A 60,948-nucleotide genomic window follows, 5' to 3' on the forward strand; every position below is an offset into this window, starting at 1 on the left:
CTGAGCTTTACCATGCAATTGCCACTTAATAAAAAATAATTGACAAAAATAAAATGACTCTTCATCTAAGTAGTTATACAACAAGGAAATATTTGCTAGAATAGATTATTGCACGTGAGGCAATTATTCTAGTATTTTTGTTAGTACAATAAATGTAATTATTCTGGGAAATTCACAATTCATGTATTTAAAGCAAAGACATTAGAACACCAGGAAATGAATGCAAATTTAATGTTTGTACCACTCATGATTGTGGGGTTATTATAATTATGGGGCTATTACAGATTAAGGAAAAGAAAAAGGTTGATAATAAAGGCCATAGAACAAAGTACAAGATGACATCTTCTGATGATTTTGCTATAAATTAAGGGAAAACACATTTTCATCAATCTTTGTGCTACAATTGTAGAGAGGGTGCTTAGTGTGCCATTAAACATTTGACTGTTTAGTTTGAATAGATACAATGTATCAACTCATTCTAGCACTCATTGTATCCTCTTGTGGGGCAACTTCTATCAAAACAAAAAGAGAGGGTAAGTTGAAATTCTGAAATTTTAACAATTCTATTTTTTTTTTTACAAAGCTTTAATATTGTGTATTTGTAAACAGATTTGAAAGGCCTCTGTCTTAGTAGACTATTTTAACATATGTGCATTTTATTGTTATCTGTTCTCTCTTCTGTCTTTAACAAGACAATTAATTTGTATTCATTTTATTTCACTGAATGTTAGAGAAGTGTCAAACGATACCATCTTCTGTAAACCATTTTTCTTTACATAATACTCACAATTCTTGTGAATCTAAATATGTACTGTACCACAAATTGCCTGTTTGAATTCCAAGGAATAAAAATTGTATAGAAATTACAACATTCATCTTACATTATTATATCTTTTATGTCTTTGATGTCATTATGGGATACCAAGTCCGTCCTATTTATTCAAAAGCGACATAGAAATAATTAATTCAGTTTAGCAGAATATCCAACAATTTAATAAAGCTAAATAAAAAAACAGGTACAACCCCCCCCCCCCCCCCAAAAAAAACCCACAAAGAAATGACCAAAGTGTACCAAGTAGAAAAATGGTACCCAGATCAAGCCACATGCAAGTTAAATAATGTAAAGCTCATGAATCGATCCTCTATTAATTCCCAAACATCTTCTTACTATGTATTGAAAAAAAAGTTTAATAATAAAGCATGTTGGATACATTTAAATAAAGATGTTGAGTTAACATCTGTTTCTTCTTCAATCAGTGGATAGTGGTCCTTAGGATTTAACCAGGGTATGTGGTCAGCTTAGTAGCAACCTGAATGCCCTTATGCCCTTTTACAACTAGTGGAGGTTTAAGACTACTTGAGTAGAGAAGAGGGGAATGGCAGCAGTATTGGTGTTGACCAAGTTCAGTGACATCAATTGTCCTCTGAATTGAATAGTATAGTGTTCAAACACAGGCAAATTTAGTTGTAGAAAAATCCCTACAAGGTGTTTGATATCAGCATTTTACTGTTTTATGTACTTAATACATGAAACATATAAACACTTAAAAACATATAACAATTTAAAAAAACCAAAAAACTCTATTTTCTATACAAATTTATTCCAGCAGTTTTAGATACATTTGATAACACTTAGTCATTCTTTATGAGATGTTTTTGTGTTAAAAAAGTATATTTTATCGTAAATGTTAGGACATTGCTGATACAATTCTGCCTGGAACATTTCCAAATGCCTCAATGAAAATATTTGGGTTGACTATTTTAAAAATATATGCTTTGAAGTAAATTTGGGTTAAATATATATTTAGAAATTGCTTCAGGTATTCAACGCCAGAAGGGTAATAAAACTGTTATTACTTTTTCCTTTGAATAAATAAAGCATAACGTGGTTATACAGTGGTTGATTCCCAGCCAGCACCAGACCATCAAACATCAGCACTGAATGAATGGTCCTTGAAACTTAAAACAGATGTGTCACTTTAGTATTTCATAATGATATAACGTATAAGTAGGGTCTACTTTGTCTTATGGTGAATCCGGAGGTTGATATAAGTTAAAAAGAGGTAGGGTTCCGCTGTCAACTTTTGTGAAATTCCAACAGTAGTCACATATGACTGCTGTGGAATTCAGGCTTCGTCTATGTAGGTTCCCACAATCTCATGGGATCATCAATAGATCTCAGTGTTGTACTCTTTCATATGTGCGAGAGTACAAAGGTGATGTGGCTTATTGCAACTGAAGAGCCAGGACCTAAAGAGGACCTGCGGCATAAAAATGGTAATGGCTGGGAAGGGTAGCCAGAGGTAAGTAGGTCTCACCTCCTCCAAAATATACAAAGACCCCAAACTTGACAGACCCACTTAAAATATTACATACTTTGTTTCACACAATATATATATATATATTAGACAAATTATTAGACAAATTAGACAAATTGTAATAAAGTGTAGCATACCCTAAACCAAATATATCTCAGGGTCGTTTTAAACATACTGTATTTTTAAATGCAATTAATGGAACAACATTTCTATGTCTTGGAACCGCTTGCATAGAATTGTGTGGCTTAAAGAACATATGTAGTTAATACCATATTGATGCTGTACATGGCCAAAACTCAAGATAATGTAGAAAAGAAGAAAATAGTTATGGAGCACTTGTTATGTTATAGAAATAAATAAACTGAAAAATATGATTAAAACCTAATAAACTCAAACTGGGGTTTTAAGCAGTCACTCAACATATCTTGTTGTTAAAGTTAAAACAAGCCAACTGTCCAGTTGTAGGTTGCCAACTTGCTATATCCACCATGTTTACTTGAGCACACATCATTTCATCCTTTTCATTGGGAGCATGTGAAAATTCTGCAATATATGCTGCAAGATTACTGATTGATTTATCACCTGACATACCAACTCCAGCATTTAACTTCTACATATGACAGGGTAGCACTTTCCATAAGCCCATCTGTATCTTCAAGTGATATGCGTCTTTCCAAACATGGTAAATATGACATCCTTCGGGGAGAAGGACTGAACAAACTTTAAAAAACTAGAGTGGAATGACAAATGTAAACATAATGAAACTGTAGATAGTTTATGGAATGGTGATTTATTTAGTAAAATTCAGTGCAATTACTCCTTGGTATTTTACATGTGTTTTTTTTAAATTCAAGTTTGTAGTTAAGTGTCTAAGGAAGATATATAGGGGAGCAATATAGTACGAAAAAAAACTGATGAATGCATAATTACATGGATTTGATCATTCTTGTCATAGGTGTCAGTCTCATCATCCACTAGCACAAACGATAAAAGAAAAAAAATAGAAATACTAGTGTGATAAGCCAGCGTAATAAAATAAATTCAAAAATGTTCAGATTATTGTTCTCTCTTTTAACAGACCTTTATTATTGGGCTCTGGGTTTTTGCTGTACTATCCTTATCTCCTAATCTCTTTGCTATGTATAAAATATAGTATAATACTGATGGTATAATTTAGAAAAAGGAGCTCACCCCATTTTTAGTAAGTCCAGGCAACTTGACTCTAGGTTGAAGTTCCAATAAACAAATCAGCTACTTATCTACCTTTAAATAGAAGACATATCATAATGCATATATTGTGCACAAATATAAAAAAGCAACACACTCACATTAATTGTTTGGAATGCAGTAAAGTGTTTTGACATTATACTCCACAGGTGGAAAAGCAACTTCAACAAGTTTACAACCAACTGCAAAGTAGTATTAAACCCATATATTTAATTTGAACAAGCAAGTAAAAATCTATATTATAAATAGCCTTACATGTGGTATCTGTAGCCTAAAACTCATTTTGTCTCAATACAATAAATATCATAATATGCCATGTGTAACATTCCAAAACTTTCATGACAAATGTTATTATTATTATTATTATTATTACTACTAAATATATTATAGCCCCTGCTTCTTCAAAATCATGTTCAATTTTAAATGGGGTTTAACAGCAAATGAGACAAACTATTAAAATGTGAACCGGAACAAGGCATTAATGAGGGCCCTGCTCGAATAAGCTTCCAATCTACAGGCATGCCATGATCATCAATTTTTGGGGGGGAAGAGATTTTTTTATTTGAAAAATATACATGTACTACATTGAATAGATTGTATACAAACAGTCCCCATGTCTTACTTTCAAATTATTTTTTGATTAAAAAGTTTCAAGATTGGAAGCATAAATATACAGTTCAAGTGATTCATAGATAGTGCAACCCAATTTGTGCAACTGATCTGTTTTATATATTTTATTATGCTATAGATTTGCCTGTGACCTCCATAGAATTAAGAGGATGCGTTACACAAACAGGTAGGAAACACAAGAAACTGTTTGTCTTGCTATTAACAAAGATCCAGTGTACATAGAAAAAAAAAGCTATAATGAATGTAGCACAATTTGTTCAGAGTCTTTTACTAAAAAGGCATACAATCATGATGAACCCCTTTTTAAATGGCAAAGTAAGAAACTACACCATGGATGGTCAAGCTTTGGTATTGCAGATGGTGTTGACTACATCTCCCTTGCTTCTTTCACATCATTATGTATGTAAGAGCACTGTGAGAGATGCAGTCCACAACATCAGGAGTGTCAAAGGTTGACTACTACTGTATAACACTATAGCATTCCTGGCCATATAACTTAATTACATGTATCGATGTAACTTCAGACAAAATTTGTGGCTGGCAATTATGGAGGTTACCACTTTCTAATAATGGTTTTGCTCTCTTTGAGGGGGTGGGGGAATCATATCATGAATTGCTTGTGATGCATAACAATAAAATATCTTTGGACATAGTTTCCAAGCAGACAGTTATGTTTATAATATAGTTAAGCGTGCCTCACAGCAGACACTCTTCTTTTATTTTAGTGGTAATTAATAAATGATTGGTTTCTAAACTCATTTGAGTCCTGTAGAGTTTTCCCATTCGTAGAGTTTGAGTCTTGCCCTCATAACTGATTTGCTTCTTAGTAGATACAGATTGGGATGCCCTTTTGGGGTGCACAACTTTTACAAGCTTGCTGCTTCAACTGAGTGGCTGTTATTGAGTGTATTTTAGTTTGTGAAACAGTCATGAAGTGAAGTATCCTTTTCTAAAATACAGAGAGGTGGTGGAAGGTTGGGGTTCAGATGAGTTTCTGGTTTAAACATATCCATAATACAGGGTCTAGCTTTAATAGGGGGTGTTTAACCGATATACTGTAAATTTCACAAAGCAATTGAAAAAAACCCTCAGAGGATATAAGAATTCTGAGAATGGGCAAACGAGAAACTCAGTCCATGAGGACAGTCTAGAACTAAATTGTTGGCAAGTTCTCTCTGAATGAGACATACAGCAACCATGGATGACCATTTAGTCCTTCTTTGGGCCTCATCGGTGAGGTTTAGCTTATGCCCCTCTAAACACAGTGAACATGAGGTTCACCTCTGGATTACCATTTATGCTTAGGGAGAGCCAAAAACAGAATATGAGAACTCTGAGAACGGGCAAAAGCTTAAAGAAAATTTGTAGCTTGCCCTAAGCTTAGTTCCTGTTCAGGTCTCAAAATGTTTTTGCTCACATGTGCCATTACAGAGTTTACCTACACCATTTGCATATGAGACTGATCCCACCAATTAGGGCAGTCTAGATCCAATATATCGGCAAGTTTGAGAGATGCAGCAACCCCATACGATCGTTTTGGCCTTCTCTGGGCCACATCAGTGAGGTGTAGCTAATACCCCTCAAGGCACAATGAGCATGACATCCACATCTGGCTTACCCTTTTAATAAGCAAAAACATTTTATAGACCTGAGCGGGGAGTTACTGAAGGGCAAGCTATTATGTTTCTCCAATGCTTTTGTCTCAGAGTTTGCATATTCTCTGTTTTTGTTGCAATGCATTTACTTAGGCTCTCCCTAAGTTAAACGTCTAATCCAGATTTGGACCCCGTGTCAGGGACAATATATAGGAGAATGGTAAAAAAAAAACAAGCCAAAGAAAAGCTAAAAGATACTATAAGAAATTCTTACTCTCAGAAAACCACTAAATGGAAACCACGACAGGGAACAGCACAACAGCTAAAAGGGTTTACGTATCTTTAATGGTTAGTCATTGGTCACTTTGACCAATGTGATTCCAGAATGTGCATGTTCATCGCTGGCATAATGATGCATGCATGTCCATGTCACCAACTCAGCTTGAGGAGGCAGAGCCATAAAAAGGCTCCGTTATGCAATGACCAGTGTCAAAAAGGACTCCAGAAGGAGGAATGGCCATTATTTAGATGGACGGTATACAGACCACATTGGGATATGTCTCATGTACCCACGCTAAGAGGAAATTGTGACACCAACACAAATAAAGCTATATACACACACACACAAACACACTAAATATTTCTTCACAAAGCATTAAATGTGCATAGATATCACATGTGCTTATATGTTTTGTACAATTACCTTTTTTTTATTCTAGAGTCATCTTCTTTAACATATGTAGTGGATACAACAGGTTCTATGTCTGATGATCTACAAGCTCTGAAGTTAGTGAATGGTTGGCTCCTTGATCGTGTAACAGCACGATTTCCCTGTGGTGTTCGGCAATATACAATGGTGGAATATAATGATCCAGGTAATAATTTTCAACGGCAAAATAAATTTGTAGCTTACACATTATAGACATAACATTTTTAACATATTAACAAATAGTCCTTTAATAGTCTATACCAATAATTGTGTCCTACTATAAATGCCTAGAAAACCCCAAAGATATCTGTATTTTTAAAAAGAATCTATCAAATTGAGCATCAGTATTTTTAAACTAAAAAACTAAATCACACCAATGTTTAAATGGATTCAGTGGTTCAACATCAAAAGATGCAGTTCATACATAATACCTCAGAGACCAATAGTAATAAGAAAGCATAAAAAAATAAATAAAAAAAATGTATGTCCGTCTCTCTGTCCATATTAAACACTTAGCATTTCTCACAGGGTTTTATGAGGCTAATGTAGATATGTTATTTTTTTTCCATTTACATTTTTAATTGAGAAATCAAGTATAGACAGCCGCCAAACAGCAAGCATACAACTGATCATTACATCAAAAGTGTCACAACTTATATTAGTTGGAGTCCAAAGTGCAGAGATGTATGCTCACCCTTGCAGATAAACACAGCCCGAGGTAATCAGGTAAGAAGCTACCTGGGCTGTGATCTGTGCACGGGGGGCTTAGGCAGGAACAGTATCCAGGTATGAGGAAACAGACTAGGGCAAATCCAGAAGAGTAGTCGGGCACGGTATCAAAAAATTCAGGGCAGGCAGGAAACAGGCAATGTGTAAAACCAAGAAAAAAAGTATATACACATAAGGTGAAGAAAACGTATAACTGGAAGTGATCCCAGGTGTACTTCACAGCCACCTAAGAAAATATACACATATGCAAAGAAGTGGAAATCTGGGTGATTTCCACTTCTTTGCATAGGAAACAGGCAATAACACAGATTCCACAAGGAGGGGTCACAACTCACAAGCTAAGTCAGTCTTAGGCAACATGAAACAACGAACTGTCACTGCCCTCAGGGAGAGGCAGTGTTTTATACCTGGGATAATGATCCATCTGCCTCAGGTGGACTTAGATTGACAGGTAGGAGCCACTGGTAAAGTCCAACCCCCTAGTGCTGCAGGCAATGTCGGATAAACAAGGCTAGATCTACAAGTACTGAAGTGGCTCAGTTGCAGGAATGCAGGCTTAGGATACAGAAGGACCTAAGTTCAAATACCCTGTCTCGCACCTGTGGGGTGACCACGCCTGGATGGCACGGTGAGAACTGTGACAACAAGAACATAAAAGAAAATATGTATGTATTAAAATAATAACGAATTGTAGGTTATATGGTATTAGAGGCAAGACTAAGTTAACGGAAACTAAAACTACCATTCATTAAATGCCATCTGGGAGGAAGGTAAATGGTATTACATAAAGCAGTATGCAGGTAAGTGTGTCAGCTCTGTGTATGTACCAAGGCTTTGACTCAGCTCACTTTAGAGGCTGACTAGCTACTTAGACTAATGGACCACCAGGATCTGCACAAACATAAAGAATCAGGAGGTCAGGACTTGAACAATATTTAAATCTATATAAGGAGACATGCAATTGCAAAATAAAAGAAAAGAAGGAGCAATAAAATTAATTAAGGTTTACAGGGTTTCGACAATTGGGATTTGCATGATATAGCTTGCGGATATTGAAGAGGAGTGCTTTAATGTTACTCCTAGTATATTTACATCGTCATCCAAAGATGTATGGTGGAGACTGCTTCCACTGGGAATGTCATCCAGCTCATCCATGAGTTCCTCCTTCCCAGAAGAGAAGTTGGCTGTAGGCTGCACCGCCATTTTGGGTGCCCTTTGAGGTAGGCCTCCCTGCATAAAATCCATGATATTTAGGGGTACGTTTTCCCATTTGTGTACCCGTTCAATCTGATATCAGTGGTACAGTGGGAAGCGTGTTGATTGTAACCACCTTCAGCACAGTTTAGGTCAGAAGTAGACAACCTTCCGCACTTCAGATGTTGTGAACATCATCTCCCCTGTGCTTTGCCAGCATTATGGTTGATATATATTGTTGGGATTGCAGTCCACAACATCTGGTATGCCAAAGGTTGTCTACCTCTGACCTAAACTGTGCTGAAAGTGGATATATAAAAATAGATATAGAAAAGAGATATCCAAAAAACAGAAATTCAGAGGGCCAACAGAGTAACCACACACTACTACCATTGCTAAATTTGCAAAGAGCAGTAGTTAAGTTAAAATTTTATCTGAGGGATACTACTCAAGTCATTAATACTTTATCTATGATTAAATGGGAGAATGATTTTATATTGGTTAAAGCAGCACAAATGCAAGACTGAGAAGAAATCCAATATTAACTAGCAATTTACAGAGGATTTAAAAATGCTCAAATAGACATTATGGTTTGTTTATTGTTTGGCCTTTATATTGAGTCACAAATGTTTGTGTAATAATTACCAATTTTATCTTGAAGTGTAGGATACAGCCATGGGGAATTGTTTTGCTCCAAGTAATGTGAACCTGTTTATGGGCAAATGGGTAGATTAATATATTTGGAAAAATAGCTTGTTTGACACAAATCTGGTTTTCTGGTGGAGGTTAATTTATGATTGTATTTTTATTTAGAAAGGAGAGCTAGAGAAGTTTGAGCTTTTTAGGAAATACTTGAATTTTAACACGTACAATTTAAAATTTACATTTAATCAGTCATAAGAAAGAACTGCATTTTTAGATCTAAAATTGTATGTAAAGGAAGGGAATCTACACACAAAGATTTTTAGAAAAGCTGTGGATTATAATAAAAGTATAGTAAACTTATAGTAAACTTTTCAAATGATTTAATATTTTTGGATAACGTTTAGAAGGGTAAAAAAAAAACATTTTAAAAAATATATATTTATTTACAAAACATATCCAAATATAAAAGTATGTTTCCAAATATTAAATCATTTAAAAAGTTTAGCTAGAAATATTGTAATTTAATCTGATTAGATAAAATATCCTTCAGTCAGTTTAGAAGAATTAGGTGTGGTTGTCCTTAAATGGAAGTATGCAAAGTTCAAATTGAGACTATGCAGAATCCATTTTATTCAAGGAATATAAGAAAGAATTGCTGGAGACAGCAACAAACCAAGCCTTAGAATTACCAAGATCTAGCACATTAGAAAAGAAGAAAGCTAAGGTTGAAGAGGGAGGAGACACACTAGCTTTTATTTTCAGGCTCCTACTGTGAAATACAAAATTCAAAATACTACCACTATAACTGGAAGAGGCTGATTTCCCAAATGTAATAATTGCAGGGGATGCCTTATTTACCCCGCTGGAAGCATTAGATACAGTAAATTTAAAAAGTAATATCACTAAAAAGGTTTATGAAGTAAGATCACTAAAATGACTGGAAATTGCGGATTTCACACATGCAATAATTATGGGGGATGTCTTAACTAGTCCACTACCACATTTAAAAAGTTATATTTATTGGAATGTTCTTGTGGCAAACAATATATATGTCACACAAAATTACCTTTTTAAAAGAGGTCAGGGGAGGATATTAGGAACATAAAAAAAAATATAAACTTTCATAATGTATCTAAACATTTTACCTTATTTCCAGATTTTAATCCAATGGCTCTCAAGTTTGTGATTACGGGGAAGGTGAATATGTATGGAGAGGGGAACATTTTGTCTAAGATTTGGATAAAGCTCAGGCAAAATTGATTTTTGAATTAGATACTTTAGAGCTAAAAATCTGCTCCTGTTTAAAAAAAAATAAATGTAAATATATATTAAAAGAATAATAGTGAGTAACTCTGTAGGTACCTAACTTGAATCAAGGTGGAGAATAGTATAAATGGCAACATAGATTGAAATTTGCACAATAATAGTAGAGTGTGTAATTATATAAATAAATCACTAAATAATTAAATCGTTTTTACAGGATCATTCTTATAAATAAACACAGTTACGTTAAATTCAGAAAATGGAGAGAACCATATAGTATATCACATATGTATAGTATGAACTACTTAAATAATTTCACGAGCACTGAAAATTGTTGGTGAAGTTTGAAAGAAATTAGAGGCAGGTGATTAGTATGGTACAACATATTGTATCTCAACCTCCTCCCTCTTTTTTTTTTTTTTCTAAATTGTATGCCTAAGAGTTTAGCTTGGTAATTAAAGGATTCGTGTTCGGGGTCCGGTTTTGTAAAACTGGGTTTCAAAGATAAGGTGTTGAAGTCTTGTGATACCTCATGCCCCACTATGTGCCCAGTTTTTTTAAGGCACAAAAACTGAGGGGTGGACGGGTTAACATCCATCCCCGTAGTATTTACTCACTCTCGAAGAGAGGGGAAAATGGAGTAATTAATTTTTTTTGGGGGGGGTGTTTTTTTTCTTTAGGATATTGCTCATTCCCTTCTTATACGAGAGAGAGGTCGATCCAGGTCAACTTGGTTTAGTCGACCATGTGGCAAGGTTTTTTTATTTAATGTTTATGTGTAAATACACTGTTGGGAAAAAACATTTCCTGATTCTTGCTCTCCCGGCCACAAGAGGGCAGAGTGGCTGTGTGTCTGCTGAGCAGACCAGACAAAACACTCCCCCATCCCTCCTGCTCGCAGTTCCAGAGGAGCGTCTGGCCTGCTTCAGCAGGGCTGGAACTGGAGGACGGACAGCAAATTGTAAGGTAGGGGAAGAGGGGGCTTGAAGGAGGGGGGGCAGTGTATTAATTTAAGGGAGGGGGCACTGTATTAATTTGACGAAGGGAGGGGGCACTGTATTAATTTGATGGAGGGAGGTGGCACTGTTGGGGGAGGGAGGGGGCCAGTGTATTAATTTGAGGGAGGTAAGTGTATTAATTTGGGGGAGGGAGGGGGTACTATAAATTTGGGGGAGGGAGAGGCCAGTGTATTAATATGAGGGAGGGAGGGGGCCAGTGTGTTAAATTGAGGGGAGGGCAGTACAGAGTTTTTGTGGGTCAGTGTGTTAAATTGGGGGGGAGGGCAGTGTATTAGTTTAAGATAGGGAAGAGGCAGTGTATTAACCTGGGAGAGAAAGGGTCAATTTTTATTAAATTGGGGAGTGGTGACAGTGTATTAATTTGGGGAAGTCAGGGGGCCATTGTATTAAATTGGGGAAGGGGAGAGCAGTGTATTTATTTGAGGGAGGGAGGGGAGCAGTGTGTTAAATTGGGTGGGGGGGAGGACAGTGTATAAAAATAGAGTGGTGGGAGTGGGGGCAGTCTATCCAATTAGAGTAGAGGGAGGAGAGGCAGTGTATTAGATTAAGGGGCAATGTATTAGATTGGGTGAATGGGGAAGTGTATGGTGGAGTGGATGAGTGGAGGAGGAGGGGCAGTGTGTTGGATTTGGGGCCAATGTATTGGATTTGTGGGCAGTGTATTCGAATGCGGGAGGGGGAATTGTATTGGATTTGTGGGCAGTGTATTAGAGTGGGAAGAGGGGTCTGCATGGAGGCGCTGAAAGCTCCCCATGGAGAAACTGTTTGGCCGTGCACCGTTTTGCCACACATGCACAATAGCCTCCCAATGCTTTCCTATGGGAAAGCATTGGATTGGTTGAGATCATCAAGTTTGATAATCTCAGCCAAAGTGAAGAACACACTCATAGAACTTCAAAATAAACAAGATAACTTAATTTGTTTTTTACAGCTGTGCAACAGCATACATTCACCATTTCAGTCCCATTACCAAACATTTCTTAACCCCTTAAGGACAGAGCTTCGGAAGCTTGTCTTTCACTTTATGACAACGGCAATTTTTGCATCTTTTGCTGTTTACGTTAAACTGCAATTTGCATTTGACTAATTTATTGCACCGACGCATATTATATACCGTTTTTTAAAGGACAGAAAGGGCTTTAATTTGATGTAACATATATATATATATATATATATATATATATATATATATATATATATACATGCTTATTTATTATAAAAAAAATACAGAAAAATGCAAAAAAAATGAAAAATGTGTTTTTTTACAGTTTTTGCAATAATAATGTGTGCACAATTAGTGCAGGTTAAGGAAAGTAATTAAAAATAAATTCATTTACTTGTTCTGATTTACAGAATATATAATGTGTCTGGGATTTTAAGTTTTTTTTTGGTAGTTACAGGTCACAAAGCACAAGGAGTAAAATAAACTTTTAATGTGGAGTGATTTTAGAATTTGGTATGTTTGTCTTGTAAGCTTAATAGCCATAAAAGAAAACAAAATTGCCACACAAAAGTATATATTTATATAAAGTAGACACCACAGGCTATTTACCTAAGGTTGTTTTGACACTTTCTACGTAGCCATTTTACTGCCAACCCAAGCTAAATATTGGAGTAAAATTGTGTTTTTTGGGGGTTTTCGCACACAAACTTATAACAAAGAACTTCTCATGTGTATTTTGTAAAGTTGGTGTGTGCTATTCCTGTACAATGTTTTATTATGTGTTCAGTTACTTCTGCTGAGTACAACGGTACCCCCATTGTATGTCTTTGGCACTATTTCGTGAAGCTACAGTGCCATATAGGAGACCTGTCCTTTTCAGTATTCACAATAGAATTTTGAGTAACGGATTTAATTCGCCTATGCTTCCATTTAGGGTATTATAACAGTTTGACTGTTCAAAAAAAACCCACAAAGGCCTACCATTTGTAAAAGTAGACACTCCAGGTTATCTCATAAGGTGCATATTGTGCCTTAACATGCCCCCATTTTTTTACCATTACATGCCAAAGTATGTGGTAAAAAATAATTTTGTGCATTTTTTACATACGGATTGCATTTTTGCTGGGCATTTTGTATATTTCATATGTGCCACTAAGTTCAAACCCCCCAAATTATGCTCAGCTAAGTCTTCTGAGTAAAAGGACACCCCCATTGTATGTCTATGGCACTATTTCGTGAAGCTACAGTGCCATACAGGAGACCTGTCCTTTTCAGTATTCACAGTAGAATTTTGAGAGACAGATTTAATGAGCCTCTGCTTCCATTTGGGGTATTATAACAGTTTGACTGTTCAAAAAAAAAACCCACAAAGGCCTACCATTTGTAAAAGTAGACACTCCAGGGTATATCATAAGGTGCATATTGTGCCTTAGCATGCCCCCATTTTTTCACCAATATATGCCAAAGTATGTGGTAAAAAATAATTTGGGGCATTTTTTTACATACGGATTGCATTTTTGCTGGGCATTTTGTATATTTCATATGTGCCACTAAGTTCAAAACCCCCATATTATGCTCAGCTAAGTCTTCTGAGTAAAAAGACATCCCCAATGAATGTCTTTGGCACTATTTTGTGAAGCTACAGTTTTAAATTCAAACTACCCCGTAAAGGCCTACCATTTCTTAAAGTAGACACCCCAGGGTTTTTCAAAAGGCATATTTTGAACCTTAGCGTGGGATAATTTTTCCGCTAGCTTGTACCAGGTGTAGTGGTAATAAGCGTTTTTTCTGCCTTTTTGACACACAAAGTAAGTTTGCACAGTATATTTTGCAAACCTTATGTGTACTACCACTGTATAATACTTCATATGTTGCTCAGCTATGTCTGCTGAGTACAAAAATACCCCCGTATGTACCTTTGCCAGGTATATGTGGACATCGGAGGGGCACATTTGGGACACAGCCATTCCATTTTTTTTTCAAACTTTAAATTTTTACGCTGTGCCCATGTCCCATTTTAAAGTATTTTACCAGGCTATATAATCCAACTACCACATAAAGCCATACCATTTCTTAAAGAAGACATCCCAGGGTATTTCAAAAGGCATATTTTGAACCTTAGCGTGGGATCATTTTTCCGCTAGCTTGTACCTGGTGTAGTGGTAATGAGCGTTATTAAATGTATTTTTTAACTTTTAAAACTTTAAAACTTTTGTTTTGCTTATTAATTTTTTTAAGTTTCCTAAACTTTCGTAAAACTTTTTTTAACAGACTTAACATTTTTCTAAGCTTTTTTTTTTTACCGTTAACCCCTAAGTAGCAGTAAGCAGCACTAACAGTAAATTCCCCATTTTCCCATAACTCCCACCCACCCCAGCTAGCAAAATATTTAATTATACAATATTTAAATTAGTTAATTAAAATAAATAAAAGTTAATCGTCAGGGGTTAAAAAAAATTAGATCACAGTATAATCTGTATTTTGATCACTGTAGGCAGTGATCGACTTGCAGGGAAGGGGTTTATTTTTATTTGGACTGGGTAAAGGGTTTATTTTTTTTATTTTTTACTTAAACGTTATTAAAACTTTTTTTAACTTAATTTTTTAACTTTTTAAAGCTTATTTTAAAACTTTTTTAACGTTAACCCCTAGTTAGCCTAACACTAAATCCCCCAATTCCCCACTAACTTCCACCCTCCCAGCTAGCTAAATTTATAATTTTAAAATATTTAAATTAATTAATTAAATACATTTAACCCCTGAGGGTTAAAAAAAAAGATTTAACCCTCAGGGGTTAAAAAAAAAATCAGATCATAGTAAAATGTAATCCCTGCCAATTGATCACTGTAGTCAGTGATCAATTGGCAGGGAAGGGGTTAATTTTTTATTAAAATGGGTAAAGGGAGGCGGAGGTGAGTATACAGAGCACATGTGCTCGCTCTGACATGCTGTCAGAGCGGACACATGTGCTGGGGCAGCCCGATTCGGTGCTCCCGGTCTGCCTCTAATACAGAGGCAGACCGGAGCACCATTAACCCCACGATCGCCGCGATTGCGGCGATTTGGGGTTAATTTTAACGCGTGACGGACGAGGTCCGTCACTCGTGATTAAGGCAATCCCCTGAGTGACGGACCTTGTCCGTCACTCGTCCTTAAGGGGTTAATATGTCAAGGTAGTTGGACTGAAATGTTGTTTATATGCAAATGCATTTCTTTAATGTTTAAAAGTATGTAACCTTATAACTATAGAGATACTGATCAGGTATAGTTAAAAATACAATACTTTATTAGAAAAGATATAATAAAAAAATATAATGAAATTAAACTAGTGCTTGCAGTCTTGCCAGTTACAAAATACAGGAGTACATAGTTACAATATGTATCTAGTACATGGTTAATCTGTTGTTCATTGAAGAATGATACAAAGAATCCTATAACTCAGACCTGATACGAATTCTCTGTGTCTTGAGTAGTTTTCAAGCTGATTGATGTTACAGGATTTCTGTGCAGATTGATGTGCTGCTGTGTAAAGGTCCTGGATAAGGATGATAAGGTGTCAGCTTCCAAACACGTTTCTCCATTCCTGCGGCTTTATTGATAAACGAACAACAGATTAACCATGTACTAGATACATATTGTAACTATGTACTCCTTCTGTATTTCGTAACTGGCAAGACTGCAAGCACTAGTTTCATTTTATTACATTTTTTTATTATATCTTTTCTAATAAAGTATTGTGTTTTTAACTATACCTGATCAGTATCTCTATAGTTATAAGATTACATATTTTTAAACATTATTAAGTGCTTTTACAAATATGCATATTGGTAAAAGAATGTGCATTATAGCTGTGAATATATAAGGCTGGATGTAAGGATCATTGTATACAATACACTGCATCTGAGAATACTTAAAATGTATCTTTTGTTTTTTACAAATGTTTATTTTTTGTATTTTACTCATCAATTTTATTTTTAAATTTTTTTTAATTTTTTTTGATTTTTAAAAAAAAATTTTACTCATAAATTTCTTATCAGATGGAAGTATTATCTATAAGACAGAGTCATCACATGACAGGGAGAGAGGATTTCTAATCTTTTATATTCTTAACTATAGGTTAATAGGCTCCTTATTCCTCTCTACCCATTTAACTTTACTGCATTTATGCAGTAAACTGTCTCCTTATTTCTTTTTTTTTTCTCTACTTTTGCTCCACTTAACTTTTTATTTTTATAAAAATATTCATTGTTTTAAATATCATAGAAGTGGTTTTCAAGCTGTTGAATAGGTGGTATATGGTACCAGCTAGGATGGCTAAAATGTACAACTCACGCTCTCCGAAGTGTTGGAGATGTTAAAGAAGTGTTGGAGATGTTAAAGAAGTGTTGGAGATGTTAAAGAAGTGTTGGAGATGTTAAAGATGTGTTGGAGATGTTCCAAAACATTTAAGACCAAAATATATAAATATACTACCCAGGAGAAAACTCAGACCCCCCCCCCCCCCCGCGCGCGCGCGCCACCCCCACCCAACCCTTCCCCCCTGCCCCGCCTTCTAAATACACACACATTCACTGACAGATACGCATACACTAGCTAACAGACACACACAGTCAGATACACACAGTCGGACACACACACTAACAAACACACACAGTCGGACACACACACACTAACAAACACACACAGTCGGACACACACACACTAACAGACACACACAGTGAGACACACACTAACAAACACACACAGTCGGACACACACACTAACAAACGCACACAGTCGGACACACACACACTAACAGACACACACAGTGAGACACACACACTAACAGACACACACTGTCGGACACACAGTCAGACACACACACACACTAACACACACAGTCACAGACACACACACACACACTAACAGACACACACACACACTAACAGACACACACACTAACAGACACACACACTAACAGACACACACACACACACACACTAACAGACACACACACACACACACTAACAGACACACACACACACACTAACAGACACACACACACACTATCAGGCACACACAGTCAGAGACACACACACACACTCACATTAACACATTTTTTTTTATTTACTCCCCCAACCCCCCCGCCTCCTTACCTTTGGGAATGCTGGGGGTGGGGGGGTTCTCCCATTCCCTGGTGGTCCAGTGGCTGCAGGGCGGCACTGGCGGGCAGGCTGGGCGGCCGGCGAGGGAGCTCTTCCCCTGAGCTCTCTGCTCAGCTCCCTCGCGCGCCGCCCGCAGAGTGAGGCTGGGAGGCGGAACCGGAATATGACGTCATATTCCGGCTCCCAGTCTCACTCTGCAGGCGGCGCGCGAGGTTGCTGAGCAGAGAGCTCAGGGGAAGAGCTCCCTCGCCGGCCACCCAGCAACCAGCAACCAGCAACCAGCCCAGCATGTCTGTTAGCCGCAAGGCTAACAAGACATATGCCTTGGGCATTTGGGGGCGGCGTTTTTTGCCGCCCCCTGGAAAATGCCGCCCAAGGCAAATGCCTTGTTTGCCTCGCGGCTAATACGCCCCTGATACTACCAACAACAGCCCTTACATTTCGGTTATAAGATGAATACTGTCGTAAAAAGAAAATATCAAAATATATTTCAGCTGCACCCCCTATAGCTGCAAAAGTCTTACTTATTCCTGACTTTAATTTTAAGATATGGCAGGGATCAAGTCTTACACATATATATCACTTTGTTAATGGAAACCAAATTCTTAAATTTAAAATATTTTAAACTAATTATAATATTTCAGAAGTAACTACGTTTTCATATTTACAATTGCGATCTTGGCTTATATTATGTAAAAACTGGGATGAATGTAAACGGGCTGCAGCTGACGGACATTGAAAAAAATCTGTTTAACACAAAAGAAACCAAATAAACTCATTTCAATTTTATGTGCAGAAGATATACATTTTACTAACATTACTAAAACACCATTCATTAAATCATTGGAAAAAGAAATGGGATAAACTTTAAACGAACCTATTTGAGCAAGAATTTTAAGAGGACATAAGGCCCTGGCTATGTGCACAACCCATATAGAAATTACAAGGAAAATATTGCTACGCTGGTACATGGTACCTGACAGAATAAAACATAGCAACCCCAACGCATCTGCCAATTGCTGGAGATGTTTGAAGGATGTAGGTACTATGCTGCATATTTGGTGGGCATGCCCAAGATTAATACAAATTTGGGGTGATATAAATATAATGATAAATAAATGTACAGGAATAAATCTTCATAGAACACCTGAAATATTTTTGTTACAATCTTTTCCTAAGAACATTACTTTACATTTTAAGTATTTAATATACCATATAAATATAGCAATGTTAACAGCTATAGGCAGAGATTGGAAAAAGGAAAAACCACCTAATATAACAACCTGTATACAAATTATAGAAACAACCAAACACTATGAAAAGATAGCTAGACAAATTAAACCACCTGAGAATTTTTGGAAGGAAGCTTGGCTCAATTGGGACAGATATATAAAAACACTTATAGAAAACAAATAAGTTAAAATTTGCATATGAGTAATTAATAATTAGAGTGATCCGACAGCTGCGCCAATAACCCAAGATGAGCAATAATGTATAATGCAAATAAGATTGAAATTTAAGGAGATTACTGAGAAAGTCTTCATGAGAAATTAATTATTGTATAATTGTAAATCTTTTCATTATAAAGCTTTATGGAAACATGAAGCTTTAAAGCTTGGAGTCATTTAACACAGAATCTAACTCCGCCTCTTTATTTTTATTTAATTTATTTATTCATTTTCTGTTTTTTCTGTCCCTTTTTATGTTAATTCTTAATTAAATTATTGTTAATGTGCACACAATATAATATTTGATCTGTTATGTTGATATAAGCATATGCTGACAAATTGGTAAAGTTTATGGTAATGGAACAGTACTGATTAGAATTTTGCAAATAAGTTTTGTGGTTTGTGTATACACTAAAATAAATAAAAAAATAAATAAAAATAGAAGTCCCGACTACTAATTTGGAAATTCAAAAATGGGAGAAAGATCTTAAATTCAAAATTTCAAGAGAAGAATGGTGTCGGGTGTTACCCCAAACAATTAAAACAAATTAATTGTCTAAATATCATAGAAGTGGTTTTCAAGCTATTGAATAGGTGTTATATGGCACCAGCTAGGATGGCTAAAATGTACAACTTAAGCTCTGCGATGTGTTGGAGATATAATAAATAATATGGCTCCTTTTTACATATTTGGTGGGAGTTTGGGTTGGTGAAAGAGTTATGGTCAAAGGTCTTCTTTGAGATAGCAAGATTAATAGGAAAACGAATTCCCAGAGCTCCAGAAAATGCCTTGCTACAATTAAATGTTCATAGCCTACAATCCAAATAAGTATTTATCTATTTACACTATATGGCTGCAGTAAAACTAATTGTGGCACAACATTGGAACAGTTCTGCAGATTTTATATTGGATCATTGTAAGATAGAAGTCATATATCAATTAAGGATGGAAGTTTTTATATGTAGGTCACAGAGTACGAAGTTAAACAAACAGGATATATGCGAGCATTGGCTTAAATCAATGGAGAGAGAAGGAATTCAAACCTGAACATAAGTGGTGCATCAACATACGGGTAGTAAGAGGAAAGGAAGGAAGCCCTCCCAAAAATTCCCCGGGGTGTATTATTATTATTATTGTTATTGTTGTTATGTTATTATTTATATAGCGCCATCAAATTCCGCAGCGCGTTACAATGGGTGGACGAACAGACATGTAGTTGTAACCAGACAAGTTGGACACACAGGAACAGAGGGGTTGAGGGCCCTGCTCAATGAGCTTACATGCTAGAGGGAGTGGGGTAAAGTGACATAAAAGGTAAGGATAGTATTAGACTAGTGACAGTTGCAGAAGAGGATTCAGTCGGGAGCTATTAACAGTTAATTGATACGCTTTTATGAAGAAATGGGTTTTTAATGATTTTTTGAAGGAGTGGAGACTGGGTGAACATCTAATGGAGGAGGGAAGTGAGTTCCACAGGAACGGTGCAGCCCTCGAGAAGTCTTGAAGGCGAGCATCAGAGGTGGGAGTACGGACAAAAGGTAGATGTAAGTCTTCAGCAGAGCGTAAGGACCTAGACGGGACATACTTGTGTATTAGGGAGGATAGATAGGTGGGAGCAGCATTATGTAGAGATTTGAAAGCAAGAACCAGAATTTTAAATTGAGCCCTATATCTTAAAGGCAGCCAATGTAGGGACTGACAGAAGGGTGAGGCTTGTGCAGTGCGGGTGGACAGGAAGATGAGCCTCGCCGCCACATTCATTATGGACTGTAACTGCGCAAGTTAGGAGCACGTAAGACCACTGAGAAGTGGATTACAGTAGTCAAAGTGAGAAAAAAACAGTTAAATGGACCAGCACCTTAGTCACATCTGGCGTTAAGTAGGGTTTGATGTGCGCAATGTTTTTGAGATGGAAATGACAGGATTTGGCGATAAAGTGAACATGAGGCGTGAAGGAGAGGTCAGAGTCAAAGAGAACACCTAGGCAGTGAGCCTGCGTGGTGGAGCTGATGTTAGAACCGTTGACTTGGAGGGAGACAGACACAGGAGTAGCAACACTTGAGGGAGAAAAGACCAGAATTTCAGTTTTGGTCAAGTTGAGTATAAGGAAGTGGGAAGCCAACCAGTTAGAAATAGCAGAGAGGCAGTCAGAGACACTCGTCAAGAGGGACGGGGAGGGATCAGGAGAGGACAGATAGATTTTGTCATCCACATAGAAATGATATTGGGAGCCAAAGGAGCTAATGAATTTACCAAGGGAGGCAGTATAAATGGAGAACAGTAGGGGACCAAGGACTGAACCAACAGTATCAAAAGCAGCAGAAAGGTCAAGGAGAATTAGGATAGAGTAGTGACCACAAGATTTTGCAGCGAGTAGATCATTGGATACTTTGGTCAGTGCTGTTTCCACAGAGTGCTTAGCGCAGAAACCAGACTGAAGCAGGTCTAGCAGAGAGTTGGACTCAAGGAAGTCTGTCAATCTTGCATACAGAACTCTTTCAAGGATCTTGGATGCAAAAGGCAGTAGCGAGATAGGACAGTAGTTTGACTGGGAGTTAGGGTCAAGGTTGGGCTTCTTTAGAATTGGGGTTACAGTTGCATGTTTGAAGGGCGATGGAAATAAGCCAGAGGAGAGAGAGAGAGATTGAGAATTTTAGTGAGAGGTAGAGAAAGAGAAGAAGACAGAGTACAGATGAGATGCGAGGAAATTGGATCTAGGGAGCAGGTGGTGGGGCGGGAGGACTGGAGCAGAGCAGAAACCTCTTCCGCTGTAGCGGGTGCGAATAAACATAAAACAGCAGAGGGAGTGAGGTTAGGGGAAGTATTGTAAGGTGAAGAAGAAAGATGAGAGATCTCTTCCCTGATTGTAGAGATCTTGTCAGTGAAGTGAGTTGCAAAGTCTGAGGCGGTCAAGTTAGTAGGTGGAGGAGGAACAATAGGACAAAGAAGAGAGTTAAATGTGTGAAATAGTCGTTTGGGTTTGCGGGAGAGTGTAAAGTATTAAAGTATTATGTAAAGTATTGTCTATGTAATGTTGCATGTTTTATTTGATTGTTTATATCTTATGTCTTCTTTTGAAGGGCTTGTGCCCTGGATATATAGCTTTTGTATGAAAAACTAATAAAGAAGTTAAACATTTTTAAAAAAAAATAACTAAAAACCTTAATGTTGATTTTAAGGTGAATGGCTTTATCAAAGATTAGAACAGCTTTTTATATATTTCTGTTCTATTTTTGATTCATTTGGTTCTTGATTATACAATTGTTTATCAGGATTGCTTTTTTTATCTTGCACTTTATTAGTTTTTGTTTTTATATCCCCACTTTTTATGTACTATTGTATATTTTTTTCTTTTTTTTTTATCTGTTTTTATCTCCATTCTTAGCACTTTTTAAATTTTTAAATTTTTTTATTTTTATGTCCATTCTTTATATTTAATTTTAAATTGTATATTTGTATATTTATTTACTTGAAATATTTTTTCACTTTTTAATCTTACCATGGATTATTTTTGTTCTTATTTTTTTTTTGTGTTAATTTTACACTTTCAAATGTATCTTTCACTTTCATTTTTCATCTTTTGTTGTCATTTTTTTTCATTTTAAAAGCTATTCTAATCTTTTTTCAACCTTTTAAATTATTGGATTGTTTGAGAAACTTATTGACAATTATAACTTTTATCCCTTTCTTGTGGTCCTGAGACAGATATATATATATATATATATATATATATATATATATATATATATATATATATATTTATACTAAGTTAATGTTCAGATCATGGAAGCTACGTGGGGGAACTCTAAATTAAAAAGATTAACTTTGATATTGATTTACAGTAGTGAAGTTAATATAAGGAAATGCCCCATTGCTATGTGTATTTATTTATTTTTGTATTTTCTCATCATCTGTGTTCTTTCTTAATTAATTGGAGGCCACTGTAAATTAGGTTACTTTGCACCCGTTTACAACTAATTTCATAGTTCAATTACTTATTTGTCCCATTTTCATTTTATTGACTGCCTTTTGTATTTTTATAAGTATATGTTGGTGGTGATTTATACAGTTAAGTGTTAAGCTGAGGGCAAGCCGGGAACAGGGATTTGATGTAACATATAAGGCAGGGGTAGACCACCTTCGGCACCCCAGTTGTTGTGGATTTCATCTCCCATAATGCTCTTACAGTCCTAATTCTGAAAAAGTATCATGGGAGATGTAGTCTTGTATATGATATGCTGCTGATAAGGTGGAGAGCATTCTCACTGCTGCTTCCTGGAACACACAAGAGGGTGAGGAGCAAACACCGAGTGCTGGAATGCACACTCACAAGGTTTCCAGTGTTCTACCAAATCAAGTTTCCTATCATAATGTGTTTCTTCTCACCTTGGCAATCATCAGGACTTCTTTTCCCTCGAGATCTCTGTGTCTGAAAAGACTGCACTTTGTGCAGTCTCTGTGGGAGGATTTGATGATGATTTACATGTGTCAACTTATCTTTTATCTCATGTAAGGTTTTCCAATTGTGTGTCTTAAAAAAAAAATAGCTGCTTACAGAAAGCGCTGTGATTTTGTTGTCTAATCTTTTAGATAAAGCATGATTCCACTTCTTAATTCAAGGATTTGGGACATTAATTTAAATGAATTTCATAGAATTTTAGACTATGGACTTTTTTTTTTTTTTATTCTATGTTTCACATCACCATTGTAACATCATTATATTTTATTTTGTTGTATTTTGTATACATGACGTCATGACGCACACATTTGGGACCACCACGGACAAGGGTCATCTCTGTTTAATGAATGATCTCTTATTTCCCACGCACACAATCCAAACATTTTACATGTAAAGGACTTACTAGACAATCTTTGCACACTGAGACTGCTAATCCACATTAAAGTCGTTCAAAGAAAGCACTTTTATACACTCCTACTCTGTGTATTGTTATATTTAAGGTATGGAATTAATTGGATTTTTATAAATATTAATATACACAAATTGTCCATTATGTTCATTTGTATGTCTATTTGGAAAAACAAATCCAATTTTGATTTACAAAGACAAATCTCAAACCATTTGTGTATTTTCTTTAAATTATTTCAAGCTGTTAATTAATTTTACAGATGTTGGCCCTGTTAGGATCACACAGTCCGTCAAAGACTTTGACAATTTCTTCAATAGTTTAGTAGCCAGAGGAGGAGGTGATTGCCCAGAACTGGCTGTGAGTGGAATTGAACAAGCTCTGACAAAGTCTCCATCCCACTCATTCATTTTAGTCTTAACTGATGCATCCGCTAAAGACTACAATAATGCAGCATTGGTACAGAGGACACGTTCCCTTATAACAACAAAGAAGTCACAGGTATTTGACATTTTCTCATTGTTTATCAATATTTGTCCTTTATCAAGTTTATAAAGTAACACATTCATTGTGGACAATATGGAAGAACATTCACAGCGCCCCCCTCCATGGTAATCGCCCTTTATTCATGTATAGTGTGTGTATATAGGGGTGTAGTGTTTGTATAAGGGATTTTTTCAATCAGTATATTTAAAAACAAATATTCATTCACCCTTCCCTGTGTTTTCCTTGTTGGGAGAGGGGCATGCTAATATCTGGTGTTCTAGTGTGCTGGGAATCGGGTCTGCCCCCCACCAGGTGCAGACCATGAGTAACTGTCTCGCGAGCTAAGGCACTTGCAGTGTCAGAGCTTTCCCATGGTAATCTGCAGCCATGATCTGATTAGCCTGAACCAAGAAGACAGCTACTTGTGGTCTGCAGTCAACAGAGTGCAGACCAGAGGTGCCAGACTGGCTTCTCAGCATTACAGAGAGGCACACTGTTGAGAATAATACACTTTGCCTATATTTACCCAGGGCTTAAGATACAGATGACCGGCTGGCCAGTCTGTTTGAAATTGGTTAACATGTCAGCTATTTGCAATAATATACTTTATCTATATCCAATGCTTAGTGAATATACCTCTAGACAATTAAGAGTTGTAGAACATCATGTAACAAGTAATACGTGTTATATCCTGTATGTTTCTGTCTGTCGGCCTCATTTCCTGTTTTTCTCCCTTTGATCATAACTGCATAGTTATGTGTGATTTAGAACTGAGTAGTAAATCTCTTTAATTGGTAGTGTGCATGCATATTAGTTTGAAGTGTGAAGTTATAGTGAAACTTAGCTTTGGTTCAAGGCCCGAACATGAAGAGACACCTGCAAGCTAGGTTACAATGTTAAGAAAAGATAGATGATTTTGTTAGGATTGGATAATGCTTGTAAGACCACCCCTCTTGAACATAAACTGTTATTACACAGCTCATTAAACGCTCAGAAGTCACTTTAAACCTTGTCTTGTATTGCTCATTGGGGCTCCCTGCCATATGGTTTGGGGACAAGGAGAAATACAGAGAGTTGCAAATTAATACAAAAGACCGTGACAAGGATAAAATGCCTGACAGAGAAAATTCCTCACTATCACACACTAATTATGTCACATGATACTGCAAGTTATTTTGCATTGGAGCTCCTGATTTTCCTTATTTACCTTGACCTATTTGGAATATAAACTCACAGCAATGCACTGTTTATCCATTTATCACTGAGTCGCACAGCAACAAAAAACCCTCACAGTACTATGTGGTATGTACCAGTTTATCACAGAACTCCACAAAACACTCACAGTAATGTGTAGTGTATGATTATGTCACAAAGCTCGACAACAATACAACTCCCAGTAATGAGCCTATTAGTGTATAACAGAGCTCCACAACTACAAAACACAGATTAAAACGAATTTTGTATGCCAGAGCTCCACTGTATTAAATCTCACTATTAAATGAAGTAATGTGTGTGTTGTCTGTGTGTATGATAGGCACGATGGCTGTGTGTGATATGTATGCTATGTGTTAGCTGTGTGTGCTATTTGTAATGTGAGTGTATTAACACAGTTATACATATATACTGTCAAATACAGCCACATGAACACTGTCACACACAGTACAGGTATATAGTAAAACACACAGTTACAGAAAACCACACAATAGTACAGGCAGTCACACACAGTCACACACACACACACACACAGGTACAGGCAGTGTGTCACACACATACAGCCACACACAGTTGCAGGCAGACAGTCACACACATACAATTACAGGCAGATACATACACACACACACACACACAAAGTTACAGGCAGACAGTCACAAACACACACACACACAGACAGTCAAACACACAGTTACAGTCATACACACAGGCAGACAGACATGAACACAGTAATAGTCACACACACACACAGGCAGACAGTCACACACAAAGGCAGACAGTCACACACACACACACACACAATGTTACCTCTTTCCATTATGGGCTGGAAGTGAGGAGTGGAGGCAGTGCAGTTCCTGACTTCCTTCCTGCTTCCCCCTTCTTGTGCAGCAGTTGCCAGACACCGTCTTTCGACACTCTTCCATTCTTTACAGTGCAATAGTACTAGTTGTTGTTTCATCAAATTATTAATAACAACAAGGTCTAAAAGTGAATGCAAAGTCAGTAACTTGTACGTCTCTGCTTTATTTAGGTCTCCTTTTTGATCACAGGGCTTTGCTCTGGTTTGAATGATCCAGCTTTTCGTATTTACAGAGAGCTTGCATCTCTTAGTTTTGGACACGTCTTTCAAGTCACTCTTTCAGACTTAAGTAAAGTAAGTTACTTGTAACTTTTCATATTTTTTTACAATTTTAAACAACTATTATTTTTTCATATTTAGTCATAATGCACACATACAGTATCTATAATTTACTGGGGGGAAAAAATCACGTGGCACATGTACAGCAAGTGAGATTTGCTGCCATTACTAGATCATCTGTGCAAGATGTTATTGGAGAATTTTTGGGAAGAATTTGTTTTTCCACCAGTACTGGAGCCAAGGTTAGTGGGACTTAATGGATTAAATTGTAAAGTAAAAATTAAATTTAGCCAACTTACAAGGATCAACACAAAAGTGACATTATATTCTATATTTATTTCATGTGTTTTTTCCTATTACTCTAACATGACATGAACATTTAAAATAGATTTGCAATAAAATGTAATACTGTTAGAAAAAAAAACATTTTAAATAATGAATCTGCAAAGATTCCCACGTACTTTAATGGTGACTATGTAGATACATTGTTTAAAATGGTTCCCCAACAGTATTGAATCATGTGGAAAGCTTACTAAATAGAGGCCTTAATGATTGAGGCTTTTAAAAGTTATTTATTGTTTTTTCCTTTGATCAAGGTATTCAACTACTTGGATTTCACACTTGCAAGACCTGTTAACAGCTCCGTACAGATCTTTACGGGAGATTTTACTGCCAACAACCATTCTGACAACTTCATGGTCGCAAACAATTTTACTGAATTCATTGTGACGACTGACGGCATGATTTATTCTATTAGAATTACAGGACCTGATTGTGAGTACACAACTAAATATAAGTTTTGCGTCAAGAAGTCATGGAGAGATGAATAATAGGGGAGAAACACCTTCTCAGAAAAAAAAACATCTTGTGCACTGAAAATGTAAAATCCCTGAACAATTAAAAACTCTGGGTTTTTAATATGCGCTTAACAATTCGCAAACCTGATCACACATTTTATTACAGATGGTATCAATATAAAAGCATGTGGGTTCCTGATAATGGATTGTATGACTTATGCAACCTCTTAGAAGATCCTTTTGACTGCTTTGTATATTAATACCTTGTTATAAATCGTGCTCAATAAGAACGATCAAAAAAACTATAAAAAAAAGTGGGGAATAATTATCTATGGTTTTACAATGTACAATTTTTACAATTATCACTGATAGCTGCTGTAGTAGAAAACACCTGTAACTGTAACACACATTTTCACGGTATCTATTATCTCTTTGTCAGCTGTTGACGTGTCAATGAAAACAATGATTTCAGAAGTTTGGGGATCCATGCACCAAGTGAAAAATCCTGCAAAAGGTCTCTGGACAATACATGTCTCTGCAGGAGGCCAGCATGCTATTCGAATTGAAGGATTTGAAGGTAGAGTGCAATGCATCAATGTATATAAGTATCTCTTATTGTATCTTTGTTATAGCAACAGCCTCATGTCAGGGTGATTACCATATTTGGCTGTGCAAATGACACTCCAATCTGCTTTTTTTTTTTTTTTTTTTAAATGTAGCCTCACTTATATGACACTGTTGTCCTGGCCACTATAGATGTGTATGCAATCTTACATTTATGTATCAGTAAGTTTCAAAATAAACCTTGCAATTTGGGTTAATAAGACTAGATTAACAGATCCAACTGAGACAGGTTATGGTAATTGGATACAATGGTGGACAGCCAGAAAGGAATGGAAGTGGTAATGTTGCATGAGTTGTACTGACAGGTCCTAGTGAGTAGGGACAGTTGGGGTGTTTGTGAATGATGAGTCAGAGACATACAAAAAGCATGGCCTTGAGGAGCCTAAAAGGATGGGATATCCAATGCCAAATATGACACAAGGAGAACAAGCAAATTCAGCAAGCTGAGCATAAGCTAAAATCAATACAATGTTTGGTACCATTGCATTTCTTTTGTAGACCTCTTCTCAGAAGTATAAAGAATAGTTAATATTTTTCCATAACTTGAGTTTGGAAATTTCTATATGTCCCTGACATTTGGAATCAGATTGTATAACTCGGAAAAGAAATGAATGTACACACAATGTAGACAAAAAGAGATAAAGCAACACTGCTAATGACAGTAAATGTTAGTGAAATAAAAACAATCTGTCTCATGATTTTCTTTTCAATTCTTTTCAGCGGTCAACATATCATGTAAGTAAATAATCTTTAATATTCAATGTTTATAATAATATTTAAAATTATTAATTTTATGAGAAACTTGGATACAGTGAATACATTTAGATCAGTTTGATTGTGTACAAGTAAAGCAAGCTGACAAATGGCAAATACATGAAAGATATGTAGGATTTACTAGTCTATCACTAGCCTCACAATGAAAACAGTAGCATAAATGGGCAGCTCCAGCATCATTGGTTTTGTGGCATAATGCCTCCAAAATTGTGGCAAATAAGATATGCTCTGGTAATGGCCTTATCAGAGGGGAAAGCCTCCATTATGTACATGCACATCAGACAGTTTTAATCAAAATTATTCAACCCCCATTGAAAATCAGCTTTATTGTCAACATTTACAGACTTTCAGATGTTTGCAATGAACAAACCAAACAAAAGCAATTGTAATAGCTCAACACTATGAATGATTCAATGATTCAAGTGGTTTCCCCAAATTCAACTGAAAATGCAACTTATAAAGACTTCTCCAGTTTGAAAATTATTTAACTTCTGGAATTGAATCCCTCACAACAGCACAAATAATGAAAATGTGTTATCTCGAGCACACCTGATGCAACTAATCAATGGCTTAATTAGTTGCACCAGGTGAGCTTGAGCTGGAACACTTGAAATACCTGAACTGGCTAGGGGTTTGTTGAGTGCCACATGTTAGAAATATGGCTAGGTCAAAAGAATGGTCCACAAAGTTCAGAGAAGAGATCATTGCCATTCACAAACAAGGAACAGGGTACAAAAAGATAGTGAAGGCACTGAATGTTCCTAGAGACATCGTTGGAAGGATAGTTCGCAAGTTCAAAGTAGAAGGAGTAGTGTTTACACTAACTGAACAGGGCATACAAAGAATGCTATCAATGGCTGCAACCATATTTCGGAGAAGGCAGGTTATGAAAAACCCTCAAGTGACTGCAAAAGACCTGCAGCAAGAATTGGAGGCAACAGCCACTGAAGATTCAGTGAGCACAGTAAGGCGTGTACTAAATGCAGAAGGTCTCCATTCCAAACCTCCAAGACATATACCACTTCTGACCCAAAAGCACAAGTAAACATGGATCCAATATGCTCAAAATCATATAAAAAAGCAACAGAAGTTTTGGAATTTTGTTCGGTGGAGCGATGAAACAAAACTGGAATTTTCCGGTCCAATGGATGAGTGACATGTCTGGAGGAAGAAGAGCGAAACATACAACGGAAGAAAACAAAACACTCTGCCTACAGTTAAGCATTGTGGTGGATCAGTTATGCTCTAGGGCTGCTCTGCATGCTCTGGCACTAAAACACTAAAAAACCTGTAGTGTGGGAAAGGCAAGATGGATTCATTGAAGAATCAGGAAATCCTAGGAAGAAGCTGAAGCTTGGGTGTCATTGAACATTCCAACAAGACAATGATCTCAAGCAGATCTGGAAAATTCTTCAGTGGCCATCATAATCAGCTAACTTGAACCCCATAGCAGATCTCTGGTGAGATTTGAAAAAGGTGGTTGTAGCACGCAAACCCAAGAATATTACTGAACTGGAGGCTGACCAGCATAAGATTCCTCAGGAAAGTTGCCAGAAGCTGGTGTCTACTTATGCATCTCATTTGCAGCAGGTCATAACAGCAAAAGGATGCTCTACTAAGTACAAATGATGCTAGCCATGAAGAGGTTGAATAATTTTGAAACTAGAGAAGTCGTTATAAGTTGCATTTTCAGTTGAATTTGGGGAAACCACTTGAAGCATTTGTTGCGTTGAGCTATATGAACTGTTTTTTTATTTGTTCTTGGCAAACAGCTGACAGTCTGTATATTTTGACAATAACCTTGTGTTTCAATGGGGGTTGAATAATTTCGATTGCAACTATTATCAGCTCCTGTAATGCTTAGCCAGTATTGCAGATGCCAGGGTATGATGGGAGTTAATATTACTCAACAACTGGGGATCTACTGTATATCGGAGCTCTGTGAGCACAAATATATATTTTTTATTTGAATGGGTAGGTAGATTTAATTTTAGGTGTTATTCCCCATTATAAAAGACTTGCAATATTGTTTCACTGCACGTGCTAAAATCCTGCAAAAGTTATTTTGAGCATCCTAGATACCACAAAGCAACGAGTGTTCCTTTTCAATAATTAAGACCCTCAATATCTCACGTAAGAATAACGCACAATGCTTTTGTGAATGAAATATCTCAATTGAAATCTAGTAGGAAAATAAACTTACTGCAACACTCATCAAGCTCACTGTAATCATATAGGATATGATTTATTCAAGGTTGGTAATGTGTGTTCCAGTAAAATGTTATGCAAAATTAAAATGTAAGTGAAGAACAGGTATTTGAAGACCCTTGTAAGATGTATCTATTTATATATTAACATTGTCCTGCCCTCTATCCAGGTAAGTATATGTAACTAGGTAAAATCCTCCCACAGCTCTGAACTAACAGCCTTAAATATAAGGTCTGTCTAATAAATATAACCTCTGTACATTTTAAGTTACCATTATCTCAAGCAGAATCATGACATACATGTATTGGTCTTCCCAAGATTAGTGGAGGTTACTTCCAAGTGGTAGCTGACATACATTTGATGGTGGCAGCTGAAAGAGCTGTCCTCCAGGACTGCAGCTCCCACTACTTTTGGGTAGCACAGAAACATGTCTCATTGTTGTCCATACTGTAAAGTCATCTCCTTAATCCTTTCACAACACTACACTAAGCATTCACCTTTACATCATGGGTAGGCAATCTTCGATGCTACAGATGTGGACTGCAAACTGGAGAATTTCTTCAAACCAGCTTTATTTGCCAATCTGCACCTAGCATTCTATAGCGCATAGTAGTGTTTATTCGGGTTAGAGTGTTCCTTTAACTATACTACTCTAAAACTAACCATTAACCCTTACATTAACTTAGCACTAACCCAAACATAAACATAATATGATATAAAGAAATACATTACAATGAAGGAAATATTAAGGAAACGCAATATCACTTTAGGGTTCTGGAGACATTTATAACCCAACCCAAAGTTTCTGCATAATTCTAAAGTCTCCATTGTATCTCATAGGTAGTTATATGGTCTAACTTCAGATTTATAGGTAATTCCAGGTATTTTATTGATTTTTGCTAAATAAAAATCTATGAGCTGGATAGTGTCTAAAAAGCATTAAAGGAACACTCCTGGCACCATAACCACTACAGCTTGCCAGCCGTGTACTGGCGTCTCCTCATTGTAAACAGTCAAACCATTTTTAGAACGGCTTGATCTCTTACATGGGGTCTGCCTGGTGCATCTCCCCACCTCCACTACTAATGTAAGAGAACCAGAGCTTCCTAAGCAGGAACTTCCATTTGATCTTCTCAGTAAGTCCTACAGAGCTGTATTCATTATGGTGGTTGAAGTGTTTTTTTGTTTTTTTTGTTTTGTTTTTACATTTCTACCTATTCCCACAAGAAGGACAGATCAAGTTGTATGAATGCTAGTAATTAAGGGGTGGTGGAAGTAAATACCATAATGAAAAGTAAATAGGTCCTGTTAATTTTTTTGCTGTATGATGTATATACATAAACTTATTAGAGAACAAGTATAACAAATAAATGGACAGATATATAATTTTATATAGTGATATATCTGTCCATTTATTTTTTATACTTGCTCTCTAATAAGTTTATTGCTAGTACTGTGATTAATGATATACATCTTTAATTCCTATCCTCAGCTACAGCACGTTGCTCAGACTGCCACACCAATGCCACGTGTGAAGACATTTCAGGATCATTGACCTGTTCCTGCAAGGATGGATTCATTGGTGATGGGTTTGCCTGCTCCGATATTGATGAATGTGCTTATTCCTGGTCAAATAACTGTCCAGCTGGCACTTGTGAAAACACTTTTGGCTCTTACACCTGTAGATGTCCCAGTGGATACTATGTAACCCCTGAAAAAACATGCAGTGACATTGATGAGTGTTCTGACTCTGCTCTTCACAAATGTCACCCATCGGCAACATGTATTAATTCACCTGGTAGATATTCATGTGTATGCCCTCCTGGTATTTTTGGTGATGGTTTTTTCTGTGACGTTGATGACTGTTCAAAAGATGTGTGTGGAATTGGTCTGGAATGTATACAATTCCATGGTTACTACAACTGTTCCGACCCATGTTTAAATCATACTGTTCTTAATGAACCCTGGCGGGGATCATCTGAACCTGGTTTATCCAGTCTCAACTGTGATAGAGACAAATATGGCTGGTACCGCTTTGTAGGTAATGGAGGTGTACGCATGCCAGAAGCTTGTGTACCCCAATACAGCTGTAATACACATGCTCCCATGTGGCTACGTGGATTACACCCCTTAATTGATGAGGGTATTGTAAATCGAACAACCTGCGGTCACTGGTCTGGAGATTGCTGCAATTGGTCAACTGCTGTCCAAATTAAGTTTTGTTCCGGTGGCTACCATGTCTACAAATTCAGTGGGACACCAGCCTGCACGTTGTCCTATTGCACAGGTAAACATTATTCGATGTAATAATTGCCATTTTAAATCTTGATAAACTGAGATGTATGTATGTGTGTGTGTGTGTGTGTGTGTATATATATATATATATATCTATATATATATATATATATACATATATATATAGAGATATAGATAGATAAATATATATAGAGAGAGACAGACAGGCAGACACAAAGAAAGTTAAGTACATGACATGTAAAATAGATTAATATATATTTATTTAGACCCAAATGGGTCTAGTCATGAAATAGAGATTTGTGATAAATATACTTGAAACTTGTAAACATTGAGTTTTAGATTTTTTTTTTTATTATATCTTATAATATACCTGAAAACCTGAATCTTTATAATATAAGTAAATGTGGGCATTCATATTTTTAAAACAATTAAACTGCCCAAAAAATGTATTAAAAAAATTACATTTACATAAGGTACATACAAAGAGGCAACATGGGGGGGGGGGGGGGACCAATTTCTTTAGATGTTTCACACTATTCGTAATATTTATGAGGCTGAAGCCATGTATGACCGCTTGGTGTATCTCTGAGAGAACAAATGGCTTAATGCTTTTAATACTACATTAATTTCATTAACATCATTATTATTCAAAGGATGTACACTTATTAAGTTTATCAAACTATCTTGGGACTTTTTTTGCGTAGTATTTTATGGTATTTATGCTTTTGAACCATTCGATAAGGTAGACTTGGTAGTTTGCATCTCCAGTATTAATTATCTATCAATAATTTTAATGAGTATTTCTTCCTAATATAACTAGACCCAGATACAGCCGATGAGTCTTGTGGCGCAGATGAAGAATGGAAATTGAAGGATGGAGTTTATGGTTGTCACTGCAAAGACAAATACAACATCTCTGGTACGTGAAAACCCAAAACTTGCATTTTACATTAATTGTGTTTTTTTGTTTTTTTTCCCAAATACATTTATTGATATTTTGCAAAAAAATATAACATTCAATATGAATGTTGAACAAATATAACCATAATAAAAAAGGAAAAAGCAACATAAAATCGAAAAATAATAAATGAAAAGGGGATTATATGAGTGAGTAATTTAATATTAACAAATATGGTTGTGTTGTTAATTAAACAAGTTATTTTTCTTAAAAATAAATAAAATAGAGACATAGGAATACAAATTTTAAAGTATTCTGGAAGAGGAAAGTTAAATCCTTTGATCGTATTTATTTGAGTTATCTAAAAACTGAGAGTTTTCTTTCTAGTAAATTCTGCAAGTTTTCACAGAAACTTCTATTTCATAAAACTGACAGATTCACAGTGACGGGAAAAAGACAAGTGAAACAGAACACTTTTCTGTCAGAAAAAGGGATGTACAAATGCATAAATTCAATGTAAAAAAAAACAAAAAACAAAAAAACAAAAGAAACTGTCAGACCCCAAAAAAATGTCAATACCAAAATCTACCCAAAATTTGACAAAAAATATTAAAAAGTAATAGTATTTTATATATTAATACTAATAATAGCACTTTTTGTAAAATAGCATAACATTTTTGAAAAAACTTGACATGCCCGGAGATAACAGTTCTCTCGTATACTCTATTTGTGCGTGGCAGAAATGTTCAGTTTGTGCAAATGAGTTTTGATGAAATTAAATTGAGTTTAGTCCAAAACTAATTTTGTCCATTAGTTGATTCATTTCAGACGAAATTTGGCTGATATTTTCTTTTCCGAATTTCCATTTGGTGAATAGAGTCCCGCCATCTTTCAGTGGATTAGAAATAGGATAGGTTAGGCCTCACAAAAGGCCAGAAAGTTTGACGTTATTCCCCACGAGGGAGGGAGTTTAGTAGATATATAGAAATAAATTTGGTACCCATATGTGGGATTGCCACATTTAGGGATACAAAATTTGGGAGCTATCAACTGAACAAAACTCCCTCATTTGGTAGTGTTACTCTTAAATATGGTAATCTAATATAAGGGTACCAATTTTATGAACAATTCTATTTATAAGAATGAAGTAATAAACAAATCTAACAAACATTTTCATTTTGTGTGATTAGTTAATTCTTCAATTGTGCCATTCGAAATTTGGACATATGGACAAAAGAACCAATTTTCATCCAAATTGCAAAAAAAAAGCCCAAGTCTCTCAAATATCATACTCCCTGTTTAGATACATTGGCAAGAATACTTAACCATTTTGTGATGGATACTTTTTTTTTTTTTTTTAATTCTTTATTTTTGTGTCACAATGCACATTTAACACATTTAGAATGCAAACATATGTTGTATAAACATCAGCTTCGCATGCTTTGCAAATCACTATTAGGAGAATATTATGCAGTGTGAACTTTTTTTTTTTTTTAAAGTAAGGTACAGACAGGAAAATAACACGAGTAGCCTCAGTGGCATCACATTGGTCGACTGTCTAGTGGCGGTATGTGTGTGTTCCACTGAGAGGGGGTCATCCCCGTTGCTGCAGTCACCTAGTGATGTGTCTCGGGTCGGTAGTGGGGATGGAGGGGGGGGGGGGGGAGATTACAAGATTGAGCCCGTTGCTCCTTTGCTAGCCTGTTCTCACAGGTTGGGCCCTACGTGTTCCATCTATGTGTAGTGTCCGGTGAGGTTGGGTGAGTGACTAGTCACAGCTTGGGAGACGTGTGCATAATGCGAGTGCTAGGGTGTAGGTCGGGCTTTTGTGTGATGTGTCTAACTACCAGGTATGCCAATAGAGTGTAGTGGTGGAAAGTCATTCCCCAGGCGGGGGTAGATGGTATATCACCCTCTGGGTATGTCCCTCAAGGTGGTACAGCGGGTCCCTGTGCTTTCCGTGCTTGTCTGGGTGCAAACTCTGGTACGTCGGCTGGATTAAGTTGCAACAGGTCCAGACCTCTCTGGTGTGGCGGTGTCAGGATGCCCAGGGTGGTAAGCAGTGATCCGATCTCCTGGGCGCTGTGTACTCTGTGTGTGGTCCCACCGTGGGAGAAGATGACCGCTCTTGGGGTTCCCCACTTGTAAGGTATATCTTTATTTCTTAGGTGCTGTAGGCTCGGTTGCATCTCCTTTCTCCATGCAAGGGTGTTCCTGGTTAAGTCCGAGAAGATGGACAGTGTCGATCCTTCAAAGGGTAGAGGGTTTTTTCCCCGGAGCGCCATAAGGGTCAGTGCCTTGTGTTGGAGCGATTGGAATCTTACTATAAGATCCGTGGATGCAGTCGCAGGAGCTCTGGGAGGTTTTGGCAGCCGGAACATACCGTCTAGCTGTACAGCCTTCGCCTGTTTGGGCGGCAATATGGTGTTCAGAAGGCGTCTAATAAAATGTGGTCCCTACTGAGTCAGGTATGCCCCTGATCTTTAAGTTGTATCTCCTGCATTGGTCCTCCATGGCATCCAATCTGTCTGTGGAGGCTTTTTGATTGCGCTGGAGGTTGGACACTTCTTGTTCTACCGCTGTCAGCCGTGTATCTTGGGCGCAGGAGATTTCCTCCAGACTGGTGGCCTAAGTGGCTACCGCGTCTATGGCCGTTTTGTAGTGGGCCATGTCGGCCGCGATATTCTTTCTTAACTCGCTCAGCATGTGTTGGAGCAGGTCCGCCGTTACCGGTTCTCCCGGCTTTGATGTGGCCTTGGCGGGGTCCGGTGCTTTGTTAGTAGTGGCTCCTATATCCAGGTCGGCAGTAAAGTCATCTGAGGAGTAGGAGTATAAGTCGTCTGCCGTCGCCATTTTGTCCCATGCGGCCTTGGTTGTGCCGCGGAGCAATTCCCTGATTTCTCGGTTAGTGGGGGCTTTATCTGCCCCCGTTTTCTTCGTTTTTTTGCCCATGATGTTTCAGTGTGCCGCTGGCAAGAGGGTTGTTTAACCCCTTAAGGACCAAACTTCTGGAATAAAAGTGAATCATGACATGTCACACATGTCATGTGTCCTTAAGGGGTTAAGTTTGGGGTTCTTCTCCACCTTTTAGAGTTCAATTTCTCTGGTTGAGATACGGAGCTCAAGATTATTGGACCGACCAGCTGGCTCCGCCCCCCCTTGTGATGGATACTTTAAACAACAGATCCACACTTTTACACAGACACTACCTGCATCTATGCTCTCCACCCATTCCCCATTCTACCATCCTACTTGGAGGATCCAAAACATTTCAAAACAGTCCTTAAAAAAAATAGTCAACTGCCAAAATAATATTAAGATCTTCATCTATGTACCATTTCTCAGAAATAACACGTCACTGTTAAGCAACACAACATTGTTGGCACGATTTAAGTAGTAGTAGTGCAGAGATAGCAACAATACATAACTGTTCTGTGGTAGATACATTCAACAACTTAGCTATACATTCACACAGTCACTCTCTTCACCTGGACTCTCAACCATTTACCTATTCTACTATATTACTTGGAGACCCAAATCATTTCAAAATAGTTCATTAAAAAGGCAGTGTGATAAGCAAAAGAAAATTGTCCTTTAAGATTGGAAAGCTGAGCAAATGACTGTGTTGTAATGTCTTATACAATGCATAAATCTTAGGCAACAGGTATCCATTTTATTTTTTTATTTTTTATTTTTTTAATTCTTTATTTTTGTAGTGCACATAAAGGGTTACAGGCAGGCATGAGGTGCCCCGAGAGCAGTCCCCAAGCATTCACTCCGCTTAACATGCGGGACATTAGAATAACAGGCACATTTTCATATATAAGATTGGTTGAGCTTGACAATAGTTAGACGTGAGTGTAAACTGCAAAGTTTTAAATAGAATTCCATTGCTTATCTAGGGGTTGTTCTAAGTTGTTGCATATGGAAGGTAGGTTACAAGATTAAACGGTTAAAGGTTAAACATGGCAGGGTGGTATATGTCTATTGCCGTGGAGTAAGGCGTAAGAGTATAGAGCCACCGAGTATTAAAGCATAGAAACATAAAGCTCTGAGTAGCTTAGTAGAAAAATAGTAACATGACTCAGGAGAAATGAGTGTTCTAAGAGCAGTAAGCATGTGTGCATTTCTAGATAGGAGCACATTCATTACAGTAGGATGCTAATATGTTGTATAGTGGTGGTGATGGGAGCTAGTGTATAGTGTGGCAATACATTACATAAAGTCCCAATAGGTAGAAGCAAGCTCATGCATCTGTTTAGTAGTTTAGTCCCACTGAGTAAAGCTCCTTCACCAAACTGCAACTGCATCCCCATCCAGGCTTGTCATCCGATTCCTGAGCGTCGCTGAATGTGGGATCGTTCAGGGGAGTACCGAGGTGCTGCCGCTCCGGCGGGGGTGGGGGTGTCCCTCCTGCCCCAGGCTGGTGAGTAGGCCTGCGTCTTCTGGCCCGAGACTCGGTGGCATATTTTGCCCGAGTGTCTCCCCCTCTTGAGGGTGGCGGGAGGTCCGCATGTTGGCTGCCGCTTGTGTTTCCGCCCATGTGGCCGACGCTTGTGGGTTGTAGCCCTCTCGGCCTTCCGCCCGGGCAGGCTGGGGTAGGTGAGTGTCAACTTTTGGTCCGGTGCTGCGCCCAAGGGAGTTCCCCTCTCGCCCGGCTGCCCATAGTTCTCCCTGCGTTTTGCCTCGGCGCGCTGTGCGCGTTGCTGGAGCTTCTCCCAGAAGTTATGGAACAGGGCATCCAGACGCTGCCCAAGGTCTGTGCCATAGTTGGGGCCCTGCTCAGGAGCTGCAGGCTGAGTTTGCAGTTGCCGCAAATATTCCGCCGCCATGTTTGATGGGCCACGTGTCGCCGGACCCGATGCCCTCACGCTGTGTAGAGGCTCGGTCTGGGTTCGCGGCGAGGACCGGGATGACCCCCACCGGTCCCGGGGGGGGGGGGGGTAGGATGATTGAGCGTCGAGGTGGTCGTGGAGCAGGTAGGAGGAAAGGAGAGCGGCCGTCTCCCCCTTGCCAGCCATTCTGTAGGCCTCGGTCACCGCAACTTGGGGTCTCAGGGGGGTAGGTCATCGATTAGGGTGTCCAGAGGTGCACCCCGAGAATCCCCGTTCAATTATGCTTCTTTAGAGTGGGTCTGTGCCAGGTTTACGGGGTATTTTCCCCAAAATCAGGCAGAAATTGCAGGAGCTGAGTTTTGGCACGTCCACTCTGCTTAGCAGCTAGGCTCTGCCCCCCCCAGGTATCCATTTTAGACAACTTCCACACCTTCTACGGCCAAAATAATCTATGGTGGTGGCAAGACATTATTGATTTAAATATATGACTAATTTTATTACGGTGTTGGTTCAGTGTTGTAAAAGTAGAAGGGATAAGACAATGAATATAAATAATGTTTAAGCACTAGATACATGATATATTATATATTTTCTTTTATTTAAGCTATTGCAGATATTCGTCCTGTATTAACATGTGGCACCTATGAAATGAAGGCATCGTTTCAGAAATGCCAGTTCAAAACCTTGAAAGTCAACAGTTTAACTCTTAAAGACAGTAGCTGCTTTGGGTTTCAGGAAGACAATGCAACAAACACATTTTCAATAATATCTCCTCTTCGAGCAGGGGCATGTGGTACCCAATTAATTGTAAGTAATATTGAGGAAATCCATAAATAAGTTATTGTATAATGCTTTTTTTGTTTTTAAATTTGGACAAAATGAAAGAACCAGAGAGAAGACCCCATTTGGGATATAAATTACACTAAAATATATTGTTTAATGATAGGACAGTCTAAGCACCAGTTTTCAATAATTTTCCTTCTTTTCTTTTTTTTAAAACATTTCAACCAGAAAAATGAAACACATGCTGTCTATGTCAATACCCTGTTTTTATCACTGGGAGTTGGGGATGGCATTATCATAAGAACAGAGAATGTGAATGTAGCAATGTCGTGTACATACAAGCTTGGTATGTTGGTCAGTCTGAACACAGCTCTGGAACCTGTTGTCAAGTAAGCAAACTGAAAATTACTTTCTCATTTCAGGGTATATAATATTAACCAGTAGTCCAGTTTAACATTTTCAGATTGTAAAACTTAAGGTCTATATATTTTGCAGTCTACTCCATGAGGACATTAAACACCTGTTGGAACATCTGTCCTGTCCTTAGTGATCACCAGAATGACCTGCCATGGTCGTCTAGTTCTATCCAGATTGTACCATACCCTCAAGTACTTGGAGACACTTGATGACAAAACATGCAAAGGAGTCTGATTCAGAACATGTCCAATTTTTATTAATCAGAACACAGCTTTTAAGGAGAATTTAGGGAGAGTATAATTAATTACCAATCAAATATTAGCATGGAAAGCTTGTGGAAGCAGCATGATATAAGCATGCAGCCATTCATAGTTCGTAAACGTATCAAGGGGGCATTATTACTAGGTTGTGTCTTCTTAGAGAAGAAGGGTGCAGGGATAGGGTCTTCCTAGAAGACGTGGAACAAAGATGTACAAAATTGCTAGTCTTCAGCTGATTCAGCTGAACAGAAATTAACCCATATACCACCTTTTGTCTGAATGGATAAACTTTGAAAGTTTTTATGGAGCATATGCGTTTGTCTTTTTAGGCTTAGTATATTTGAATCAAGCAAAACAAAAGACCAAAGGTCAGTGTAGAGCTTAAAATTCTTAAAATATAACTTTTATTCGCATAATTAAATACACACTTATTAATTTGCGTTAAGCTAGGAATAGCCTATATTAGCTGCTATTAGCCTAATATATTGGCAACTTGATCCCAACAATGTACTTATTGTAGCATTCTCATTATGCTCGACTTTTTCAACTTTAATTATATTAAAATTGAATACTACGCCATTGATCTGAACAGTACTAGTTTTACACACTTTCAGCTGGTACAAAACGGTTGATGCCTTTTACTTTAGTATGAGTAGGGAAAATAGTGGCAGTGCGATTTAAAACTATATCATTCTTGCAATGTAGCATAACTCACCTATGATCTGCGAAAGCAAGAAAGTGGAAATCTAGTGCCCTCTAGTGGATCTATTTATATCTGTTCTATCAGTAAAGTCACTAGCTCAGAGATACCCTTTCTGGCAACAATGTAGGAAATATTTCGTGGATCTGCTACTATGTTACAATATGTATCTGTAATCTGGTATTTTATTTACATAGTGTTCTGGTTGGGATTTCTTCAGGCTATTCCCATGATTGTAGAAAAGGATGATTTATTTAATGTTGTGAAGTCTATGAAGAGTACTTTAGGGGACGGTTCACAAAAGGAAGTTTTACATACTGAGCAAAGTCTCTGCATAAATGATCTATTAATGATTGTGATCCACTTTGATAAAACTGATTAATATAAGGTACTATCAGGATCATGAATAAGTGTATTTTCTAGTATACAATGTATTTTAATTATATGAATAAAAGTAATATTTTAGGAATACGTAATTCTCCACTGTCCTTTTTGTTTGCTGAATTTTGTAACTAGGGATTAGTCCCCATTTTGGTTTAGATATGTCCGATTTTTAGCTCACTTTACTTTTTCACATGGTTGAACTTTAATAAATTATATAAAAATGCCAAGCACAATCTTTTGCACTGAACATTTTTTTAGTTATGACGGTTAGATTTTATTTCTTAATTTGAAAAAATATATTTTTATTAAACAATACATTCTATACTCTTATGGTATATTCACATGTTAAAGGAACACTATAGGATCAGGAACACCAACATGTATTCCTGACCCTATAGTGTAAAACCTCCCTCCTTGCCTCCGTAAATATAGTAACATCTTACTTGTACTCAAGTTTGCAGCTGCTGCCTCTGCCCTTGATCTGCCAGCTTGGCTGACCTAATCAGAAGTGATTCTATGAGCCAATCACAATGCTTTCATATAGGATTGGCTGAGACTGTCAAGGAGGCAGATCCAGCGCAAGTCAAACACAGCCCTGGCCAATTAGTATCTTCTCATAGAGATGCATTGAATCAATGCATCTCTATGAGGAAAGTTCAGTGTCTCCATGCAGAGGGTGGAAACACTGAATGGCAGTCACACTGTTCAGCACTGCCCCAAAAAGCAAGTCTAGTAGCCTCCTGAGGAGTAGACAGTGGAGTTATCACTAGGCAGTAATGTAAACACTGCATTTTCTCTGAAAACACAGTGTTTACTGCAAAAAGCCTGAAGGTAATGATTCTACTCACCAGAACAAATAGAATAAGCTGTCATTTTTTCTGGTGACAATAGTGTCCCTTTAATTATATAACATATAAAAAAAATATTGAACAATTTGTACATTGTTATGCTTATGATGAGTTCAACATTTTACACTTCTATCTTAAAGTGAAATTCTATTCTTTGATATAGAGCATGGCTATCGAACTGATATTTCTAACAATTTTATTTTATGTTTAACAATTTTATTTGATTATATTACAAAGAGTATATCATACACTGCATAGATTTTGATATCCATGATATAAATCCGTGATTTGTCCCCATTGCTATAAGCTTGTGATATACCTAGAGCTACCAATTAGTAACAAAGACATCTTCTTTCTACAATTACAGTTCCACAAATATTACCATTGGAGGCACTGGGCAGTTTACCGCATATATGGCTCTCTTTAAAGACAACAGCTACACTACGCCCTATGAAGGAAGCAATGTTGTATTATCAGTCAGGTCACTATTGTATATTGGTGTCTTCATTGATGGGGGAGATCCTTCTCAGTTTGTACTGGTACTGAAAAACTGCTACGCTACTCCCACTGAAAGCGCAGACGATCCTGTGAAATACTACATCATCAAGGATGGGTGGGTTGTTTATTAAAACAACTCTATCAGGGCATTTCACTAACATGGCGCTCGAAATTCTCCAAGTTATCTTTGTTTTCGGGTTGGCTTTTTGGGTCTATGATGTAAAATTCACTTGAATTCACTTCGAATGAATAACCCTGTATGACTTTTTAAAATTGTCATTAATTCTTCTTGTCTATTATTTACCCTCTAGTTACCCCATAGATACAGTTGCAAGAAAAAGTATGTGAACCCTTTGGAATGATATGGATTTCTGCACGAATTGGTCATAAAATGTGATCTGATCATCATCTAAGTCAAAACAATAGACAATCACAGTCTGCTTAAACTAATAACACACAAAGAATGAAATTTTGCCATGTTTTTATTGAACACACCATGTAAACATTCACAGTGCAGGTGGAAAAAGTATGTGAACCCCTAGACTAATGACATCTCCAAGAGCTAATTGGAGTGAGATGTCAGCCAGCTGGAGTCTAATCAATGAGATGAGATTGGAGGTGTTGGTTACAGCTGCCCTGCCCTATAAAAAATACACACCAGTTCTGGGTTTGCTTTTCACAAGAAGCATTGCCTGATGTGAATAATGCCTCGCACAAAAGAGCTCTCAGAAGACCTACGATTAAGAATTGTTGACTTGCATAAAGCTGGAAGGGGTTATAAAAGTATCTCCAAAAGCCTTGCTGTTCATCAGTCCATGGTAAGACAAATTGTCTATAAGTGGAGAAAGTTCAGCACTGCTGCTACTCTCCCTAGGAGTGGCCGTCCTGTAAAGATGACTGCAAGAGCACAGCGCAGACTGCTCAATGAGGTGAAGCAGAATCCTAGAGTGTCAGCTAAAGACTTACAAAAGTCACAGGCAAATGCTAACATCCCTGTTAGTGAATCTACAATACGTAAAACACTAAACAAGAATGGATTTCATGGGAGGATACCACAGAGGAAGCCACTGCTGTCCAAACAAAACATTTCTGCATGTTTACAGTTTGCACAAGAGCACCTGGATGTTCCACAGCAGTACTGGCAAAATATTCTGTGGACAGATGAAACCAAAGTTGAGTTGTTTGGAAGAAACACACAACACTATGTGTGGCGAAAAAGAGGCACAGCACACCAACATCAAAACCTCATCCCAACTGTGAAGTATGGTGGTGGGGGCATCATGGTTTGAGGCTGCTTTGCTGCGTCAGGGCCTGGACGGATTGCTATCATCGAAGGAAAAATGAATTCCCAAGTTTATCAAGACATTTTGCAGGAGAACTTAAGGCCATCTGTCTACCAGCTGAAGCTCAACAGAAGATGGGTGTTGCAACAGGACAATGACCCAAAGCATAGAAGTAAATCAACAACAGAATGGCTTAAACAGAAGAAAATACGCCTTCTGAAGTGGCCCAGTCAGAGTCCTGACCTCAACCCGATTGAGATGCTGTGGCATGACCTCAAGAAAGCGATTCACACCAGACATCCCAAGAATATTGCTGAACTGAAACAGTTCTGTAAAGAGGAATGGTCAAGAATTACTCCTGACTGTTGTGCACATCTGATCTGCCACTACAGGAAACATTTGGTTGAAGTTATTGCTGCCAAAGGAGGTTCAACCAGTTTTAAATCCAAGGGTTCACATACTTTTTCCACCTGCACTGTGAATGTTTACATGGTGTGTTCAATAAAAACATGGCAACATTTCATTCTTTTTGTGTTATTAGTTTAAGCAGACTGTGATTGTCTATTGTTGTGACTTAGATGATGATCAGATCACATTTTATGACCAATTTGTGCAGAAATCCATATCATTCGAAAGGGTTCACATACTTTTTCTTGCAACTGTAAATACTATAATATATTCTTACATGGACACAATAATATAATGCACATTAATTCATCAAGAATGACATTCAAATGCTTATTTTATTCCTCATATAGTTGCCCTAACAAGCAGGACTCCTCTATCAGCGTAGAGGAAAATGGGGTCTCAACACAATCACGTTTTTCTGTGCAAATGTTTCAGTTTGTTGGGGATTACAGCCATGTGTACCTGCACTGTCAGATAAGCCTGTGTGATTTCAAAGATGGATTGTGCACACCAGTGAGTATAAATCTAATATTTTCTATTGAAACATTCTAACTGAACTAGGAGTTGGGAATGTGATAGTGGAATGAGGAGAAAGGGGATCTTCTTGTATATATTTTTTTTAACAAGTCACTCATAGTTGATCTTCAGCATTGTCATACATACATTTAATTACTAAAGATAATTACTATAGTTAGTAGATTAGCATGATTCAAGTCAAATATTTTGACTTGTAATTGTAATGGTAAAAATTTTAACAAATCACAAATTCTTAAAGGTGAACTTTCCCATCTAAGGATTTTGAATCTGAGGTTTGCTTATCCTTGTATTTAACAAATATGTATTTGTAAAAAGTGTTAAAATGTTGCCCTATGTAACTAGTCTGAAGTTTAGTGGAAAGGGGCCTTGACAGGGCTAGAAGGTGTGCTGGGTGGAATTAGGTTGTGATAGGTAGAAAATTGGCAGGGTTTGGGTTAGTATAAATAGGTGTAGCCATTTTATACATATTACTATTAATTTCACCTACCTGACTGAGTTTGTCCCTCCCTCCCTGGGGTTTGGCATCAATAGTATTTTCCCCGTTTTGTCACAGCGTCGGGGAATATTAGAGAGTGAAAGGGGAGATTTTAGTTATAAAAGGATGGGATAGTTAAGGCAGCTGGTCAAAAAGATGGTTTATACTATTGGTTATTATATTTGGTAAGTTTCTAGCTGGTCGGTATTTCAGAACCTGTTGGATAGTGGTATCCAGGTGTACCCCTACCATGGTTAATTAAAATGTTGGCGCTTTATTTATGGTTATGTTATTAATTGTTGATCGTGATATAGTTTATGTTTATCAATTACAATTATGGGTCATAGTCTTTTTATCACATGTGGGTAATGCTGTGTGGTACAGGGGGTTGGGGGCAATTACTTTATTTATGCTATGATATATATATATTATTACAGCTGTGGACATAAATCATTATTGTCTGTGTTTTATTGGATTACGGGTATCTGTGGGGACTTTATATCTACCCGCCTATATGGTGATGATGCATCTGTCATTAAATTAAGTGTATAGATTCAATAGAAGATCCTCCCAGAATGGCAGATTTCAAGGAAAATACATGAGTAGTTCCAGGAGATGTGGGAACCATGGTTGAGTTGGCTACAATGGACTTATCAAAACCAGTTAAATCTGAGAGAGCACCCTAGGATTCATTGTGAAAAGAAAGAAGGCGTAGTGACTTCCTTTGGACCAGTCTTGAAAGAATGCATCCAATGCTAGTGCTTCTGGATCTGGACGCCAACTGAAATACTTTGGTAATTGGTTTAATTAAACCAGACGTTAAAAGGTCCATGTCTAATATTTGGAATTCCAATCCACTATATGGTTCGACAGCTCTGATAAGTATTCTTGTTTCAGAGTAATGCCTCGTCTAGACAAAAAATACTCAAATCTTTGGATAACTCTGACAGATCTTTGGATTTGGTACCACCCAATTTGTTGATGTATTGGACTGCAGAATCGTTTTCCATGCGTAGAAGAATGTAGCAACTGACTTTGTCTTTTGCTTGACTTTTGAGTACAAAAGATTCTGCTTATAACTCTAGACAATTTATTTGTAGTTCCAATTCCTGTTCGAGATTTAGCTCCTGTTGTAAGATCTGCTGATCGTGCTCTCCAACCCACTAGACTGGTGTCTGACTCCATGATGTTATCTGGAGCTGTAGGGAAAATCTACTTCTCCTTCCATGAATCCATTTGTTTCAACCGCCAAAGTATCTTCTCTCTTGCATCTGTTGATTTGTTGGAATTTTGTCAGAATTATTTATTTATAAAATATTTTACCAGGAAAGATACATTGAGATTTCTATCGTTTTCAAGTATGTCCTGGGTCCACAAAACATTACATTGATACATTATAGTACAATAAAATACAAAAACAATATTAATACACAATATACACAAAATAGAATAGGTAGGAAATATATAATCAACCATAACACGTGCATTCTGTTTTGAGGTATACAGGGAGTGCAGAATTATTAGGCAAGTTGTATTTTTGAGGATTAATTTTATTATTGAACAACAACCATGTTCTCAATGAACCCAAAAAACTCATTAATATCAAAGCTGAATATTTTTGGAAGTAGTTTTTAGTTTGTTTTTAGTTATAGCTATTTTAGGGGGATATCTGTGTGTGCAGGTGACTATTACTGTGCATAATTATTAGGCAACTTAACAAAAAACAAATATATACCCATTTCAATTATTTATTTTTACCAGTGAAACCAATATAACATCTCGACATTCACAAATATACATTTCTGACATTCAAAAACATAACAAAAACAAATCAGTGACCAATATAGCCACCTTTCTTTGCAAGGACACTCAAAAGCCTGCCATCCATGGATTCTGTCAGTGTTTTGATCTGTTCACCATCAACATTGCGTGCAGCAGCAACCACAGCCTCCCAGACACTGTTCAGAGAGGTGTACTGTTTTCCCTCCTTGTAAATCTCACATTTGATGATGGACCACAGGTTCTCATGGGGTTCAGATCAGGTGAACAAGGAGGCCATGTCATTAGATTTTCTTCTTTTATACCCTTTCTTGCCAGCCACGCTGTGGAGTACTTGGACGCGTGTGATGGAGCATTGTCCTGCATGAAGATCATGTTTTTCTTGAAGGATGCAGACTTCTTCCTGTACCACTGCTTGAAGAAGGTGTCTTCCAGAAACTGGCAGTAGGACTGGGAGTTGAGCTTGACTTCATCCTCAACCCGAAAAGGCCCCACAAGCTCATCTTTGATGATACCAGCCCAAACCAGTACTCCACCTCCACCTTGCTGGCGTCTGAGTCGGACTGGAGCTCTCAGCCCTTTACCAATCCAGCCACGGGCCCATCCATCTGGCCCACCAAGACTCACTCTCATTTCATCAGTCCATAAAACCTTAGAAAAATCAGTCTTGAGATATTTCTTGGCCCAGTCTTGACGTTTCAGCTTGTGTGTCTTGTTCAGTGGTGGTCGTCTTTCAGCCTTTCTTACCTTGGCCATGTCTCTGAGTATTGCACACCTTGTGCTTTTGGGCACTCCAGTGATGTTGCAGCTCTGAAATATGGCCAAACTGGTGGCAAGTGGCATCTTGGCAGCTGCACGCTTGACTTTTCTCAGTTCATGGGTAGTTATTTTGCGCCTTGGTTTTTCCACACGCTTCTTGCGACCCTGTTGACTATTTTGAATGAAACGCTTGATTGTTCGATGATCACGCTTCAGAAGCTTTGCAATTTTAAGAGTGCTGCATCCCTCTGCAATATATCTCACTATTTTTGACTTTTCAGAGCCTGTCAAGTCCTTCTTTTGACCCATTTTGCCAAAGGAAAGGAAGTTGCCTAATAATTATGCACACCTGATATAGGGTGTTGATGTCATTAGACCACACCCCTTCTCATTACAGAGATGCACATCACCTAATATGCTTAATTAGGAGTAGGCTTTCGAGCCTATACAGCTTGGAGTAAGACAACATGCATAAAGAGGATGATGTGGTCAAAATACTAATTTGCCTAATAATTCTGCACTCCCTGTATAGAGGGATCTCTTAAAGGACTTTAGGCTTGGGGAAGATTTTAAATTGTGTGGGAGGTCGTTCCACAATTGCGGTGCTCTGTAGGAGAAGTAGGATTGGGCTGCTTTCTTTTTGTATTGAGGTAGACTAAATAAAGTGCTGGTGCCGGATCAGAGGTTATAGGAGGTGGGAACAGCCGAGGAGAGTATTTTGCTCATGTAGGGTGGGAGTTTCCCAGAAAAGCTCTTAAACACAAGGCTGGAAAGATGAAGGGTGCGTCTGGATTCCAGCGACGGCCAGTTTAGTTATTTTAGCATGTCACAATGTTGGGTCCTTTAATTACATTGTAGTACAAATCGGCAGAACGAGTTATACAATGTATTGAGTTTATTAATGTGGGATTGCTGGTGCATATATTACATCCCCATAATCAATGATTGGCATCAGCATTTGCTGTACAATCTTTTCATTTACTGTAGGACTTAGGCAGGATTTGTTTCTGTACAGGGCACCTAGTTTTGGATAAAGTTTAGATGCAAGTTTTCTATGTGGAGGACAAAAGATAGATTGTGGTCTAACAACATATCCAAGTATTTGAAAGAGTGGACTGCGTTCAGTGTGCTATTTGAATTTGTTTTGATGGATAGGTGGAAATTGTGTAATTTGTGTAATTTTGGTACTGTCCCAAAGATCATTGTGAGTTTTGTCAGTATTTAGGAAGAGTTTGTTTTTTGCAATCCACTTTTCTACCTCTGTAAACTGGTCTTGGAGCACAGCCTCAAGCTGCGGTAGATTGGATTTGCTCACATAGATTACTGAGTCGTCTGCGTACATGTGTACATTTGAGGATTTGCAGATATTAGGCAGATCATTTATAAATAATGTAAATAGCGGGGGCCGAGAATGGAACCTTGGGGAATACCACACGTGACTGGGAGAGGGAGGGAGTTGCTGTCAGAAATGGACACATATTGCAAGCGGTCCGATACATACGATTGAAACCAGGTTAGCGAACAATCACCAATACCTGAGTTTTTGAGTTTGTGCAGTAGAATGTTGTGGTCTACTGTGTCAAAGGCCTTTGCAAAATCAAGGAAAATAGCTCCAGTTAGGTCTCCTTGTTCCATGACAGTTTGGATGTAATTGCAAACTTTTAATAGGGCAGTTGTAGTGGAGTGATTCTGGTGAAAGCCCGATTGATCAGGGGTCAGATAGTCTGATTGTTTGTAATACTCACAAAGTTGCGTATGGACACAAGATTTTTGACAATACCGAGAGCAATGATATTGGGCGATAGTTAGAAACCAAAGTAGTGTCACCACTTTTATGGATAGGCACTACTCTTGCAGTCTTCCAAAGTTTGGGTATGTATCCAGACACCAAGGATTCATTAATTAGGGTTGTGACAGGTTTAGCAATAGCCGGCGCACCAGACTGTTTTTTTATTTTTAGATTATTAAGGTGTTTTTTAATGACACTAATAGGTACAGGTCTAAAAATGAACTTGTCTATATTGGGCCTTTGCAAATTTAGTGGGGCCTGATCCACATTTGTAGTTCCAGGATACGTGTCAGTGGAGCAACCGACAAAATAATTGATACATTTGAATGAGGTCAGCTGTGATCCAGTTCACATGTGTGCCTTTTACTCTTACCTTACGCAGCGGGGCATGCAAATTCCAAATTTGAAGGAGTTCAGATTGAAAGCATTCAACAGCACAGTCTAGATCTGGAATTAGGTTTAATCTGTGCCATGGGAGGTTCTTGATGTCAGAATAAGCAAGATAGTTTATTAAATGAGTCGCCTTCAATCATTGAAGAGCTCGCTAATGCAAAGAAGCCAGAAAAATGGCCTGGATGGGCACTGCCAAAAGGTCCTGTATACGTGCTAGAAGATGTAGGGAGTTTTCTTCCTTAGAACCATCCTTAATTGTTTTCAAATAAACTTTTTATTAGAGGTAAACTGAGAAACCAGTGACTGAACAGACGCGAGTCCGTGGAGCTCTGCCTGAGATAAGGCCGACAATTAAAACAACCGGAGCCCGGGAGAAGCCCACACATGCTCGCACCCCCATAGAGGCATCTGACTGAGTCAGGGGAAGATTCATCTCCCTCAACGAAGGGGCACATTAAAAAAGTACTCCTGGACCTGCATGCACTCTGGAAAGCAGACCTCCAAGAGACACAACAGGAGGTGGGTGCGCTCCAGCAACAGGTTAGAGGAGTGGAGGAGAAGGAACAGGCACGTGCTGCATGCCTGCAAACCCAGGAGACTGCCAGCAACTGCACAGAGCAGTGGCCACAATGGAAGCCCGACATAGATGTCGAAACATTCGCCTAAGAGGTATACCAGAGGAATTAACAGGGGAGACACCAAAAGCTATTCTAAAAAGCTAATAGCCTCAATGGGCCTTAAGGGGTAAACAGTCCCTTTCCGGGTGCGCAAGGCAGCTACAGCCCCGGCCGCTGCCCCCAGAGACACTATTATTGTCACCAGGGACATAACAGTGCGAACTGCAGTAATGAGCCGCTCCAGAGCTATGGGAACTGTTCAGTATGAGGGAACTGCAGTGTCACTTTTCAATGACATCCTGTTTGCTGCTCTCAAGGAACAGAGAAAGTTAGCACCAGTAGCAAAGAAACTGAGGCACCACTCGGTCCGCCGAAGGTACTTTACAAGTCCCACAGGGAGACAAGACCCTTACCCTATCTTCAGACGAAGACCCAGAGAAGCTAATCCAGAGCCTCAACCTGCAAGCCTTACAAGCTGAAGTTGAACAGCCAAAGAGCGCTCAGGAGGGGACACGCAGAGACGCAGGGGAAGGAACCTTGTTAATCCGTTCCAAACTTACCCCTAGACGCTGACTCTCCACCTTCCAAACTCTGACCCAAACTACACCCTGGGCACACGGCCAACTCATTACAGATACACTGTCATGACAGGTAGAATCTTACTAAAGCTCTCATCAGTGCAATATGATCCCCAGACTGGCCTGTAAAAGGAGCTCTATCGCAGAACCTCTGGCTAAACAACCAACACTAATCGCACAGAGCACGGATAATATGCAATGTTCCGTTCTTTTATGTTTGTTCATTATTTTATCTCATACCTTGATACAGAAGTATACCTATGTATGCAAAATCCAATAAAATACAAATTATATAAAAAAGAAAGTCTAGAAATTCCATGGATTAAGAGCGGTTTAACAATGATTTATTCCAGTCGATACAGAAGCCCAGACTTTGTAAAGAGTGGTAGTCAATGTTTTGTGAAAATGTGAAGTCTGAATATTTTGAGACATGATTAAAAATCAATGTCGCGCAGATAAGTAATCAGTTGAACAACTCTGCTTCTGAGATTTTCAACTACAAGGTTTCAATAACTTGGTAAAACACCAAGGTGTTGAGGAGAAGCCGAAAGGAAGACATGTGAACTGCCATGAGATTTTTCAAAGGAATTGCAGAAAAGGTCGCTGATCTCGATGAATAATCACTGTTAAGTAAGCATCATATAAGTCTACTGTGATCATCCAATCTCCGATTGGAGATCCCTCAAGCAATTGATTTCTTTGATTTTGAACTGATTGTATCAAATATATTAGTTTAGATACTTTAGATTGATGGCTGGTCGAAGCCCTCTGCCCTTTTTTCGTACAGGGACCATATTCCTGACATAACCAGGAAGATGGAAGGGTACCTCTCTAGGGTACCTCTATAGGTTGCTATAGCGTTACCTTATTTAGACTGTGCTTGCTTGTGATTGGTAGTTTCATTACACCTATTGTTCAGCAAGTTTTCTCCTATTTCATGTACCTTTTCAAGTTTGTTTGCACTGTAAAAGTTTTTTTTTTTGTTTTGCTGCTGTTTGAGTGAAAAAAAAGATTAAGCATAATATGAGTTTTCTGTTTTAATTAAAATTAAGATAATTTTTTTTACAATCTTTTTCTAGTCTTGCTCTGGAGTGAGATCTCTCAATGCTGTAACTAAGGCTGCAAACTACAATTTGAGATTGGGCCCAATAACTCGTGAAGGTATGTAATATTCTTTCTTCTTGGCTGTTTTTCCAGTGAGCTGTAGTGATCATGGTGCTAAACGTGTTCTTTTCCGTAAATTTAATAACATAATAGGGGAAAGGGGAATCTGAGAAAAACCAATGCAAGTAGGGTTATGATTGTCACATGCTCAACCTTTTTCTAGATAGATCGCTTAGTGGGTCCATTCACTAAACACAGAATTGTATTAAAGGGACACTATAGTCACCTGAACAACTTTAGCTTAATGAAGCAGTTTTGGTGTATAGAACATGCCCCTGCAGCCTCACTGCTCAATCCTCTGCCATTTAGGAGTTATATCCCTTTGTTTATGAACCCTAGTCACACCTCCCTGCATGTGAAATTGCAGGGGAATGATCTATACACTAAAACTGCTTTATTTAGCTAAAGTAATTTAGGTGACTATAGTGTTCCTTTAAATTGAAATGTCCTAAAATGTCAACAAATCAGCTATAGTCACAACGTGGCTATATTAGCATACATTTTGCAATCTGTTTTTTTATTCACTACAGTTAAGTATTTTGTGACTGAACTCCTTAGTGTCTAAATCTTTCCTACAAATCACCAAGAATAATAGGCGAGTTACTATCGTCCTGCACTATTGTGAGTGCTTGAGAATCAATGTTAAAAGAACACTCCAATCATCTTAACCACTACAGCACAATTAAGTTTTTATGGTGCCAGGAGTGAACTTTCACCTCCCTAATGTAAAACCTTAACTTCTGTTAGCTCTCCTGAGCTAAGTCCTGCAATTCAGAGCAAGATTATTGGTTAAAAATGTTAGCACTGCTGGGCTTTGTTCAATGAAAAAAAGTTTCCAATAGTGCATAAGTGTTGATCAGAACAGTGGCGGAACTAAAGAAGAAAGGGACATGGTGCAAGAATTCTTTTAAGGTCTCACCTCCTTATCTCAATAATGGCCAAATGATAGATTCCCATCTGTTGTACAGCTCCCACAATGTTTTACCAGCTGGGGATCTACCATTTGCCCATCCTTGCAGGGTTGCATTTAGCACTGAGTGGTGTTTGTGTGTTTGAATGTAAGCATGTGTTTGCATTAAGTATGTGTGTGCATAAATGTTTGGCTGAATTTGTGTGTAGTGTTGTGTGTCTTTATGTACTGTTGCCATTTGAAAATAGTGGTTTACTTGTATGTATTGTTTACCTTTGAATGTAGGGAAGTGTCTGTATGTACTGATGACATTTGAATGCAGGGATGTATTTGTGTGTAGTGTAGATGTTTGAATGCTGAGATGTATGCACATACACACTGCCACACACACTGATACACATACATACATTCATATATACAGACACATAGACACACAAATACAGATACACAGACACACAAGGACATACATGCACATACATGGATACAGATACACAGACACACATATTCACACACTGATGCCCATGCATATACACAGGCACACAGTAACACACATACAGATACACAGATGCACAGATACACACACTGACACACATGCAGATACACATGCACAATAATGCACGTACAGATACACAGACACACACAGATAGACTGATGCCCAAGCAAATGCGCAGGCACACACACTAACACACACACAGACACGCAGATACACAAACACAGAATGACACACAGATACAAACACTGATACACAGAGGAACACAGATACAGACACACACACACTGCCATACATGAGGATACACAGACACTCAGATAGATAGAGAGACAAAGACACATGCAGACACGAATGCAAAACTAAAACATTTTAGCCAACCTCCTGCTTCCTACCTTTTGGGTGTAGGTGTGTGATTTCCCTGGGGTCCAGTTAACTGGCTCAGGCTGTTGGGTCTTCAGAGGCTCTCCCCAACCTCTCTCTTGTACGGCTCTGTGTTGGCTGGGAGGAAGTGACTTCCCAACACTGACATCATTAACCCCTTAGTGACCAAACTTCTGGAATAAAAGGGAATCATGACATGTCACACATGTCATGTGTCCTTAATGGGTTAAAGGGGCCTGGTCATGCTGTTAAAGGGCTGCAGTGCTGACCATGAGAACACATTGCTGTTGAGTAACTCTACGTGCATGGACCACCCGATGGACCCCCTCAGTGTGCGGGTCCTGGTGTAACCACACCAGCTACCCTGGTGGTAGTTCCCCCGCTGGAGCATTAATGGTAAATGGTAATGGTAATCGTAAATGGTTTGACTCCTTACACTGGACGGGGAGGGGGAGATCACAAAGCACTCCTGACATCATGATCACTACAAAGCACCTGGGGCGTTCCTTTATTTTATGTTAGTGTATAGAACAGTCCTATGCAGGAACATGCTTGAGCGAAAACTGAGCATCTTTACATATAACTTAACATACATTTTTACTGTTATGTCTTAATTACAGGTTCTTCCTCTTCAGGCACTGCAAGTAAGTGTGTCTTTTTTTACTTTCAAAAAAAAAATTCTGACTTTTATAAAGCTGCACAGTTCTGATGGAAATCTCTTATTTTGCAATCAGTTTTCACTTTCGATAAAATAAAGCTTTAGCTTTACATTTTCCAGTTTGTTCTGTAACTTTCCCAGCTTACTTTAGGCTGTAAGTTTGTTAGAATAGGGCCTTCCAGGCCTTAGACCGTCAGAGCTGGGGGTTCCTGGATGCAGTGCTGAGAAAGATCGGTGCTCCCGGGACCTTTCTCTCGCCAGTCGGAACGCTTTATGCGGACCCCGCGGCACAGGTCCTTAGTGCAGGGTTCCTACTCGACCGGTTTAGTATTACAAATGGTACCCGCCAAGGCTGCCCACTTTCACCGCTCCTTCATGTGCTAGCACTAGAACCCCTAATGGCCAAAATCTGAGCAGACCCCTCAATCCATGGCATTGAGATAGGCAACAAGTAACACAAGGCAAACCTATTTGCCGATGATGTCCTACTCACGCTCACTCAACCACTCATTTCCCTCCCTAACCTAATAAAACAGATAGAGGACTACGGAAAACACTCATGCTACAAATTGAATGTAGCAAAGACACGAGCACTTGTCATAGGCATAGACGACCCCACTACTCAGACGCTAAAATCGAACATCTCCTTTGACTGAAGGACCAACTATGTTACCTTTTTAGGAATCCGGCTCACCAAAACATTACCATCCCTTTTTAAACATAACTATGATAAATTACTGACCAAATTAAAAAATACCTTCCAGAAATGGGAAGACAATTTCCTATCCTGGAATGTCAGACTGGCAGCCTTTAAGATGTCACTTCTACCTAAATACCACTATTTACTCCGCACAATACAAATCCCCCTCCCTAAGAGTTTCCTATTAAATCTCCAAAAATTAGTAGTACAATTTATATGGCCTGGAAAAAGGACTAGGGTAGCAACTAAAATCTTATAAAGACCAATTTCCTTTGGAGGACTCAACCTCCCAAACATGAAACTGTATTCTAAAGCAGCATTGCTTTCCTCCATGATCACAGCCCACAACACAGTGGAGATGAATTTGAATCCCAGCGGTCTTGTATACATGCGTTACATGTTCTGGACTGAAAATCAGAAGCGGCCTCACCAGCAGACAATATTAGCTACTACTAGACTACTCCTCTAGACATAAGATTCTCTCTGAACCCACCTCTCTACAGGAAAACTATACTCCCTGGTCACCCCGTTAAACAGTATCCACCTGAGCAACCCGACTTTTAACTATAAACTATGACCAGAACAAGGTTGCATATATCAAAAAGAGAATGCACATTAGAAACACTACAGAAAGTTATGAAAATACTTTAATAGACCAACAACTGGTACAATAAGCATAAAGCAAAATTACAAAGTGACAATGTAAAGCCGTAATAAAATAAACAATAATAATTACCACAATTCTCACGAGCCTATTATGGCAGAAAAATGAGTGCCCAATACCACCAATATTTTGGAACCTACTGGCTGCCTTTTTCAAGGGTGTTTCCCTTGAAAAAGGCAGCAAATAGGTGCCGAAACGTTGAGGGCATTGGGGACTCGTGTTTCTGCCATAATAGGCTTGTGAGAATTGTGGTAATTATTATTGTTTATTTTATTATACCTTGCTACTTTGTAATTTTGTTTTATGCTTATTGTACCAATTGTTGGTCTATTAAAGTATTTGCATAACTTTCTCTAGTGTTTCTAGTGTGCATTCTCTTTTCAATATATTTAATGGTTGTTGGGTACTTGATGGAGTACCTGTGAGTGATAGCACCTAGTGGTATTTTTTCTATATATTATCTCCATACGGTACTATTGTGTTAGAACAAGGTTGCACACACGTGTTCCAACTATACAAGGACACACAATGGAAAACATTCCCTGAACTTCAATCACAATTAAAACTAACAAACTTAGCCATCTTTTCCTACCTACAACTTAAGTCCAATCTCCACAATACCACGCAAGGGCTTCTGACCCCCACACTAATCACATTTGAAAAACTTTGCCTTAATACATGACCATCAAAGAAAGTTTTATCGACCATATACAGGGAACTATTAACACATGAGACCACTGACGGGGCCAGCTTTATGAAATCCTGGCACAAAGACTTAAACACCACATTCACTGTTGAACAGAGGAAGAAGGCATTTCTTGCACACAAAGGAACCTCTGCCTGTATATCCCACTTCAAACTAATTTGGAAACTACAATATTGTTGGTACCTGGTCCCGGACAATTTGGCGCGCATATTTCCGGGCACCTCCACCACTTGTTGGAGATGTGGAGGTGAGATAGGCACTATGTATCATGTCTGGAGGTCGTGCTCCATTATACGACAATAATGGGACATGGTTGGAACAGTAGTGACTGAAACCATGCCTTGAAGCATGCCTCTGACATGTGGGGATATTTATGGGGTGATAAATATTAAAATAATATTTTTATAAAAATTATCAAAAATGTATTTAATAATTTTTATTATATCATAATTTGATATCCCGAGAATTACCCACTATTTAATTCTCTTAGATCCTAGAGAACGATCATTATGAGGATTTTTTTACTCCATACAAATAAATCACAATTTCTTATAAAAATATATAGGGGTAGGTGGAATATCTGTACTTGTAATTATAGTATGTAGCTGCTGAAACTTCCCAAAAAACAGAGTCTCTTCTTTTCTGGTGGTATGATGGGTGTAAATAGTAGGATCGGGGAGCAGCGCCTGTGATGGAATTCCCACGCTCAGAGCGATATGGAGGAGGGAAGGAAAAAGACACGGATATAGTGTAGTATGTTATGATCTTAAGTGATAGTAAATGAAGGGAAAGGAATTGCACTTACAATTTTCTAGAGCTTATACTCAGCTCCAGATATGTGCACCTGGACGGTATAATCCCAGTCAATGGATATGTAGATGGTCCTTGGATGTCCTCAAAAGGGGATCTCCAGAGGTAGTAGGGTATATCTCCTTTCCAATAACAGTGGGCCAGTATTCGAATAGTTGGTGATATATAAAAAAGAGGATAGAAACACAAAATAGTGCTCTCTGGATGATACAGAATAAAATAATAAAAGATGGAGGTATACTCACAAGTGAAGAGCAAATGGGATATTTCTCAATATATGTAGGCGTAGGTGGTATGATTCCCACCAAGGTTATCACTCCTCGAGTCCTCCAGTGTGGGTGTTGGAGAGAGTTGAAAGGAATTATATATTTAAGAAAATAAAATAAAATGGAATAAAAAGATAGGCTTGGAGGCTCCGATAGCAAAAATGGGCTATCCTTATTGGAGAAATAAAATTGGAGAAAACAATTTTTTTTAGCATAAAACAGCTTTAAAAACACTAATGCGTTTCTTATGCAAAGAGGCTTTATTAAAGTGTTACAGCATTAGAGGCCTATCGTGTTTAAATAGCAGATACAATTGATTACATCATTACAATTAGTGAAATCATCAATCATGTGATACAAAAAACTTATTAAAACAAACAATAATACAGTGCAGGTGGGAGGGGGACATAAAATAGGTATAAATTATCAAATGGATAAACATAAATCTTAAAATTGGGGAAGATAAAATAAGAGGATGTGGTAGTTTTTTGTTTTTTTAACTCAAAAATGCTCGTTTTCAGCAGGGAGACATGTCTACCATCTCCCCATCCCCTATACTAGGGATTTATGTACTCCATCCACACTTTTGATACAGGTATAACTAAGCCAGCGGCAGCCATCTTGGTGTCCCCATCTTGGTGCCCTTCTTAAAACTACAGCTTCCAGCTGGCCGATACGATCGGATGACCCGGTGGGTGATTAGGGTCTTTGTGTACTTTGGGTAATGTGTATAAGATCGGACATCTCGGGTGGGTTTCAAATAAATACTCATACTCATCTTGTGTGATGTAGTGGTGGTCAACCCCTTATTGTAACGATCTCATGATGATTTTGCTGAATTCCATGACAGGATCTTGATCTGACACTTTGTACACGTTGCTGTCTGAAAGTTGTCTTAAAATGTATTTTTTTTATAGTCCTCATATAGCATTAGAACAATGGCGCCACCTTTGTCCAGAGATGAATCCATCGCCAGACTTTTCAGTGCGTCAGGTTTTTGTTTAGGGATGTTCGCTCCCTGTCTGGTTTTCTTTAGCAAAGTTCTGCTGTCTGTCTTTAAGTTCTGGGCAAAGACTTTTAGGTAATCATTGTTACTGGGTGGGTCGAATAAACTGTAAAGTTTGATAGTTTTTTTCGTCAATATTTATGGGCATATCAGGTCTGGATTTGAAATAATTAGCCAGTCTCAATTTACGTAGAAATTTGTATTGGTCTACTTCCCATTCAAAGTCATTGGCATCAGTAGTAGGTATGAAAGAAAGACCTTTAGATAGAAGATTGGTCTCTACTTTGGATAATACTCTTTGGGATAGGTTAATAATGGGGTTGTAATTTACCTGCGAAGTGGTCTTCCTCTGGTGCCGGTACGTCTTCCCTCTGGCCTCTCAAATATATATATATAAATTGAAAAAAAAAATAAAAAAAATTAAATTAAATTTCAAAAAAATAAAAAAGCGGTTTAAATTTGTTCTAACTGTATTTTGATATTAATATACATATATATTTAAATCAAAATACATTTAGAATGACGTTATAAATACATTAAAGACTTATTTAGACTGTTATGTTTTATGCTGTGTGGTTTTTATATATATATTACTGAAATAAGATTATAAATATACATACTATTATGTGTTTACATTATGTATTCATTCATGTATATGCTTATCTCTTTAATTGCTTTAAATGATTTTGTTTTACTTGTTTGTTTTTTTCAGGCAAAAATGGATCTTGGGCCTTTGTAACTGCACTCATCCTGCTGGCGATGTTTGTGTGACATATTGAATATATGATCTTAAACTGTATTACAGGAACAATAATCATATAATAGCCTCTTTGAAACATAGTTAACTTATTACAGTATGTCAGTTTTGGCCTTATGTTTTGAATTCACTTCATATTTACTTTGATATCCAGACAATTTACACTGAATAACCCTGAAAAAAGTGTAACTAATGGGAGATAGGGCAGTGAGTTAAACTTAACTTATCATGACAGGTTCATCTTAACATATAACAGTTCACAAGGCAGTAAAATACAATTTATCATAGGGACATATGTTATATTTAGTTTCTTTAGGAACTATTATATTAGTGCTTACCTGATACCCTAATACTGATGTAACATCCATCCTCCGGTTCCCTCTCTTCTCTGATGTAATTGGCCTTGCTTAGGGACATTACACTGTGATTGGTATTCCTCACTAATGACGCCTACATGCAGGCTTCACTGTCAGCACATCAATGTCAAAATGTCCTATACACCCCCATCAAGTGTGAGAAAAGCTAGCATGAAAAAGTAGCACTGCGGCAGGAAGCAGGAGAACCTGCTCTCCCCTGTCACTCATTCCTCAACTTAGAATTCTGGCATTGAGCGGACCATGCCCAGAATTAACTGACAGGTAAACAGAAAGTTCCACGTTTTAATAGGGTGCAACATTAAAATGTACATTTCACAGCATTTTTGCTAGCACAACCTATAGCTGAAATATAATGTAATATTAGTTTAGGTTATGTGTACCATGACTGGTACACTTTAACGTTACTGTATTTTTTTGTTGTTGTTTATATTTCTACACGTCTTTAAATGATTAAAAAGTGAAAATATTTATTACATTCTTCAGGTATATAATGAACATACTACAAGGCAAGATGTACTATAATACACTGTAATGTGGTAATTCCAGAGAGTTTTTTTTTTTAATTTAATAAACTCAATGGTATGGATGTGCTC

General features: G+C 37.9%; 1 protein-coding gene across 1 annotated transcript; it reads left to right on the top strand.

Annotated features, from left to right (window-relative positions):
• The first annotated feature begins 6,497 nt into the window (after nt 1–6,497).
• Nucleotides 6,498–59,992, top strand: LOC134571305 (uromodulin-like). Its single transcript, XM_063429481.1, has 15 exons — nt 6,498–6,645; nt 23,993–24,231; nt 26,459–26,581; nt 27,163–27,340; nt 27,803–27,940; nt 28,708–28,722; nt 32,462–33,256; nt 34,046–34,144; nt 39,563–39,765; nt 39,970–40,130; nt 42,718–42,963; nt 44,890–45,052; nt 52,546–52,627; nt 55,032–55,055; nt 59,934–59,992. Exons 1-15 carry the CDS (start codon nt 6,531–6,533, stop codon nt 59,990–59,992), a joined length of 2,640 nt encoding a protein of 879 aa, XP_063285551.1. The 5' UTR covers nt 6,498–6,530.
• The last annotated feature ends 956 nt before the right edge of the window (nt 59,993–60,948 follow it).

Source organism: Pelobates fuscus, chromosome 8 (assembly GCF_036172605.1).
Source record: "Pelobates fuscus isolate aPelFus1 chromosome 8, aPelFus1.pri, whole genome shotgun sequence".
NCBI classification, from domain to species: domain Eukaryota; kingdom Metazoa; phylum Chordata; class Amphibia; order Anura; family Pelobatidae; genus Pelobates; species Pelobates fuscus.

What these genes read in the sequence shown, in the direction of transcription:
- LOC134571305 (XM_063429481.1), top strand. Translation starts at nt 6,531, where the DNA reads ATGTCTGATGATCTACAAGCTCTGAAGTTAGTGAATGGTTGGCTCCTT. An exon ending in TAGAATTACAGGACCTGATT is followed by an intron (nt 27,341 to 27,802) that starts GTGAGTACACAA and finishes TCTCTTTGTCAG; the next exon opens with CTGTTGACGTGTCAATGAAA. An exon ending in GCTCTGGAACCTGTTGTCAA is followed by an intron (nt 40,131 to 42,717) that starts GTAAGCAAACTG and finishes CTACAATTACAG; the next exon opens with TTCCACAAATATTACCATTG.